Source organism: Larus michahellis, chromosome 4 (genome assembly GCF_964199755.1).
Source record: "Larus michahellis chromosome 4, bLarMic1.1, whole genome shotgun sequence".
Taxonomy (NCBI): domain Eukaryota; kingdom Metazoa; phylum Chordata; class Aves; order Charadriiformes; family Laridae; genus Larus; species Larus michahellis.
The window spans coordinates 6,077,938-6,150,026 of NC_133899.1; the positions used below are offsets into that span (position 1 = coordinate 6,077,938).

Genomic DNA, 72,089 nt, shown 5'->3' on the forward strand with positions numbered 1-72,089 from the left:
GTTTAAACCCCTGGCTGAGCCAAACCCTTTTTTTGTCTTCTCTGGTTCTGGGCAGAGATAGGTCTCCCTCTGTATCTGTGCCTGCTTCCAAACCCAGCTCTAGCCTGGCTCTGACCTGCAGGGCCTGACCGCCCAGATCCTGTCTGCCAGTCTTCGATGTTTGCTAAGGTCGGTGGTTTTACGTGTGGGGACATAAAAAAAGGATGTCTCCCTCTGAAGATCATTTCGAGTTTGTTGTGAGAGTTGGGCATATAACATGGTCCATCTGCACAGATGTGGTTATGTCTATGCTGTTGGCTTAAACAGTCCCCGTAGATAAAACATGGCTTACGCGTTCCTAACACTGCCAATACCGCTGCAGTCACTGGTTACAAATGCACGTATCTCTTGTTAATAGGGGTCAGGTGTAGCTTAAAGTCAGCCAAGTAGCACTTTAGGGAAAATATTTCTGTGTATCTTTTAAATTGAGAAACAATTTTTCATATTGCTTTGTATTCTAAGACTTAATATAATATCCTGTATCAACATGATATCCTATAGCTCCTCCACTGTTGCTCGATATGCCCGCATTTTTGGGCAATATACCATGGGCAAGAAAAGCACCTGAGAAAGCAGGGAATCAGTTGGTCCTAAACAGCATCACGCTCGCATCCTGTAGTGAGCTTCTGAGCGGAGGATTTATCACCCAGCAGAGACATGGGTCGCTATTGTCACTATTTCCAGTGAGACGCAAGCGGTGTGTGGGAGTTGTGCTGGTGTTGCCCACAGATGGCCGTTTGTATCCATCTCCCCGAGCACGACTGGAAGTGGAGAGAAGCTGGCTCTTGGGAAGGCCCTTCCAATGTGGTGGCATTGCAGGTTGTCCTCGGCTGCCACCGGATGACAAAGACCTCTCAGGAGGGTCCTCTGGCCTCCACATACACTCAGGACAGGGTGGGCTTTCTTAAAGTGAAGCCTGCTTTGCTGCATCCCTTGTGCTGGCAAACTCTCCCGTTGTTTCTGATGCTCTGAGGAGCTTGGTTTCTTACAGATCTTAAGATGATGTCTATGGAAATGGGTAGTTTTGGCGTTGGAGGCCTCAATCTTGATCCTTACGGGTCTCTTCCCACTTGAGACGTTTTATGATTCTGACCAAGATGGCAACTGTAGACGGGGACTGCAGACAGGGCTGTGTTCAATGCCTTGTGAAGCCAGGGAGCAGCAAGCAGAAGTAGTGACCTGCCACGTGTAACGCCACATACATGAAAATAACGAATGACTGTGTCTGAAATGAATCATCCATAAACTGAAGGTTTGATGTGCCCGACTCTAAAGGTATAAGCTAGAGAAAAAACACATTCCCTATAGACACGAGTTAAGCTATTTTACTCTGGCTCTGTGTCATTGTTGTTGTTTTTGTTTTTCACTTGAGCAGGAGACTGTTCTGACTCAGACTTTAATTTGCGAATGTGTTTCCAATATTCCCCTGGTGAACATAGCATAGCGCGTATAAATAGATTCTTACTATGAAGCAGAGTGCCAACGTGTAACCCAAATCCTTGCGTTTAGGCTTTACATCTCATTTTTAGATGTTCATTTTCCCAAGATGGATTTTTTGTTAATGGAGTAACTTCATAGTCCAGACCAATAATTCTGGCATTAAATATATCTGAAGAACTTCACACGTATGCTGAGTGCAGTGGTCTGGGGAATGGCATTTGGATTGGGTTGAAGTTTAGTAATATGAAACAATAACTTCGAGCTAAAAAGTTCCTGTAAGTAAAGAACAATGTAGTACTTTGAAATTTAATTATATTGCGTAAAAATAAAATGTCAGTGCTAAGTTACATTCATGAATTACATTTACTGGGTTTATCAGTATGAACGCGAACTGCATAGCTGACTTCAGAGGTGGATAGAGATGCAGTTTACAGCTCTGGTGGATTAACCACAGTGGTTTAAAGAACTGTCGCTCCAGTTGCCCGCCCACCCACCCCTCTTCAGGTATCCCTGTATCATCAGCGGTGGGTTAAAGGAACACACTGGGCAATAAACTGCAGCATCTCAAGCATAACTACATCCCATTTGGCTGACATTAACCTCTGGCAGAAAATGAGGTAGAGACTTAGAAACACTAATGTTTTAAACTGCCACTCCTAAATCCACTAGAGCTTGACTCGCAAAGCTCTTTCATCTTCTGACCTTAGGAATGCATCTGGGCTCACGTAGGATGAGGACTCGAGCAGGTGGATGCTTAGGCCTTTGCACATCAGACTCAGAATGGGTAGGTAACGATAGGTATGTCAAGAGACAAGAATTTTGCAGATGAAGCGTGCAGTAGACTTCAGAATCCAGTGATATTGAGGGACTGTTATCAACTGACTGCAGCGGTTTTTAAATCTAATATTGTGAATATGTATTTTTATTAACTATTAAATGCTCCAGAAAGAGAGAGTTTTGTGCAAAGCCAGCTGTATATACTTGACAGTGGGGCCATAATTACCCATACTTATTCCTACCATAAAAGGTAGTTAATGCTTTATCAAGGCAAATATTTGAGCTTATCAGTCTATGAAAATATTTCTTTTATCAGCATAAACTGGCTGGAAAAATATCTTACTAAGAAAAAAGACAAATTCTTTCCAGGGGTTGGTGATAGTGTGAATTGTCATGCTCAGGGTAGCATTTCTGTGAACTAACAGATAAGCAAACTTGGAAAACTCCAAGTTAAGAATAAATAAAAAAAAATCAATGGTTTAATGTGAAAACCATTTTTGCATGTTGTTAAAATTAGGCTAGATTCTTCTATCTTTGGCTTTACAGTACTACCAGCTTTCACACTTTTATCATGAATGATGAAATACTGATGTTTGTACAAGCTCATCCTTTAAATAAAAATTGTAGCATTGACTTCAGAAAACAGGTTTATGGCTGGATATAAAAAGCTTTAAATATGACCAGTGTTTATATAAAAATAATCTAGAACCACACAACAAAACTAGACCAGTCATATATCTTTTTGGTAATTCACTAATTCCTATCAGAATCTTATTGTTAGGTGAACAAAACCAGGATACGGTCACTCATTCCCGATGCTTATGTCCAGGTGCTGTGATCAAACCATCTTTACTAGGTGGAGAAGCTGAGCGTGGTAGCGAGTTGGGAATCTAAATGTCGGCTGTGATTTGTAGTCAAGGTGAAGGAGAGGAAAGTGGAGATGGTAATGTACACTGCAACCAGCCCAGGTGAGCAAAGTCCACCTGATGATGAGGAAATGGAGATACCTGTGAAATACCCAACCGATGGGACTGGCAGGTGCAGAATGAGGGGCAAGGCTGAAGAGAGATGCCCCTGAAATTTCTAAATTCGCCTCATGATTTTGAGGGGCTTGGTTTGTGATTCTTATAGTACTTGGCGATGCTGTACTCGCGTGCTGGGTTACGTTGTCCTCCCAAGTAAATATATGTGTACGTTTTCTTAGGGGATGACATTGAGCATTGCACAATAGATTATTTCTACAATAGCTCCCTGTACAGAAACTATTCTCTTAGAATAGCGTCCCTTTTTTGTATTTGCCTTAGACTGCTTTTGAAGCAGCCAGTTGTTTCTTGTGCCTAAACATTTTTGTCACTGCTTGTTTTCTGTGTGGTATAACATGTCTGGAAGATTGATGTTTATCTTCTGATTGTCCATTATCAATTTCAAATCTGAATGGCACGTGCACAGCAATTTGTCCCTGCTTATGGCAGCAGATTGCGAAGAAGGATCATAAAGTATTGCACTGCCTTCCATGGTAAAAGCTATTCTACTATTTAGGTGAAATTATTTGATTAGCTCAGGAAACTAATAGTTCATAAATTATTGAAGTCTAAACTCAACCCTTCAATTGGAGAAGGTTCAACATCATGAGAGATTGTATACGCTTCAGTTTTGTTGCTGAGGGCTTGAAAATATACTGTGTAGATATCAAAGAGCTGTCAAGCAAGATTTCTAACAGGCTGAGTGCATTGAGAAAAGAGTTAGTTAAAGTCTAAGCATGAGTGATAGTGTTTGCATAGTAAAGCAGTGATTATAGCGCTGCTGGACTCTAAGGATATGACTAATGTTATACTGAGCTAGTAATGCTTATGAAGCTTGAAAAAATGCACGACACAAATTATTTTTCTCTCCTGAAAATGACATTTGAAATCTACCCAGAAAAACTGAATTGGTTCCCACATGAAGCCCTGCAGGGAAAAAATACATGCCAAAGGCAGACTGCAGGAAAGTAGAGTTGTTCGCAAACGTGTTACTACTACTCAGCTTGGCTTTCAGCATGCTGAAGTCGTGTGGACAGGCAGCTGCCAAAGGTCCCACTTCTTGGGTCTTTAAGACATCCATTTGGCGTTTCTCATCTGAGCTGCACGGAGGGGTTTCTTGTCACAGGTGTGCTTTGAACGTGGTGGCTGTTGGCTGCACGGTCAATGTGCCTTGTTTGAAAAATTCTGGATAATTTAAGACAGTAACTCCTAATGAAGATGAGACAAACTGAGGGTCCTTGTTCTCTCGGGAAGGTGGGAAGAATCTTGCTCATGGGCTCTGTGCGTTATTGTGCTACCTGCACGCTGAGGCAGGGGCTGGGCAGCGGGCACTGAACTCCTGACTTTCTGAATGGTCTTGGCACAGATACCTGGGCAGGGAATGGGAATTTTTGTTTTTAAAATATGAGTAGTTTTTAATCTAGATAGAGATTAGGTAGTAATATTCATGTGAAAATGATGAGTTGAAGGTGCCTTCACAGTGAGCCTTCTATTGAGGAAAGGATTTTTTCCTGAGTCGGTGCTATTTATGGGTTGTGATTGCTACCATTATGGAAAAGTAAATTTCTTTTGAAGAGCTGTAAGTCTAAAAATGATAATGATGCTTCAAAAGCATTATGTTAGCATTACTTTCTTGATAAACAAATTTCAGAACACCAGGTGAAAGGTAACTAAAAATACAAACAAAGGGTCATCTATTGTCAGTCAACATTTTGGCATCCTTTCATTTGCTATCTAGTTTTACAGAAAAGTAGTTTGTTGGTTTACATTTATTTCTTCACTTATCCTGATTTTCGAGTGCTGTTTAGGTAATTGGGGCGGTTAGTGAGCACCTGCAATATAACCACTTCTGTTGTGGGGTCGGTATGGAGGAAGATGAGTCCTTTATGAAGCTGATATGCTGGGAAGGAGAAAGTAGGGAATTGCAAAGCTGCACTGGCAGAGTGGAACAAGACTGCTCAAGTGTAGTTAATTTAATCTTGTTCCCCTAAAGGTAACGAGAGGAACTTGTTGGGAGGCTGGCGAGGTCAAAACTCCTACTCCTGTGAGGAGTGGTGGTGAGACCGCAGTGGTGATGAGGTGGAGAGGGGCCTCGCTGCTCCGAGCGAGCAGGCAGGTCACCGAAGAAGCGGTGGGAAGCAGAGGTTTGCCCAGTTTGCCTGTGTTGCTCTGGTAGCTGGCCCCTGATCTCCTGCCGCACGTGGTGAGTGAGGGGGCCACAGCTGCTTCTCGTTTGAGACACCTGCAGCCTGTAAACCAATCTACCTGTGCACAGAGCAGGCTCTGCAGATTGGAAGGGTCAGACTGGGAACCTTCTCAAGAATTCTAAAGTTTACTTAGACTGGAGATTTGGAGCGTCTTGGTAATTAAAATGAAGAGATTTCCCTTGGAAGCAGAGTTTGTTTTGCTATCTGGTTGAGTTCTTCTGTGGGTTCTCTTCCTCTCTTTGGGAAGGTAGGTCTAGGTATGCTGTCTGAAGACTCCGAGACTGTGGGGGGTAGATACAATGTAATCTTACTGATTTCAGATATATTTTTTTTAATAAATGTTTGAATTATAGCAGTACCCTGGGATCTAATCAAGCAGAAGCTCCTGGTGTGCTTTTCCTGAATGGCATGCAAAACTATGAAGTGGGAGGTAAACGTTGTCCCAGAGATGCTTATAATCCAGGCATCATTAGGAAGACGAGAGAAAATGCTCTGCGCAATGTGCTTTTGGAACTGAATTGCCAACTATATGTGGGTTTCTATAAAGAAGCCACCCAGGTGGTGTCATTAGAAGAAAGTTTTGAAATGCCCGGTGTATTGAGGCTTTTCTGGTTTCCTCAGAGGTGCTGGTTTCTCAACTTCAGATGGGTAGTGCATAAGCCATGACTTCCAACCTTATAATCAGGAAAGAGGGGAGAGATAGCTTTTGCCTCCTGAGTTTTGGTTTTGAACTAAAAGTGTATTTTAAGTCAAGAATACCTCTTCGGGACATCACAATCTCTGAGAGTCGTAATATCACAGACAACTTCAAATGGGTACAGATGTTCTTGGCATATTGCTCATCTCAGAGCCTTCATTTTATCATGGAGCCGGAGAGTCAGTGCAGAAACTCCCCAACCATCTGTATCGGAAAATTTATTTCAGATAGAGTTGTAAGTACTCAGTAGGGGTCCAGTTTTAGACAGCCTTAAAACCTGACCTTTAAAAGGTGCTGTTTCAAACACCTTCAGTAATTGTGCCTCTAGAAATCTTCATTCCTCCTATAGAGTCCTGCAGTCTGTGATGATCTGATTTATTTTGGTAGGATTTGAAGTTTATTGCCATTTGTTTGTGTGGGTTTTTGCTTGTCCGGTTTTCTGTGTTTTCTTGGTAAATGCCTGCAATAGTAAACTGTTCTTCCTTACCTCAGAGTGTTTTGCCATATTCTCACAGCCTGGTTACCTGCCTTTGAGTAATAATTGCTCCTTAACCATTCTGAAAACAAAGATGCTATCAAGACAGAATTATTACTGAGGATTCACACACATGTATTATTTTCCCTCTGCACTTGATTTATCTTTGTATCGTTCTGGTATAGTTTGAAAAATCTCTTTGAAGGTATATTTTGTGATTGAGTATATTTTTTTTTTTCTTTCAATTTCTTCAAGTCTTAATTAAAAATGCTACATGGTGATAGTAAATAAAAAGGAGAATCGGTATCAAGATGAACTATTTTAAGCTCATTAGTACATGTTCAATTAGGTATTTTCAATTATGGCTAAAGAATGAAAATATTTATTCAAAGCAAAGGTACATCAATTAAAAGAAGCATTAATTTTTATTTTTTAAAATCACAAAAGAAATATGCACCATTTTCACTTTTATTTCCTTCCATGCCGACCATACGTAATGCAATCTCCTCTGGAGTTAGAGCAATTCATTCTTACTGCGCTTTACTCGTTCCCAGATAAAGCAGCATACAATAGAGTCTTTCCACCACAGTACACTTAGTGTGCCAACAATAACGTCTACTTGCAGACACAAGTGTCTTTAGAAGGATTATTTCTGAAGAAAAAAATGAAATACTGGTGCCTATTAAAACACATTAACGGGGATGCAACTGATGCAGTAAGACTTAATTTTGTTTTAACGGTTTGGCCTGGAGCCTCACTTCTATCTATTCCGCTCCCAGATCGTACGCGTAGGAACAGAGGACTGCAGCAAGGATTTACCCCCGCCCCGAGTTTCCTTCGAGTCAGGAGTGAAGGTAAGACCATCATCATGATGCCAGAGCCTTTGTGTGGCATGGGAAGGCCAGAGTAGGAGGTAGAGGGTGTCTGAATATCCCGTAACTGGTGCCTGCAGCATCGAGTGGGATTTGGGACGTGGCTTTAAGGCTGTAATAGAGGGAGGGGAGCAGCTGCGGGGACAAAGCTGGTGCCTGCAGCATGGCTGAGGCCTCCCCTGGGAGAAACTGTCTCCCTCTTACCTCCAGCCTTCCCTTGGTGAGAACTCTTCCTCCGCCTCCTCTGGGAAAGGGAGAGACACCTACGGAGGACTCAAAGGGAATGGTGAAAAACAGAATGGCAAAAATAAGACCTTTTTCTTCCCTGTATGTTGTCCTTGAAACCTTGTCTAACAAACAAGCCCTACCCTGACTGTACCCTGAAAAATGCAAGTTAGGTAATACTTTGGAAGGCCTGTAAGGAACTTTGTTTTGGAGCTCTCTGTGGGTATCACAGTGGGATCAGATGCTGCGTCTCCATGTGATAACATACTGCCAGTGTCCAGAGAGGTATTTTTGCCCAGAACCAAGCTGCCAAGAAGTCTGAAGGAGAATACCCTTCCAAATGGTGCAGCGTTTCGTCATTAATTCATACAAATCTGCACAGAAAATAAGCACTGTCCTTGTTCTGAGGGCCTTGCATCCAGAGGGTGTTTTCACGATAATCAACTACCTGATGCACAAACAAAAAATACACAAATGCTCATTTGCAAAAGGTGTCGAACAAACATAGTTTAAAATAAACAATTAGGTTTTCAGGAAGAGATAGCAGCAATAGGAAAAGTTGTTGCCCCTCCCCCCCCCCCCCAAAGTGCAGTATTCTACACACTGTGAGTAAACGGGAGGCTCCAGTCTACTCAACAAATAGAGAATGAATAGCTTGATATCTAGAGGAATGGACAGGTATCTCAGAAGGTGGCTTCTAATCATCTGTACATGCTTTATAATCTGTGTAACGCAAGGACTATCAGTATGGCCCTGAATAGCCGCACTTGAAAGTGTGCACACTTGCTGCCGTTGCCCAACGCCAAAACCCCTCGGTGTGTTACTCACTGATAGTAACGATGAATGTCAGTTAGTTCCCCTCTGCACAATCTGATCTGAGCAGGAGGACTTCAGCCGGCAGCTGCCTGCAAAGAATGGTCTGCTCGTACTGGGCCAGCCTGCGGGACTGGAGCCTTTTGTACCATGCAAATAATCACTATAAATTAATATAAGTATTACCATATAAGAAATCACTTTGAACCCAAGCTATGGCATTTTATAAAGGCCAAATTTGAATAGCATGCGTAATCAGTTTGTCCTATTAATTAGTTAATACAGATATAAAGGAAGAATGTGATCGACCTGTTTTCCGTTGATACCAAGACCCTTTTATATCAGTTGTTTGGCAGGGAGTTATTGTTCAAAGTTGTTAAAAAACACTCCAAATGTGTCTCTGTGTTTTCATACTGCTACTCTTCATCGGCAAGTTAAGCAAATGTTGTAAAAATATCTGTGAATACTGATTCAGGTTTGAAAATTAATTTTATGAGCCGTGTTTATACCTCTTGTATTCCCTTGCCGTGACTACAATTGAAATGGACCATCAGGATGCCCGTGGAAAGAGCTTGCACACTCAGGTGCTTGTGGGGATGGAGTTGTAAATGTGCGTGCTCAAATACTGATGGGGAAGGAGTCCTACTTGTGTGCTTAAAGCTGGGCGCAGGTTTCTGTCTCCTTGCAAATTTGGCTGGGTGAATTTTAAGGGTATGCTTTCAAAAACCACATGGAAATTTTTTCTTTAAATCTGCTTTCTGCGAATGTAGTATTTGCGTTTGGAAACTTGACTCTAAAGCTGAGCTAAATATGTTACAGAGCTTTCCCGAGCTGCATGGTATAATGACATATTAGTCAATTGCAGTGTTCATAGTTAATGAGGGATTTTTTTAAAAAAAAGTTTAAGGAATTATTAAATAATGCTTAGACTTGTCAGTCTTTGGTTATTTCCAATTGTGAAAATAAATGAATTGCATAGAGTGAGATAAATGCTGATTTATTTTTGGAATTATAATGTGTTACAATTCAAGATCAGATTAGGGTCAATTTACACTAAGTCTGCTTTGAAACTATTGCATAAGGGAGCCCGAGTAGGTCACTGTGTCCTGCTCCGCACGCACAAACCGCCCGGACTCAGTGCCTATAAATAAAGACCAAGCTAAACCAGACAAACAGCTTGAGTCTAATATTGGGGAAGATCATTTCGTGCTACCTTCTGCAAATAATTACACTGGAGTCCAAGCGAGAAAGGAGCGCGCTATCATCTGGTGTACGCCACGCATACAGAGTGAAAAAGATTATCTTTTTGCATTAATGTCAGCATTAATAAATAACCATTCATAGCTCTTAGTAAGCTCCAGGACTCAAATACGAGCTGGAGGAGTGGGTGATGTTCGGTTTTTATTTACCCATCCCCTTACCTATCATACTCTGTGTTGCAGTGTAAGAAGACAAAATCGCATGGCAGGGTTTATTTGTGAGATGCTGTTGCCCTAGTTACCAGCCTCATATCAGGGTTAAGGTTGACAGTGTGGGCTCATTCCTTAATCTCAGCTCAGGTTGCTCACAAGGGAAAAGGCTTTAATGTTAACTGAGCCTGTCTTTGGCTTGGGGAGGTAGGCCTTTAACAATGCACCGGGGAATATTCCTTCTTTGCGGCTGTCATAGCTTGTCTGGGGAATGGGAAAGGGAATCGCCTGGTGGGGGAGGGTGAAGCTCGCTACGGTGGAGCTTATTAAATTATGGAGGAGGGGATTATTGGTGGGAGCAGGGCTGTGGGCTCAGGCAGCCGTCGGAGGAACCTTTTGTGTTGCAGCCTGGCAGAGGACAGGTTTTTGTTACAGTCCGCTTCTACGTAGCTCGGATAGGATTGCTCTGTGGCGTGCGCCGTATGGCCCAGGAGGGTTTCACTGCGGTGGGAGTAACAGAAGAAGGTGCAGAGTTTGGCTGTGGGATGGCAAGTGTATGCAAATACACCCTCCTTTAAAACGCTGAAGAAAAGGATGAATTAATGGAGCTGGTCCCATTGTTAGCTCCGACAGTCAGGAATGGCTCAGGCCAAAATTGTCATCCTGGGTAGCAGCACCATCCAGCACCTGCTCAGCTGGAATGAACTCTGTAACTCTGGAATTAGTTCTCTTACCTCTCGAATTAACTCCTTTTTCTGTGTAAAGTTCCGTACAAGACACACAAATGCTTCTTGCATGCCACCCAAAATCTTTGATAATCCAAGACATCACAATGCGTTGATAAGACCAAGCATCTGGTCTTGATCTGCAATGAGGTGCCTCTCCGTCCACATCACCTAGAGGTCTGACCTCCGTGACTTTCTCTGGGGACGTTTATCGCCCTGATTGGATCAGTTTCATCCCAAAACACTCTGGTAAATGTTGCTTTCTTTAAAGCTTGGTGAGGGGGAACAGGCATTGCAGGGATAGCCCCTTTTCTTACAGGAGCCCGGTGACTGAGCCATAGTTGGGCTGTCGGCCCTTGTATTTGGGTACCTCCTTTGCCTGTGGAAGTTTGGAATTGCATCTCACTTTACCTTAGTATAGTTATTAAAATAGACCGTGTTGGAGGGGACAGTGTTGGAATTTAACTGAGAAAGGAAATGCTAGGCTAAATTTTAGGGGCCAATAGCCTTATGAAGGAAAGGCATCGGAAGGGTTAGAGATTATTATTGCCCCGCTGGGCTGTGCTGGCCTTTCCCCTGGCATGAGGGAGCCTTTGTATTCTCGTAGGCGAGGGCATTAGCGCCCGTGGGGCAATAACCTCAATCTGTAGCTAAAGATGTGGGAGATACAGGCCTTTAGCTGGGGTGTGTGTAACTGAGAGGATCCTTGGTCGTTTCCTCAGCTCATGAAAGTGCCTTTTTAATTTCTTCTTGAGACATTAATTTTCCTTACCCACTGCTACTTGCCTGCAGTCATCCATTATAAAGAGGGGACAGTCTGGGACGTTTGCGTGCTATCATGACAGATATTTCATACTTTTTACTGTTCTGTAAAGATAGTGCCATGAACAAATCACCTGAAGATAAGACCCTCCGTGCTTGATAACAGTTAGCCAGAGACCTATAAATCATCGATACAGTTGCTTTTTATAGTATCTTTTCCATATGCTAGTTTTAACCGTGGAGTTAAAGCTGTCTGCGGGGAACAGGTTGCAGACTGTGGGCTGCTTGTGGAAGAAGGCAAACCCACTGGCTGCAGTCTTTGCGCTCCATGTTTACTTTCCTTCAGCTCTCTTCCTTATCATATTCTTTGAGTTTACACATCAAGATAAGGTTTCCTCTAACTGCCAGTCAGGCAAACTTAACCTGGAATCTGATAATTAACTTGTGTTCCGCTTCATACATCAGCGGCCACCACAATCAATAGTGGGGTGAGGACTGGAGTTGTTGCCGGCTGCTTTTGCGAGCGATGCTTGAGGCGAGAGCGGAGCAGAGTGGCTGTTACACAGCTGCATTCGCTCCAGCCGCCAGGGCCTCCCTCTGACAGCCTGCTTTTGTAGATTAAGGACCTGATTTGTAGGGGGTATAAATCATCATAGCTTTATTGACTTCAGTAGAGGATCTTTCTCTTTCTTCCCCATGTGTTTGTAGGAGAGTTTGCACGCTTTTCCGTCTGTTACTGTATTTTCTCTGCAAGAGACCAAAGGAGTGAGGTGCCTTCTGTGCTGGGGCTGTGAGCTGGAGCGAGGTCAGCATGCGGAAACCTTGGATTATGCCATTTGTACATACAAACTGCGGTAGCTAGAGATGAGATCTGTTATGCAGTTAATTAGCTGTGTGCATTCACAGAGACTGGGCAGATAAAAGCACACACATTTCTTAAGAGGTATCCAAAACCCAATACTTATCACCTCTCCGGCAAGGAGAGAGAAGCAGCAGGGCCCGGGTTGGCAGGGCCGAAGGGGCTGAGCAGCCGTGGTGGATGTGGAGATGAGAGTTGGTGCTTAGGAGCAGACGGGATGCGTTTGGCCCAGTCTGATTTACTTTGCATGCTCCTAAATGCACTTCCCAGGCTTTTCCTATCAGGATGATTTGTAATTGTTGCAGATGGCGCCTAGGCTAATCCCCGATGAGAACTCTCTTAAGCTCCTGACAAATTTGAATCTGCAGACACGTATCACATCAGGAGAGTTGTGTGGAGGCATCCTTCTAACACGCTACAGAAATACAAATGTTAGTGACTGTGGATGGCCACAACTGAATCAATGTAGACTTCTAATATTTTAATAGTATCAAAGAATGAAATGTTTCCTATTTTAATTATTAAAAGGAAACATAGTTATTGACTGGTATTATCTTTCCACTAAACCCAGTTTCCTTACCTAAGTGGTGTTAGTAGACCATCAGGTAATGAGGCAGACAACAGAAAGGGATGCTACAGAGCCAGGAGTTGTCAAAATGTAATACGTTAAAGGAGGCGGCTGGTAACAGAAGCAGCACCTCTCTAAGACCACAGCAAAACTTGGCCACTGAATAATTCTAATAATGGAGAATATCTCTCTGTTTTGACTGAGTACAAATTCTTAGCAGGATAACATACTGCTTACTGCCGAGAAAATCTGCGGTTTTCCTCCAGAAGTAGGTGGTCACAACCCACCAATTGTAAATATTCTCCCTGGACGCTCTTAAACAGCAAGAATCAAACAGATGAAATTCTGCCCACTTCAAGCTTTAATGAATGTCTGAGCAATATTAAGCCACTAATTGACTTGTACTGTAGGTCAATGAAGAAGTGAAATCTGCAGCTAATGTCTGCTTAACTGGATCTTGCTGAAAGCCTGCACCAGGGCAGGATGCTCAGCGAAGGCTGTGGTATTGCTGAGCAGCCGGCAAAAATCACAGTTTCATACATTTTAATATGACTACATTGCTGTGGACACACAAACAACATCTGGCAAATGGTGCACAAGCAGTTACATGGATGACAGCCCATTTAGTATTCTCTACCTAATAAACCATTGAGAAAATATCTGTACAGATCAATATTTTTCCTGGTGGGACTCATTCTAAGTTTAATCTAAGGTCTGATGAATATATGTAAAATGGTGGTTTGGATCTTCTGTTACAAATGGTGTAAATTCCTGACAATGGACAGGGGACGTTTCTTTCAACCATAACACTAGAAAGAATTGTGGCTTACTTGAAGAGGCTTACTGCTGTGTTTAGTAAAATGCATCAGCTGCAGTGGTTATCTGGGTGATCTGTTGATCCCCCCCAAAATCACTGCTCTATGTATTCTACAATGGTCTATATTCAGAGTGCGTCAAGAGAATTTGGCCTCCTTTTTTGCCTGGGGAATCTATTTCTTCCACTGCTGCCTTTCCACTATCCTTTTGCTTTTTAGGCTCCTGTTACCACCTTCCCCTCCATCTTCTTTCTGTACAGGAGAAATAGAGGACATTATCAAATTGCTTGTATCTGATGCTTCAGTCCCGCCCTTACCTATGGCTTCTGAGACCTCGGCTTCAGGGATTTCGAGTCACGAGACCCTATCTTCCTGATGCTGCGCTGAGAACAGGCTTCAGACTGAACGAGAGCAGGCAAATACATGTGACACATTGATCATAAATTTAATTGTAGTAATTCGGAGAAATTTGTCTAAGGAATTTTAGTTTCTTAAACATCATCAAGAAGCAGAAGTTCTCACTCAGAAACATCCTCATCTCCCTTGTGCTGTAGTAAATCCAGAGTAATTCCAGTGGTTTCAGTGGTGGAAGATGGGTTTATAACGGAGCATCTGTTACCGGATTCTGGCTCATCAAATACTTAAAACTTCTGCAATATTTGGACGTTGTCTGCATAAACAGAGAGTCTTTGAAAGATCCACATGTGGAACGCACCTGCTTTTGCCAAGTTGGCTAAATCCCTTTCCGAGGGATTTCATACTGGCATTTCAGCTGACGGTTTGTCTCTATTTCGGTCACTTAGTTTTCTGCCTCGTGCATGAGAAGATGGGATTCAGTCATTTCACTTCACCTCCTTTTCTCAGCTCTGAAAATTAGCCCCCAAACCAATTGTCCCTGCAGGCAGAGGATCGCGATGCTGTTTCCATATTGTCCCTGCCATCTGTCTCTGCTGTGTGACACTTCTCCGGGCAAGAAGACCTGTGTTTGTTTTGCGTTTCTGCGGAGCAGAAGGGTCTTGACTCAAGGAGGAGACACTTGGCTTGTGCCTGATGGACACACTTACTGGTCAGTGCTGAAGGTTCGTGGCACTAACTCTTACTGATTCGGGTCTATGTTTATGTGGGAATGCCAGCGTGACTTTGTAAGCATGGTAATTGCGTATACAAGCAAATGACTAGATGTACGTTTTTAACCAGTTCTCAAGCTGCGGATGCCCGGCGTATAAATTTTAAATATTTGCAACTAGCAGCTCCCAAATAACTACACATCAAGAGCTATCTGTAGGAGGTATTTGGCAAATAATTTTAAATAACGAATACAGCTAAGATGATCATGATCTACTTGCAGACAACACTTGCAGATGAGTGTAACTGTTATGAATTATTCAGCCAATTCTATTCAGAATTATATTTTTTCTTTTTTAGAACTATAATTAATGATCCATAAGAGTAAGTGTGAGGCACGCTAACAAAGGTCTATTCTGTGTTACTTTTTCTGAAAGATTAAAATGAAATGCAGACAGTTTGGAAACCACAGACCTTGTTTTAGAATTGTCGTCTGCTCTGTTTACTGACAGTGACTTTTGCTGCTTGTTTACTGCAATTTACTTAGTTACAGCATAAGTTACGCATGATTATCTTCTCAATACGATGCTAAGCTGACATCTGTCAAGTTTAAAAGTCATAATAGGTGCTATTAGTCATTGAGATGATCCAAAGGCATGATTGGTATGACAAAACTGCATAGGTTTGGTTTTTTTCTTTTTAAAGGGATAATAATTTCTAAAGAGAATTTTGGGTGGGCTCTACCTGCTCCGAAGTGAGAGGATTTTAGTGCCTTAAAGGCTAGCAGAAGCCAGGGAGAAGTGTACAGCTGGTGGTCATGGAAACAGTTATCAGAATAATAGCAATTAACCCAGCAGAATACATCTTTGTGTCCTCCTTGTTTGTTTGCCTCAACAGAGCGGTAAGTTTGAACTATCCACTGTTTCTCGTGGGTTTATAAAGCAGCCGTTTCAAGCCATAGCAAGCTGAAATTGCCTTGCAAGTCCTCAGCTGTAATGCTAATTAATATTCCTGGGAGTTCCTTTTCATTTTTTAAAAGTAGTTCAAAATAAAAATCCTTGAATGTTCAAGATACTTTTTAAGTTTTAATTTAAGGAAAAAGCAGGCAGTTAAAAGCCTGTTTTTTCAAGCCACTAAGGCTTGAGGCAGCTCCTAATGAAGTCAGAGACCAAATTTTCTTTGAGTTTAATGAGAAGATGGTCAGCAAGCCAGCGGCTTGCCTTTGGTGGCTTGGACAACTGTGGGGAAGGAGGAAGCACAGCAGTTACATTTGAAACATGGTGCTTTTCCGTAGACTTTGAAAGTCTGGTCAGGCACCCTCATCGCGCCTGGCTTTGCGTAACGCGCGTCCTGTGTACGAGCTCTGTAATCACAGGGGTGACTGCACTTCAGGGGGACCGTCGCTTCGCTGTGGATCGGCAGATCCAGAAGGCTGCCCAGTGTTTAGGAAAATAACCTCTTATTTATTGTCGGTGGTTGAAGAGTAAAATATTGGTCTGTTGGAAGGAAGCGGGAGAGAACCAGCCACCCAGCTCAGAGGTATTTAACCACACTTTCTCCATGACAATCAATAGCATGGCAGAGAGGATGCTGCCCTCCTGGCTGTGGGGGCACAGCCTTTGGTACCGGCGCTCTGGTTCTGGTCTGCCTTTACAGAGCCGGGTGGGTTGAGCTGACGTTACAGAGGCAGCAAGGAAGACAGGCAAGCGAGCGCTGGGAGAAGTCCTGCACTAACGCCTGCGTGTCGGCAGGGCTGGGAATGTCCTGCGCTCTCCCGTCTCCATGGAGCAGAAGGTGGTGTTTGCGTGTAGACTCCCTGGGTCACAGGCAGGGGCTTTTCCTGCTGGAGTGAGCCATGCACAGAAGTTACATACTTAGTGGATAATAATGGTTTTATTTTTCAGGTCTTTGTCAAAGGAATTTGTTGGAAAGGGTTTAGTCGATGTAGCGATGATTACCTCTTCTATTTTTACTGTGTCTTCCCACGTGGAGATTTTTTTCTTCATTTTTCCTTTTCTCACATTACGCCGTGTGGCCAAACCTGTAAATAGCCAAAGCCAAATGCTCTAAAAAAAGCCAGAAAGGAAAATCTGAACTGAATGCACCAAAATAATCTATCAAGAAAACATGAATGTATTAATGAGAAGAACCAGGCAAGTTATAAAGGTAGAAATGAAGTGGACGATCCCAGCAATATCTGAGAAAAGCATGATGGTAGGAGAGGAAATGCAACAACCAGTATAGACAGTGTAGAAAGAGAAATCGTGAACATTTACCATAGAACAGTGATAACTCATTTAATAATTCAGATACATGGATGGAAACATGCCCTGCAATTGCAGGGTGCACAGGGACTCCCCCACTCCATCATCAAAACATTGTTAAATCAGTCGTGTGTAGTCTAGAAATAAGAATAATGGTTTTAAAAAGATTTTAATTGAATTTATCCATCATGTGGTCTTTGCGCATTTGTTCGTTGTATGTGTAAAACATCCGCCAAAAATAATTTATAGCAACTGTTTCCAGTGACAGGGCAATGTAAATTCTCCCAGGCAGAGGATGACTATGTGAAAATAATTATACATGAATATCCAGCTGAGATCTTTAGAGCCACAGAAAAGGGTGGTATGTAAGCAGTTTTGTAACAGGAGTGATAACGCATGCACGTGCATACTAATGCTGGAGAAAAGTTTCAAGGCATCCAACTGGGCTAAATTGCAGATGCAGAATTAAATCAGGAATACTTTTGCCTATAAAATTGCAAGTTCAAAATTTGGTCAGGCTTTCAAAATCTCAGAGAAAAATACCAAAACTGATTCAAACACCTGGGCTTTGAAGTCATGCAGGCACTTTTGAAAACTGTAGCTCTGGATGAAATTATGAATGTCTTCAGGATAGTACAGCATTGAACTAGCGTTAGCATGTACAATTCGGCAACGTATGCAATGTGCATTTCAACTTAGTTAAAATTCCTAGTGCTACTAAATAAAGATGTATCAAAAGCTGATCTGTGCCTGCAGACCAAGGAAGCATGGGATGAACTAAGGGTCTCATAAGGTAGTGGTGTCATGGTGCAAGAGTTAGGTCTGGAAATCTGGGATACGGAAGACCCAAGGAGACAAAAGACACAAGTGAAGCGTGATGGCTATAAATGATCGCATCTACAATATGTATTGCTCGTGTTTAGTCATTCTGCACCCAACAATAACCCGCGTTCTTGCGCTTTTCTGTGGTGACTTAAAGGGTAGCTAGCTAGGTTGGGATGGGCTTTTGAACTCATGGTTTATACTATGAGTAAACTGGTTTTATACTGTAGTCATGGGAACTCTTGGTCTTCAAGCACTACATGTAATGAATAATATATTACGAGACTATTTACTAATCTTTCTTGAGTGCTATAATATTAACAATTTTCCACATGTGGGTTTCATATTTATCCCCCTGTATCTTGAAGGATAGCATAAGTAGGTGATATCTATTGTGCAGGAACCACACTTACTCTTATGTAGTATTTGTTAAAATTATTTCCAGAGCATGTGGAATACAGGCCATAAAATACCTCCTAATCTCCTAACATTGTTAATGAAATAAAATAAAATAGTGTTATTCATTTCCCACAAGGAGAATTTAAAAATAAGCTCCACGTTGAAATGACAGATTCCATAATGGCAGCACATGAAAGTCCGTATGCAGAGGCTGACGGCGGAGTGTGCGAAGGCTGGCCATGGTCTACATCGTGCTCTGCCTGGAGAATATGGGGCACGAAGCTTTGAACCGTAGACAGATCCTGAAATACCATGTAGCACATTACTAGGCACTAGCAGCGGTGGCCTGCATTTCTGGGGCAGATTTTCAAATTCCAGCCTGCCAAAGTATTAGTTTCTGATCAAGATGATGTAGCACGCAGCTCTTGAGTTTAATATGCAGAAATAATTGTTTCTACGGCAGATGACTGACTCCCCAGCTCATTGATGAAGTGGGTGTGCAAGTGGGCAAGGCTGATTGGACGCATGGGTCCGTGTTGAGTGAGGGACGAGGTTTTGGCTGGTTAACTTAAAATCCAGACCCTCGTCGTGTTGACTCAGGGGCCGTGTCTCTTCTCTGAATACTCAGCTGTGCTCAAGGACGCAGCTGGCGTGGGAACCGAGCAGGGCACAGGGGTGGGTGACCCTCGCAAATCAATTGCTGATCAATTGGTGCAGTGGGTGGAGGAAGGCGAAATGAGTTTTCCCAGCTCGTAGTGGGGCAGTATGGTGTCTACCCACCTCTCACTTCTTAACACGCTCAGCCCCTTTTCAATTTATCGCCGCCTACTGGGGCCTTAGGGGGGAAGGCTTGTGCTTGCAGAGTCTGACCTGGGCACGGTGAGCCAACATAGGTGTCTATAGTCCAACACCTTTTCGAATAATCAAATTATAAGAAGTTAGAGTCCAGAAGGATAACTGGAGAAAGAGTTTTTTGCAAAGTATTATGTTGGGCTTCTCCTCTTACAATTTTAGAGTCAGGTTTTATGCCTTTTATGTTGCTTGAAGCATGCCCCTCTATGCTTCAGGTAACAGCACATGAGAATTTATTTCTTTTGATGAATTCAGGATGATTGCAAACTGTCCCAGACTTTTTAAGAAAATCTTTTGGAAGTTTACTGTTGGATGGGATACAGCTTGTGAATGACTAACAGATTATGTTGATGTCTTTTGACATAATTTTTGTGGTTCTGTAAATCACTATGACTTTTATAATGCCTCCTATCTCTGTTGTAAATTTACTCCTTTAGATACTTTACCCTGACCGTACTCGCTAAAGCTGGCGTGGCTTTCAGTGCTGACGTATAGGACTGTACGAGATGCAGGGTGTGCGGGTGCATGTGTGTTTGCATTATCCCCGCTCTGAACGTATCCCACAGATAAAGACTCCCATTAACTTACGCTTGGCTGTGCTTCATACCGACATTAGTCAAACACGTCATGAAGTTGGCCGGCTGAAAAAGCACGCACAAACCTCATGCCTCTTTGTCCTCCAGCAGCTTCCACATGTGCAGGACTTCCATGTAGGAACTCTCAGTGAAAGGCTGTGCAGGAATGCAATGTGCAAGAATGGTTTTGTCTTTTTTTTTGCTTTGATTGGATGCCATTTATCTGGGACGGGGGCCATAGGTAATCCAGATGTATACGCAACGCTATTTCCACAGCTTATATTGGTGAAGGTCTCTTGTGCTGTTGATGCGTATGTTCACAGGTCTGTCACCAGTGAGCGAGTCACACTGCCGGTCGCACCTCAGTCAAATTACGATAGATGGAAATTTCCTATTGTTGATGTGATGGAGGGGAGCATTTTTCCATTAATCTTTTGGCATTCTTTGAAGATTAACAATGCAATTACCCCAAGAAATGGATTTTCGCAGGGGTATATCTGAAGAACAGAAATGAATTGCTTTTCTAAGACGTGTTTCTATGCTTATATTTGGTTTTGTGCATTGCAGATGTGCTCCCGATGTCAGCAGGTGTGTGTAGATGTTATCACCGAGTTGTGAAAAACAAAGTCTGTTTGGCACAGGTAGATGAATACCCTTGCAAGTACTGCAGTGCTCATTCAAAAAGGAGGCTATGAGTGTGCGGTTATACTCCCTTGCTTAAACAGCTCGTCAGTCGGAGAGCAGCGTCAGGCATTTTCTCATACTGTTGAGAAATCCTGCCATGGGGAAATCAGTCGCAGTTCAGATGAGATCAGTTCCTTCATTGCAGAGATTAATCAGGAGTGCAGAAATGGCAGGGAATGGAGGTTAGGATGATGCTTTTTCCGCTTAAAGTTGACTGTCAGGGAAAGAGGAAGGAATGTTACATGTTTTTATTACAGGGTTTGGGTTGCTGCAAGGTGTGGTTTGGGAGTGAAAAGAAGGAAAGGGACTTTGAAGGCCTTTGGGATGCTGTGTACTTTATTGTTAATGGATGTGAAGCGAGCTAATTTAGAGTGCGGCAGCATTTTCCTGCTTATTTCATAAACTCAAGAACACAATGCACAGCGATGGTCGTTCAGTTGTCTGCCATCTAATGGCCAGAGAAGAAAGCAAACTAACCTGGTTTTGGCCTGTGGGCTACAAACCGCTGGGGGTTCTTGAGCTAAATATACATCAAAATAAAACGAAATGCAAGCTTTTGCTCACAGGTTTAAGTGTGTTACACAGGGGCTTATGTTACCATTAAAAAATGGTGTGATGCCTCCATAGAAAACTGCTAAAAACTAGAAAAGAATTCCCATCTTCGCCTGCAATGTTTTTAAACGTTGCATATCTGAAAGCAAATATCAGTCTGTATATGAATGAAAATGAATAATTTGAGACATTTTGAATTTTTCTGTATTTACTTACTGTGAGACTGAATAATTCTCTTCTTCCTTCTTTTTCTCCAGTTCTCCCCTCCGCTGACACGCACCCTCCCTGTTATTTTATTGTAATGTGCAACGTATAAGATCTCTCGGCGCCGGGGCGTGTTAACACACACCTGTGCCTCTTCCTCTCGGGCAGACCACGGTGGCATCTGCAATAACTGACACCAGTTCCATGGCACGGAGAAAGTGCTCGAGGTAAATCTCTGCTAGAATAACAAAGAAGAGATGGGGAGATGTTCCGCTTTAATATCCGCTCCATCTTTCTTATCTATATTAGAAACGTCTGTCACTAAGGGTGTCTGAGTAGAGCTGAAATTATGAAGCACCTTCTAGATTCCTTTATCTCCTGGAGCAACATTAATACTTGTAAGTAGTAAAGGAAGGACCATCGCTTGCCTATGCTGGTGCATTTGTTTAGGAAAGATGCCTTTTAATTTCATAATGTTATTTGAAATGCCTTCCTCTGCTCTAAGAAAATATCCACTTTCATTATTCTTTGTGAAACAGGAGCTGAAGATAGCAGGCTTGCTCACAAAAGCCCTGATTTGAATATGCTAATGTTAATTTAAGCATTCAGTTGCCAAATTTTCATGTAAGTTTTTTTTTTTCTTGTAGTGTGCACATTTAATATTTGTATATCCATTATTCCCCATGCTTATCTGATCCACAGGCACTGAGTAAATATTGTCTTTGAGTATGAGCTACAGCAGAAGTCAAAAAAGACACTGTAAAATGGAACTCCTCTTTCTAAATATGCATCTCCTTTCTCCTCTGCTTTTCCGTGGAGCTTGTAAATTTTTTGGGGGGGTTGATACTTTTTATCTAAATACTACAAATTAGAGTAATTTCTAATATGGTATCTGTCTGAAGTAATAGGGTGTGTGGATACATTCCTCCCTCCTTGCAGCTCTGCTTGTTTTGAATGGAAATGGTGCAAGTAGATATTACCTCCTTCAACAGGAAATGGTGATCAATGGAACACTTAAAAATAAGTTTCTGAGTAATAAAACTGTGACAATAGGAAAAATTTCATACCTTATCTTATAGAACATCAGCAGGGGAGGGAAAATGGGTGAAAAACTTACCTATATGAGTTGCTGAAAACAAGATCTGACGTCTATAAAATGTGTTTGCTGATGTTCTAACCCAAAGCAGAAGGTTAAATGTGTTACTTTAAGTCAGATACTGTGAAATACATGAAAATCCAGTAAAATATCCCCATTTTGCGAAGAGAGACCTATGTTAGCTACCTACCATAGTGCTGACTTCACTGAGGTTGCAACGTATGAAATTTTGCAAATAATTGGTCTATTGATAATGCCTAGTCTTTTCTGTAGCCTGGCAGCTTCATAGCTGCTCTTTCTAAAAACCACAACCTATTTCATATCCGATCTTCACAACGTACCTACAGCTAAGCAGTAGTGCGTTGTACCAGTGCATTACCACGGGCACCTCTGCCACAAATTAGGGAAACTAATACTGCTGGTAGCCAAGGGAGAGTTACAGTGGCCTTATTAAAGGATTGCAGTAGGGTAAATAAGTAGAAATTGTCTGTGGTTCCTCTGTTTCCCGAAAGGAAAGGATTGCAGTAGGGTAAATAAGTAGAAATTGTCTGTGGTTCCTCTGTTTCCCGAAAGGAAAGGAAAGGAATAAAATTGGTTGAAAAAATAATGCAGTGATACTGTGCGGGTACTCAATTTTCTTGACTGTAACTTCTCCTGTTTTGCGGTTTGCTGAACCATGAGTCTGTCTTTTATTTCCGAAATTCTTCCGAAGTGGAGTACACAAGGGGAAAGTAAGCTTATATGAATGCAGAATAATTTCATTTAAGTCAGTGAAGTTATTCTGCTGAAAGACTGGTAGAAAGGAGAAAACTGGTCCTGCGGACTGTTTGCCCTTTAGGCCAAGGATGGCTTTGTCATGTGAGATAGACCGTGGTGAGTATATGGTGAGTGCTCCTCGAACAATACGCAGGGAAAGCCCTCTTAGAATATTCTACAATTAACAATAACCTGGAATCATACAGATTGTGGGTTAGTCAGCCTCTTTTTCTTCTTTTCTGGATTATGGTTTAGCTATAATATATAACCCTTTCATAAAACGTTACAGCAAATAAAATCTTTGCTTAACCATGAACACTCCTCGCTTTTCCATCCAGCTCCACTCTTTCCCTTGCTTGGGGATAAGAGCATTTCTGGTTTCTCCTCTGCAATCCTGAGACACGTGCTGGCAGTCACACAGTTGGCCAATATTGAGTTCTAGACTTGCAGACGTGATTTTTTTTTTTGCAGACAAAAGGGTAATTCTAGCGATGGGCGCTCTCCCTTATAAATCACTAATTAGTAAATTAGAAGGAAACGGGCAGCTTTTCACAACTGGCAGTAAGAATTCCTTACAGAAATGCTACAGCTTCATTACTAATTTAAGTGTCTTGTCATTATTTATTATCTCTATTTGACGGTACTTTCTGGGTTTTAGCCTGAACCAGCCATAGTGGGATACTGCGAGCCACTCATGGCTCAGAAATCCAGCTGATTTTAGCAGAAGAATATGCTGAAGTACTTAGTTCAGCAGCAACAGCTGTACAGTAGGCACTGGGGTTTGGTGTGTAAGAAGCAGTTGCTGTTCCTGAGGCCAGATTCCGAGGTGGCCTTCATCCGACAAATGCGCGCTCCCCTTCGGACAAGGGGCAAGAGGGGGAAGGAATAACTTACCGGATCCTAGCGTTCTCCTTCCATGTTTGAAAAGTCACTTTAAATTGTTTGAATAGTGCTAATGAATGCATCCCTTGTTGTCACACTTGCAACTATTTTCATTGGTTTAATTGTGGAGTTTGTATACATAAATACCAAACAAAACCAAATCTTTGCGTCTCCTTCAGTCTTCTGTGCCACCTGAAGTGCTGCCGTACAACGTTCTTCTCTGCGTTCCTGTAGGGCTTTGAAAATGCAAAGTGCTGTTGAGTGCTAATTTTTTTTCGTGATGAGCCATATTATAGCAAACTTTCTTAGCCTGAACCTCTATTTAGCTGTTTTGCTCCTTGCAGTCATGGTCTTTGAACAATACTTTGTAAACCTATTGCCAGCTGGAAACTAATACTGACTTCTGTCCATCATCACCAAAAAATGGCCTAGGGCAGTTGGCTTCTTGCTCAGTATCTTTAAAAACAAAGCAGTGAAAGCACGTGGAGATTTCTTTCTGGCCCAGTTGGCATAGACTCAAGGTGATGGTGTCTTTTGAGTATTATTTTAACTATTCTATTAACTATTATTTTAGATAGAAGCAATTTCACGGAAATCAATGGTGCAGAGCCAGGGCAACTAAAAGGGTGCTCAGGTCAAAGGCAGACTTAGGTAGTTTTGGAAGAGAGGAAGAATATTCCGTACTGCAGCACCCCCCAAAACAATCTGCAGAGCTGAGAGCCCCGATAGTGTTGCTTTTAAAAACAGTGCACCCTGTTCGATGTAACTATTGAAGATTCTTCAGAAAAAAATTCGGAGTGCTTTCATTATTATTTAAGGACAATTTGCAGAGATGGCTGAAAGGTGCGTATATTTGGACTAGCTGATTTTCTGCTTGGTTGCATCCTGAAGGAGAATTAACCTTTTCTCTCTCAAAGTGTCTGCAAAGCGCAAGGAATCGGTTCAGATCTCCCTGTGGCCCTCCTGCTAATCGCTGCATTCTTACAGGGGTCTGTTTCTGGTCTCACTGTGTCCCCAAATGTGAATATCCTGAAATTCAGAGAGATTCAAATCAGTGCCACAACCTGAACAGATAGATGACGTACCTCTGCTGGTATGCTTAATTAACTTAGGACATTCTAGGCTTTCTCTCCAAGCATCAGTCTTCCTTTCTCCCATGGATACCGTGAAGTCCCGCGGTGAACCTTGTGGTTATGACCTAATTTTTCTACAAACTGAGAGGTTTAATTTGTTCAGGTGCCAGGCTAAGGGAACACAAACTTGGAATTCTCCTGGCTACTCTAATTTAGCTGCCTGAGATTTGAAAAATCAATAGGGGAATTATCTTGCTGGCTCTAGATTTTAGCTTAATAATGAAAACATAATTAAACGGAAGACATCAGTTTATTTAGGAAAACTGTGGCTTTTTCTGCGGGTCCACCCCAGAACTTGTGTCCTGCTGTGTTGAGACAGTGGAGCTGGGATTGATTCCCCTGCTAGGGAAACCCGCTCTTATTGAAAGTCCTGCTGTCACTGTTTAGTTCCAAAACTAACTGAATAACTCTTGAAAAGAATATTAATTCCTAACTGCATTTTCAGATGATTGTGATATCTTACTAATCTGCCCTTTTCAGGTTCGCTATTATTAACACTTACAATCAGGTAGTTTCTTCAGGGAATCCAGTGTGGTCCAACAAACACCTCTCAGGAAGTTAACAGTAATTACATTTACATGCGTTATATACACATAGATATATCCATCATGTATATAATACTGCTGTATACAAAGCCTTGTGCCATCAGTAAATCTGAGGAACTTCTCACTGAAACTATCTTGGCAATTACAATTAATACATGACAAAGTACCCAGTCTGATCATTCATTCATTAGCAGTAGGAGAATTTCACATTTAACATCTTAGTGCTTCCTAGATGAACTGTGGACATCCTTAATGAATATTCTCCACTTCAGACCATTCTGACTTAATATTTAATCCCGTTCCTCACTGTTACGCTCCCTTCTAAGAATCCTGTCACAAGAAAGCCCTTACCAGATCCGACAAAATACGAATACATAAATTCCGGCAAGTCTGCGCAAGTGACAATTAGTTAGCAGTTCTTTATCTTACAAACGCTTTATCACTTGCGCAGTTTGTGAATCACTCATTGTATCCCGTAGTTAGACTCAATCAACGTACAAACATAAGACCACAGATTGAGATACATCTTGAGTTAAGCTGAAAGTATAACTGAAAAATAAACCATTTGATACTTCTATGTGCATTATGCAACGTGGAATAAATGATAATTATATGTCTAAAAAACCAGGTAACTTCACAGAAAGCCAGACTACCAAATGCACTGAATGTGCATTAAATGAAATATTTAAAAGTATTTAATTGGTAGATAAGCAAAATGAGCAACTGCCTTGATTGAATCTGCTGGCAAAAGCTGTTGTCCCATGGGGAACCGCGCATTTTGAAAATTTACGTGTTAAGGAAAATCCAAGGTACTTTATCTTGAAAGTGGGAGACTCTCCAGGAACTTTCTATTTTAGTTTATTTTGAGAACCCCAAATGCTTGATGCTGATATAATTTATTCCTTGGCTGATTGCCTAACTAGCATGTTACAATTCGACCCAAGCCCTGCCTTTGAATGAACAACAGCCATTCGTGACATTCTCAACATTCCCTTGACAAAACGATCATCTATGAAATTAATCTCTTTCATGCTCCTTTTTCCTCAGTCTCCCCCAGTTAATTGTTAACTAGTAAAAGCTCTGGTGGTTCACATAAATAACAGCTTAAGTGACTTGGTGTAACGCTTTTGTGGTGCTCAAATAACTTAAACGTTTATTTCCCTGTATTTTGTCTGGACGATTCCATTCCTTTTCCATGGCCCACCTTTGTTCAGATCAATGTGCTGACGAGGCTTTTCCACTCGGACTGTTGGAGACTTGACTATTGTCACTTCTGTTTCCTACTGAAGGACCCAAATGAAAAGTTTACACGCGTTCAGCTCGCTTTTGCTAACGGAAAATAGAAACAAATTACCAGGGAGTGAAATGGAGTATTTCAGTTTACGCTCCCCAGTGAAGATGTTGCCAAAATTGTGTAATAGCCCAAGGAAGCCCGATGAGAGGCTGCCCCAGGAGCAGCTGGCAGAAGCCCAGCCCAGCCCGTGTGTTTGCACAGCCTTTGCTACCACGCGCATCGTTATAAATGGACCAAACTTTGCCCTCTTATCTGCATCTACGCCTCTCACAGGAACAGGGGAAGAAACCAATTTGCGAGCAGTATTTGACCCTTGGAGAACTATGCGCATCTGCTTAAAGCCATTTTTCCACATAAAAACACTTTTCAGCAAAATGATTTAGCATGTGTTTAATTTTAATGATTTGGCTTAAGTGTCTTTGAGTGCTTTATCAAGCTACAGCAATCATCAGCTGCTTAATAAATATTGGATTAAAGTCTGTAAAGGGAACTAACGCATGTATCAGAAAGACAAAATGAAAGAACGTTGCCAGACGCTAAGCTTTTCTCTTCTCAGTGTGCTACTGTCTTTGGGCTGAAGGACATTCTTCAATGATGCTGGAAGTTGCAACACCAATATTATTTTTGACAATAGAAAAGTGTATCAGGGACTGTAATTCTGGCAGTTTTCTGGACTTATACAGTGAAACCTCCACAGAATTTAATGCTGTTAGAGAAAACTACGGAAACAAAACTATTAGCACCAAATACACATTAATAGTAGTTGGAATTCAGCAATAGTTTTGGGTATGTGCTGTAATTAAAAATATGGGCTTTGAATTGGTAGGCGTTTGACATGCCAGGGTGTTGGTAGAATAATGTTCACTATTGCATAGCAATAAATAGGTTGGATTTTTAAAATTATCACAACAGAAGCAGGGAAGATAACAAATAAAAACTTAGTTTTTGTAAAGCATTGCCACATGTCAATTGTTGTTCATTACAAACAACTTAAAATGGTTGTTTTCCAGTGCACAATTCAAAAACCCTCCAGCGGTAAGGAAATTCTTCTGGCACGGCACTGCCTACAGTAAGTGCCACCAATAGTGTCCCGTTGATTTACGTATCCTTAAAATTTTGAGTAGCCCTGCCCAGCTGGATTGCTGTGTTTAATTTCCATCACGCTGGGGGTCTCTGCGCCTTTGGGTTCGCTTCCTCTCAACAGGCAGTGGCGCTGAAACTCCCGTGGTCCCCACGGCTCGGGTGCGGAATCTCTCTGCTGGCCTTTGAGATCTCAACGCGCAGATACCTTCTGCTCGCAGGAGCAGCACCAGCCCTCCCAGATTTTTCAGTGAAATACAGTCTATTATTCAGCAAAGTCAGAGCAAACACTCAGATTTGAAAAAAAATACCACTAGGCTTTGTGTAAGTTTCGAATGATACAGAACACAGCCCTAATAGCAAATTGCTGACTCCATATCCACCGAGACATTCAGTGATTTATCAGTTTCATAACCTCGACCACAATTCGTGTGATGTACTACAAAAATCCCTAAGCAGTATTCAACAGATTCATTTTTCCTTTCATGCTCATAGCCACCCCACATATTTGTTGCTCTTCCTTCCTGTTTCTAGAAAAAAACCTTCTTGTGATCAACTGAAGACTATCTGAAGTTTTAAAGTTTAAATAATTAATTGATAAAATTTATATATAAACTACGTAACCTGAGATGATCTGTGGTACAAGTATGACTGGGTATTTTTTCAAGCACAGGGTCAGCTCAAACTCCGCTCACACACTGTCTCGGCATATACACAAGTGCAGAGCTCAGCACGACTTTGGGATCACGAGGGAGGAAAGGTTGTAGCTGTGCTTATCCACACCCAAGGCATGCCGTGTGGGCAGAACCGGGGGGCTGCACCCAGTTCTGTCCTGCCCTCCCCCAGCCGGACGGTCACATCAGCCACCAGACTCATCCCAAGGCACTGACATGTCTTCCGAAGCGAATGGATCTGTACATAGCGTAACCTGACAGTGGTCTTTTATCAGGGCAGCTGATGGAGCACCTCTCCTGTGAGGCCAGGCTGAGAGTTGGGGTTGTTCAGCCTGGAGAAGAGAAGGCTCCAGGGAGACCTTAGAGCCCCTTCCGGCACCTAAAGGGGCTACAGGAAAGCTGGGGAGGGACTCTTGATCAGGGAGTGGAGCAGTAGAATGAGGGGTAATGGTTTTAAACTGAAAGAGGGTGGATTTAGATTAGATATTAGGAAGAGATTCTTTACTGTGAGGGTGGTGAGACACTGGCCCAGGCTGCCCAGAGAAGCTGTGGATGCCCCATCCCTGGAGGTGTTCAAGGCCAGGCTGGACGGGGCTTGGAGCAACCTGGTCTGGTGGGAGGTGTCCCTGCCCAGGGCCAGGGGGGTTGGAACTGGATGATCTTTAAGGTCCCTTCCAACCCAAACCATTCTGTGATTGTATGATTTATAGATGTGTGTGTACACATGATCTACAACTTCCCACAAGGTTTGATTTCTCCTCCAACATAATGTTAGAAGTGTAAAGAGAATGATTTAATTGCAAGAATAGCTTGAACAGCCATTAAAGAGAGTTTTAAGCATTTTGTTTTATTATTGCTCTTCTGAGTATCAAAATAAACGTACAGTATTTTGATACATGCATTATGAGTTGCTGAAACACAAATTGATACAGCTAAAACTGAGAACTTCAAATTGGCAACAGTTTAGTCGTGACAGTTACACTTTATGCAAAATTACTTAGTGCTATGTTTGCTATTAAATATCAACAAATAATATATAGGTTAACAAGTAGAACTACATCACTGTCTCTGAAAGTATTGCCATAGTAGGACTATTCACATGGGTTCTGAATAACGATCAGGAGATACTCCTTATCTGCAAAAAGATATAAAAATGTTTAGTTAAAATATTTTATCTTATTTCCTGATAAATACTCTTTATTCATCTAGTCCTCTCCAGCTTTTTGTTTATAATACATAAGTAAAAGCAATGGCATTTATAAAAAAACATTTAGAAAAAGGCAAGCACTTTGTTCAAAAATCTGAGATTACAGATAAAAAAGAATCTGTGTCATAAAGCTTAACTATACCATATTAAAACCATTTAATAAGCAGTAGATTTGCCTTCAAGAAGCTGTAAAGATATTTAAACAATATGAAAAAAGTCACAAGATAAGCACCTGGAAGCTAGCACTTGTTATAATAAAAAACTTTTGACATCTGCAGCCTCTTCTGCAGGTGCAGAGAACTTCTTTCAGTTCACTAACTAGTTTATTCAAGATTGAGAACCCCATTTAGACAGAAAAAGCAGAAAAGATTTGAATAGACTTCTACTATGAATAAATTCTAAGCATGCCAGACTTCGCCTACTAATTCTAAAAGCCCGGGGAAGTTTTGGAAACAATTCAGTTGGATAGCTATTTAACATTACCTATTTTAAATGAAACATTTTTGAAAGTGTCCAGTGAATTTAGTAGGGTCATATCTGCTTTGGAGAGTTAAGAAGCTGCACTCCTGCATTGTCACTTTCATCCAAAAAGCAACTGAATATAAATCACAGGTGGTTCATTTGCCACCTTCTATTATAGTAAAATACAATGAAGCCTTTGAACTACTAATCTCCCTGTTAGCAAAAAAGCTTCACATTTTATACCGCTTATTTTCAGGTCAACATGCTTTAATGGTTACTAGTCAAAAAGTCACCTCTAAAAAAATAAGTGAAGGGCAAATGCAAAATAAGAATCAAGTGCATCAGTTTAAATCAATGAGCAAACCCCATGATTTAAAAAGTGCATTAGGTTTATACTCCAAAATAGAAACTAAACTAAAATTTTAATCTTAGTATCAGCTGATGACTAATGTTAACACTTAATGACAGTGCCAGATTTCTTTCACACGTACTGGTTTCATAGCAGCATTATAAATAATGCCAGCGAGGCGAGGTAACGCATACCTGGTGCAGTACCTTTGCTCTGCATTTGCTATGAAATCGACACCAGAGGACTACCCCAGTGAAGGCTGTCCATCGCTACGGGCTCAGAGCCCGCATCCTCCCCATGGCTATGCTGAGGAGATCCCAGAAGCTTCCCTTCTGTTCTGCATGCCTTCACTGGAGATTTCTGTCAAATCCTGGACACCATTAGTCTCCTAATTAGCTGGTGCACACATTAGGATCTCAGCCCTAACCAATCGCATCCACTTTGCCTGATTCACCTTGTACTGGTAATTGACCACAGCTCGTCTGGCCTTGTTATCTGTTTTAGAGACACGCCTAACAAATTAACATATATTTGTATTTAATGTGAGAAACAGGTTGCTCTATCCCCCTGGTTATTTTAAGGAAAATAATTATATCACAGTTACTATGTTGGTGGTGCTGTCCGTGACACAAATCCCACCTATGGTTAGGAAGTCATGATAACATACCAAGTAAAAAATAATTTTTAGAAAAAAAAGATTGTTTGCATCTTTTTACAGCTAAAATGTATTTGCTGCCTTTAATTCTATACATACACACACGCGCGCGTGCGCTACTTGATATATACATTTGTCCAGTTTTCCTTTGTGAAAACCCACAGAAACCAGGGCATTAATCAGATCTAGGCTTGCTTGGTTGTCTGCAAGTTTGTAAGTGCCATAAACTCCGTACATTAAAATCTGAACACATCTGGTTACGTGGTGAATATATGGTTATATTTTCATATACTTACTTTTAAAATGCATTTTCTACAGTAGCCTTATTTGTGAAGAATTAAATGAAACTTAAAAGGACATACAATTCTGTTGTTATTTTAATAGAAAGATTACCTGGAGCTATCATAATTTCATGTTTCTTTGATCTGATCCTAAGAAAGGTTAGATCATTCTGAGGATCAATATCTCTCACTGTGCTCCTAGCTTTCACGGTGAGCTGATGAAGAAGACCTGCATACTGCACTGTTGTAGAGTTATCAAGAGTTGTTCTTATTGGAATTCCTGAAAAGAAATAATTTTCTAATAATCATTCAGTTAAATTGCATATTCTTCATATACAGCAGATCATAAGAGAAAAAACAAGGATTTAATAGTTTTTTCTGTTTTGTAGCAGAAAGGAGTCCTGTTGATTTCAGGTATCTATACACTTTTTAAAGTATAATTTATATTAATCAGTGTCAATTAAACATTGAGTTGCCTTATGAAACTTTTGAAAGAGCCTAATTGCCTTTTAAGGCTCTTAAATACCATTCTGTAGTACTTAACTAGTTTTGGTGCTTCATCAGTTTAAACAGCATCATTGAGTTTGCATCTTGCCTGCAAGAATCTAGACCACACTTGAACTGCAGCATTTGGCATGTGCAGTGGGAGAAATTACTCATTCCCAGTGAAATACCAAGAGCAATCAAAGGGCAGAAGCGGCATGGCTGCATTTGGCAAGCAAAACCACCCTTGGAACAATCCCTTCCAATTAGCAGCAAAATATTGATGATTGGTAGTACACAGTGTATCGATCCTGACTATTAAAAATATGACTACATAAGTCAAGATTAATTTTTGATGATTTAACGAATCATTGTTTATCAATGATTCGTCAAATCATGCTTTTTATATTAATAGGCTACCAGGTGAAACTAAAACCAGGGTTCACCGTAATCATGCAAGTATAAAACTGTTAGGCTTTAATAAGCTTGTTTCACTAATAAAAAATTTATTTGACCTACTAACAAAGACAATAGATTACAAGCTGGCAAGGCAGTTTTCTCTTTGGATACATTTGTATTGCATCTTCCAGACGGACAGGACAGGAATACAAAACCAGAGTAATATGCCTTAAGTTAAGAGTTTGATTATGAAGGAATTAACATGCAAAAATAGTGAATGTCAGGTAAATAATTAGAGGCAAAGGAGTAAAAGAAATAATAGAACCACCTCAGATATTAGCTATTCCATAATTTTCCTAGGAAAGCGTTATGTGAATCACTTGAAGTCTGTGTCGTCACTTAAGAAATAGTTCTGCATTGCCGGGATGTGTAGCGTAGGGAAGCGTACAGCATGACCCAGTACATCCTTCGTGTCGAATGTTTATTACACAGAGATTGAAACTGATGTTTTAATGGAAACAAACAGGTGTTCCCAAGCACTGCATTAGCATGATAATATCTATATAATCACGGCATTAAATAGTAAGTCACTTAAAAGCAGCAATGAATTAGTGTCAAGTTTATATGACCTTGCATTTAAATGATTCCTTCAACAAATACAGTACTTGTAATGAAAATGGTAAATGTTAAATGATCCTCCAAGGTCTAATAATAACATGAAAATGAGTTGACACTAGTGGCATCCTTAGATTAAAGCTGAGCTATGCTTACTTTAGGACAAATTCTCTTTGCCTCTGCCACCCAAATTAGAGAAAGGCAAATAAATCCTTCATTAGAAATGCTGCAGTGTTATCCTTCTCAACTGTGAAGGCTAGCAACAGTTTATGAGATTTTCCAGATAAACAATGTACGCTTAGCATAGTGCTTCAATGAACAAATCAACTCTCAGCATTAAAATAAATGACAGGCAATGTTTGTATCGGGAATCTTTAATTGGTTATTTCACCTACATACTATTACACCTAAGCATAACTACACTATTACAAAAATCTTAGTAAAAGACAATGGTTTATGTTACTGAAAACAGAGGGTTTAATCTTTTTAGGGAACCTGAAAAGCCTAAGGAACCTCACTACTGCACCACTGGTTCAAATATTTTTGCTGTGATTAATTTAAGTTGTGCACTTGTTTTAAATGTTTCAGGATAGAGGGAAATTAAATTTAATTTTCTGCTGAAAGACTTGAAGTAATTAGATTGTCCAGTGCCAATTATGGATGTTTGGATATGTTACAAAATCTCACAACTGCACACCTACTTTGAGGTTCAGTTTGTGGTATCTAACTTCTTGGTACCTTGAACACATCTTCACAGAGCAAGACTCTCTTGCATTCACATCTGGCGTCAAAACATTTCTAATTGATAAACTATCAAAATTCCCGCACTAGTCTTGTCCATCAGCTTCAGAATGGCCACGTGTTCTACAGGTTTGTGAGGATGAGAAAGTTTGAAGAGGACACAGGGGGACTTTATACCTTGCTGTGAATAGGCTAATGTGCAAAAAAGAAGTGGAATGTTCTACCTCCTTTGCAAATCAAAATTGATAGCGAAGGAATCCACACATCCACACACGTGTGCATCACCACCCAGGGTGCCCGGCATCAGCCAGAATTTTGATTTTGGAATCCAAGCCAGCCTTTTAAAAAGCATGCTCTTGCCCTAACTGCACATCTATAGCTGAGCTGCCCCTCAATACCGTAGAACAACCACAGGTAGAGGTGGACACCTGAGTGGGAAATCATACCTGACCAACATCGTGCCAAGAAGTCAACTGTTCCAAGTAACAGAACATATATTTCTATTAGATTACATTGGTGTTTTTGCCTTGAGAAACATAACAGTCTGTAAGCTCAAAAAGGATCATTTGTGTTATCCGTTTGATTTTTTTCACTTCTCATCTGCAGCTTAGTCTAAGTGCTTATTGGATCAAGTCACATTTTATTTACTGGAACAGAATATAGAATGCCTGAAACAGTACTTGTTCTGAAACCAGGCTGCATTTCAGCTTAGTGACCTGCCATATCTAGACATGAGCGCGTGCAGGTGCAAAGCAGTTTTTCAGTTTCTATTTGCCAGGCTGTGCACTTCTCTTGACCTGTATCACCTATTCTGTGAACAAATGCACACTTTACTTAACATGTCCAGGCACACAAATTAAATTGTCCATATTTTCTAAAGGCTGAATAACATTTAGGCTTCCTTTGTAGTGTTCTTTTCTCCTTTTGCTAAACTGCTGCTAGTGCAATAGATTTTTTGGGGGATTGTGAAAGCAAAGGAAGTCAGCTAAATTATGGGCAAGGTAAATTGAGTGAGTTGTCTTTTTTGTAAAGGAAGGATTAAAACAGATTAACCTGAGAAGCCTAACTTCTGTAAAGTGATTTCTATGACCAGTTTAACTTTGGGCTTGCAATCTTCAAGATCACAGCCAAAGCTGGCCTGACATGAAACTTGCTCTTCCTCCCATGACAACACACCATATAACACAATTTAAAGAACTTGTGAATATTTAGCAGGTCTAAGGAATGGCTCCCACAATAGAAGACCAACTTTGTTTAGTAGATGCTTCTCTCATGAAGTTTTTGTTCTATTGTAACTATTCAAAGGAAGGGGGAAGAGTGAAATGCTAGTGAATTTCCTTGCGTATATGAAGAATTTTGGACTAGACTAAAAAATGCCTGCAAAAGCAACAGCTTAGTGCCATGCATTCTCCCTTTCTGTAACGTACCAAGAGACACTCAAGATTTGATTCTGAAAAATATAGGTTAGTTAAACAAGGGGGATAGGTAACAACATGGGACTCCTTAAGTTAAATTAGGTTATTTGTTCAGAGAAGACTTATGTCAAGGCTCCACTTTCTATTTTTCTTCTTTCCATTAACTTGAATGAAAAACTACATCATATGGACAGGTTCAAGAAATGGCCACAAACCAAATGCTTATGCCTTCAGATGAAACACTTGTTATTGAAAGTCAGGACACCTTGGTAAGATATCACAAGCAGACTGCATTAACACCTCATGATTTGCAATTTTGTGCTTAAGAGTTACTACGCTCATTGCGGCTACCATTGTTTCTTGGAGAAAGCAAAGGGCGTTTTACCTTCGGCGTTTATAACCATAGTTGCAATAACCCCTTTGTGCGCTTGGATCCTCTTGAGGGTTTCCTCCACTTCGGCCTGTGAGGAGAGAGGACACCACATCACCCCCGCACCCACCACACCTCGGCCCGACGGCGAGCGCCGGCCCCTCTGAGGAGCCCGCGGGGCCGCCGTGCCCCAAAGCGGCCCCAGAGCTCTGCCCCCGTCCCCTCGCGGCCCCCCGCCACCCATGGTGGCTCCCCGGCCGCCGCGTTCCGCTCCCGTCGCCGGGCGGGAGCAGCGCCATTACCATGGCCTGGCTGCCGCCGTTGCTATGGAGCGGCGGAAGTGACGCCGGGGGCGGCAGCGCGGGCCGAGCGCGGCCCCTGAGGAGAAGGTACCGGTGCCGCCTCGCTGAGCCCCACGGGCCGGGCCCACCTCTGTCCTGCGACACACAGCCTACACCTGAGGGGGGGGTCAGGACAGCCGCCGTGAGAGGGCTAAGGACAAGGGTACCTGTCTTAGGGGCAGCAAGGGCCCAAACCCGGGCTTAAATGGAGCCCAGAGGACGTGAGGGGAGGCCCCAGGAGGTGAGGGCAAGCCCCAGGTGGGGCTAGTCAGGGCAGTGAGGGCTTATTAGAGCTTTCAGAGCACCTACGGCCATTAGTATTGCTTCTCCTTTGGATAGGCGTGTGGCTGAGCTCTGTTGGTGCACTCTGGCTGGTAGGTGAGGTGAAATGAACTCAAGTTGCTTTAGTTATTGTAACGTAGGGTGTTTTGTGGTAGTTTATTTTAAAGCTGAGGCTGAAACTGACCAAATCCCAAAGATATCAGTTAAGTTGCTGTTCTTATAAATATGTATTTTTCTTCTCCCTGTGTGTAAGTGTTGCCTTGTCTGCTCTCTTTTCCCACAAATACGACACCTTGCGTGGGTGTGCAGAGCGTAGCTTTCACCAGAAGCTTTCCAGTCTAGCTGTGCTATGATTGCTGTGTGTAGATAAATAAATCACCTTCACAACAAATATTGTGTGCTGCTGCAATTTACTACACCTTTCAAAGTGGTGTAGGCCACTTTTACAATGCTGTAGTGCAAAAGTTATCTATGTTTCTATTCTTTAATAAAATAGTAGGGGAGCAAACTTCATGTACAAGACCTTTGAAGAGCCATCTTTCTCCATGCATGCAGTAAATAGTGTTGGAATGTTCAAAAGGCTCTCGCATCTCTTTTTAAGGGTGGTCTCACTGAGTCTTCTGTCTTGTTTACGAAGCTTTGTGGGCTCTTGTCATTAGAGTGACTTCTAGCTGCCCTGCTCTAAAGAGTTAGCAAGTTTACAAAGTCTGGTGTTTTGGGAAGCGTGCAGCCTCTTTTTTTAAACGGGTCTTAAGAACAAATTAACAGGCTAGTTATTAATCTTCAGCTCTTTAAGGACCCAATTGTATTTGAAACCTGCAACAGTATATCAGCACATAATTTAACGCAGTTTATGGCCCTGTGTTGGAGAGAAAATAAATTCAGTGTGTGGGATTGCCTTATCTATTGCAACAATATTATTCTAGGCATTTATTAAGTTTCAGACTGGCAGGGACCAGCATAAATCAGAAGTGTTGAAGTTACTGTATGTTCAGATAAGTGTACAGATGAATCAAAAATCTGGCTTATGAGGGAAGGGAGAAATCATCAGAAACACCAGTGTATTTATTTCAAAAGCTAACGTTTTAGGAGTTAACCCAACATCCTATGATGTGGTATGGAAGGCAATCAAGAAAGCTGTGCCTGTAGCTGATACTGGTTGGTATGAGTGATTGCGTCAGCTGTGTGAATTGCTTCACCTGTGAACAGTTTAGCCAGCAGTGAAATTTGCATTGATGCACCTGTGTGGTTTTGTTACAATAAAAAGAATGGTGTTCTGAATTTCTGGAAATGAGGTATCCTTACAGATATTTTTTCATTTTTTTGAACAATTGGAAGCACTGGTGCATGATTATTGAATCTGACTGGAACATCTGCTGGGCAATTTTGTTTTAATGCAGCCAGTAGATGCTTTTAAATGAAAACTTACAGATTATACAATATAACCTGGTCCTACCGTTGGTCTTGGTCACAGGAGTGATCCTTGCTATTACCGTCCAATTAAAGTCGGCACACTGTAGGATAACATGTTGTAAGGGACAGTGATGATCCTACCCCTAGTAACTGGACTGGCAATTCCAGGAATTTAGAAAAATGAGAAGGAAGAGTTTTTCTACTTTGCTGCTCTGTTGCTATCTTTTAATATTTGAGGCTTCTTTCAAGACCAGTGTTTTCCTTCATGGATGCAAGATGCCTACGTGTCTTTTTAAAACCAATAAAAATATCAGCTCAGCTTTGCAAAAAAAATACTGAACTGGAGCCAAAATGACAGCCAGCATGATGCAGGATTATTCTTGGAAGCATTATTTATGCCCAGCATGAGAGACTTTTACATGCAGACTTTTACAGACACTCAGATAGGCTTTGTCTCAGACTTAGACACATAACAACAAATGAAAATATTTTCTTGGTTACTTGAAATTTAACTGAGAATTCAGATTCCAAGCAAAATAATTATTCTTTTGATGTACAGCAGTGGATGCAGTATTAGGAACAGACTGATACTGCTTGAGAAACTCCTAATAATCTAGGAATGGAATCTTGCAAGTGCTTAACTGTGTAAATAAGTTTAAATGTTTGCTGGTAAAAGTAGCAAGTGGGAAGCTTAAACTTTAGGAAGCTTGCACCTCTAGTCTGGTGTTTGAACTAATTTTTGCATTTATAGTTAAGATTGAAGGGGAAAAAACAGTCAACTGAAAGATGGAAAAAACTTAAAACTATTCTCTTTTTTTGTCTAAGCTATGACAGAAGATGTAATTCTCCACTTGGAAAGAAGGAAGAGGATTTTGCTGGTAAGTACAAAAGAATTTCATTCCTTCCTTGCTGCTTGAACCTGGAGACCCAGGAAGAGGTAGGGAGGGAGTGAAATGCCATGTTGTTTAGAGGGACAGTGAGGGACTTGAGCTATACTGAAGTGCTGTAAACAATCTTGATTTGCCGCCAGCCATTATGAAATAGCATAAATCAATTAAATTCAGGAATAACTTCACTTTTTATAACCAATAATGTTGATTACAAGTAACTGTAAAGGTCTGCCAGCTATTATGATAGTTCTCTTGCCCATGCTGTAGGATATCTCCAGAAGTTTTGTTGGCTTATGAAGTGGAATGAATTCATGCATGACCAGCTGTTGACCAATAGCAGTGCTGTTGATGACCATACAGTTAGTTCTTTCCATTTTTTCCTCTGCTTTTATTGCTAGCCAAATAGTCTCCAAGCAAATTTGGTAGAAGCAGATAATGTGGCATAGTAGGTGAAAGCTTAGAGTTCATTCTTAACAAACAGCCCTGACAGATATCTAAAATAAATGGCTGGTTGTTTGGTGTTTCATGATTATTTTGACACAATACTGAGAGAAAGAGAAATACAAATTGCCCTCAGGTGTGCAAAAGTTTGCATTTTTAATGCAGATATGGTACTATAAATCCTGCTGCTGGGCAGTCACACATCAGCCAATGAATGGAAGCTACGGTTTGGATTTATTGCCCACAAACTCTATGGAGCAATCACATTGTGAATATTCTCAATTAATTTTTGGTCTTTCAATCTCTGAGGAGCTGGCTCTAAGTTTTGTAGAGTAACAAAAGGATAGAACTTTGCTATCCCAAGAAGGCTTCAAGAGCGAAAATGTTCCTTTGGTGGCAGCAGAGTTAAGTTATGGGGGAGAGGGTGCCAAGCTGCAAATAGTCAAAGAGAGGTTTGGGGTGTCTGTGGATGGAAAAAATAGACAGGTACCACCCTGGAGCCCTACTGATTATCTCCTCCTCTTCTAAGAGTTTTGCAAGGAACAATCAGTTGTTGTCAGCACCTCCTTCTATGTGTAAAATATAATAAAATACATAATCTCTATTATTCAATTAAAAACCTCTTCCCTTTCCTTGACTGAAATTTGGCTTTGGTTTTATTAAGAGACCTCCTTTGAAAAGGTGAAAATTAAGGAAAACAGAGTAAAATTAGTCATCCTCGCAAGGTTATGAACAAAACTGTAGGGAAGGTCCTGCCTTTCTCCACCTGAAAAAGGTCTTGTAGCAAGCGTGTGACCTAGAGTGGATGAGATCAAGATCTTTCCCAGTCTGACTGTTGATAAAGTTTGATTTGTTCTAATCTTCTGTTACCTCCATGAATCCAAATATAAGCCAAGACAGTATTTTAAGAAAAAACGTATGTTATTTAGGAATGTGTGTAACAATTTTAAAGTTACTCTGTAGATAAATGTTAGTGTGAAAACTTGCTCAAAATATTTTTTGTGTGCATATTTTTCCCACAGGTTTTGAGAGCAGTTTCCCAGGTTTTTTTGTCTGTTGTGTGAGGAATTTCTAGCTCAAATCCTCTAGATGGTGCTACAGCTACAGCACACGGAAGTGAACTCACCGTTAGGTTTTGTGTCTTGTTAAAATGCTGCTTCACTTAAGATACGTATCGTATGAAAGGATTAATAACTTGAGCTACGATACTCTTTACAGGTTTATGCAAGGAAAAATCAGCATAGATGGATTACCCGTTCTCAGCACACAAGAGTAGAGTGTTGTTGGTTTTTTTTATAGATACAGAAGTTTTGCAGGAACTGTTGTGTGGTCAAATTATCCCCTCATCTCTTGAAGCCATACCTTGAGTGCTGATGAAGGTGGAGGTGGCCCACTGTAGCCGGCGTTGCTGATTAAGTGACAGCAATAAGCCTTTTGAAACTCCCAGCAGATGTTGGTGCTTTTGTATGATAATGGGAACTTCATGAACCATTTTCTCTTCCTTCTGAGAGCAGAAATAAGTACATGAAAATCACTTTCTTATATTAAGAGGAAATTGATAATAACCTTGGTTCAGTTGTAAGGCAGAAGCTGTAGAGGCACTTTATTTGGTAATTGCAGAAATCTTACGTAGAACATCATCAAAATTAATTTTTTATATTGTGCTAACTTTTCTTGTACTGAAGTAGTTAAGCAAAATCTGAATTGTGAGCACATGGCTACTTGGGCTTTTAAACCATCCACTCAGAGGCTTTCAGGCTGGTGTGTGGATTTGCTCTAGTAAATTTGCCTTATCACCTCTGTTCTTAAGGTAGCCACTCCTCTGCTACCCTGGTTGTTTTAGTGCGTAAAGCTTAGTCAGAACAGGTACATCAACTTATCAGCAGTATTTGTGAACTTTTACTGACCTAATATGATGCTTTGTGTGACCTGCTGTGAATATACAGTAAAAAGAGTTGTGCATCACAGAAGAGGGTGCTGTGCTGTATATGCTAATGTTCCACAGTTCTGTCTTGATAGGAAATACCCGCTGATGCAGTAAGAGTTTAGAGAACGACTACTGATGGCTGAATTATATTGAGGTTAGTACTGTTGCTGACAGTGAGGGTTGAGTTTGTGATTAACTTGTATGGAAACACTGGGCTACAGAAGTGTGAAAACAGAGGGGCATAACCCAAGAAGGTGACCAACTGTCCAGTTTCTGTTATAGCTGAGCCTTATGTTCTGGTCAAGGGTATAGGCTGTGTCTTTTGCATGAATAAGAAAGAAATTGACCATCTTTGCAAGACATCTGTCTGTAAAAGGTGTTTTCTGACAATAACAAAGGAGTAGCCCAAGCCATGGAACAGTGTTTTAAAACTTCATTTCACTCGGATAATTGCATCCTTTCTGGTGTAAGTTGACACCTTGCATTTTAAATTCTTTGCGAGGCTGGACAACATTTGGCCAGCATTTTCCAAATAAATAATTTAAGGTGCTTTTTTGTACTTCTGTTTTATGACATGAAATAGTGGTGTCCTCTGCACTTAAAACACTATTAAAACATCTATAATAGTCTTCATAGAGTAGCGAGTTTCCTTACTGGCCAGATTTCATTTTGGGTAGCAGGAGTCTCTCTAAAGTTCGGCTATGCTATAGTTTCTATTAAATGTTGCAATACTGATTCTGAGGTGAATAGTGACAGCAGCTAAAGGTCAGTATTTTTACTTCCTGAGATGTCTATTTAGTGTTATTTGCCCTCTTTAAAGTGCAGCTGTCCTTTGCTCCAGAAGATAAGTGAATGGTTGTAGCATCTGTAGAGTCTGTGTGTGTATTTCTCATACTGATGAGATGTTTTGGTTTGCAAGAGCTGCAACCTTCTGTGACCTGTTTTGGGTACTAAGTGTGCATATGCACTTTCAAAAGTTCAACAAAGATAACCAGAACTAGATGGTTCCCTGCCAACCACCAGTTAAGGTGCCTATTTTAATACCTTGCATGTCTGCAGTGTAGTGGCTAACCTTGGGACACAGCAGGCTGTAGGTGCCAGTAAAAGGTGGGCTTGGGGCTCTTAAACAACAACAGCCTTTTTCCCACTCTGTGGTGTTCAAATGTGAGATATGGTATTATACTGTCCTGGCTAGCTGCAGTTGCCATCCTGGGCGAAAGAATGGATACAACTGGGCTCCTGGTAATTTGTGTCTTTATATATAATCATCAAAAGCCTGGACTATAACTGCCAAAGGATGGGAAACTAGTAGAGAAGTAGGGTGACATTTATTATTGACTTTTTTTGGGCAAGAAAAGAGCTATGTTTCCCATTACTTGAGTGTTCTGGGTGATCTTTGATGAAAGTCCCAATTAAACTACTGTCCAAAAATGCAACCTGTAGTTTGATGATGCAATATTCTCATTTATTATTTCTTCATCTCAGTTTGGTGCAGAAGTAAGAGTTCCAAAATATTATAAAGAGTCAAGTTTGTAAACCAAAGAAATCTGAAAATGCCACAGCAACCATGCATGCATAATTAGATATCATGAGACTTCTCCATCACTAATGATACCAGCTCACTTACTAGGGTAAGACTGCTTGGAGCAATTTTGCTATTAGGAGTTTCTCCTAAAGGCTTTTATAAATATAAGGAAAGTTTGCAAAGTTAATTATCAGAGTTACTGGGACCATTGCTCATATAAAATGATGAGGAAAGCAGTTATAACAGAAGTGAGTATGAGGCAGATTAAATTTTAATTTGCATTTGTAGTTATTGTGGAAAGATTACAATTCCTGGTTTTAAAGAAAAGCGCATGGAATTGTAGAATTTATTTTACATCACTGATCTATTTGAAAAACATCTATGTTTATAGATGACACTGTCTCTTTCCCTGAATGCTGCCCCTCGTGCATGGCAGGAGAATGCTGTTACCAAAACCTCCTAGACTGGATTACCTGAAAGCCAAGAGAAGGGGAGCTCTTGGTAGATACACTTGTTTTGAGATTCACATCCATTACTTGTCTGACAGAACACAAGTTGCTGTAAACTTCCTGTCCAGTGTGAAAACGGGTTTCTGTAGTTATAATAATCAGAATTAATGCAACTAGAAACTTGTTCTTTAGGTATTGATGTTAATCTTGTATTGTTTTTAGCCCTTCTTTGTAGGCATCTCAAGACCGCATATCTGGGTCCATAACCAGAAATAAATTCAGTAGGAAACCAGAAAGCTTTTAGAGGTGGTATGTGGCCATTCTAAAGCTTTTTGGAAGGAGTAAGAATTTGTTCTAGATGGAGTTGTTTTATAACCCGGCATTGCACCCTCACCAGTTGCGTTCTTCTTGTGTGTGTCACTGTAACTTAGTGAACCTTTAAATCCTTTAGTCACCTTCTTTAGCTCCACGTCAGCTAACCAGCAAAATGCATTATTCAGTTCAGTGTTTCTACAGCTAGAAAGCTTAGAAAAAAGTCAACAGAACGATAGTTTTAAAGGTACACTGGAGTGGCGTCAAAGCAGCATCCTGTGACAAATTTTTGTAGTGCTCCTGGAACTGGCAGGCTCTCAAGTAAATGCAAATATATGACTTTGACATCATTAGAGTGGAACCAGAAGCCACAGTGAAATACTGTACGCTATCTTTAATGTGGTGGAAATGTTTCTGTTAGGTTGTACACGTAAATTAAAAAATAGCTATTGGCACATGGTTTCCAAGTAACCAACATATAAACATGGGTACATGCTCTCTAAACACAACTTACATTACACCATCAATCATGATTCGTGGGATTCTGTGTTCTCTTTCAAGTGGACACTTCAGTGCATCATTAATAGCAGGGATCCGTGATGTGAGGGCAGGACCTGCTGCCAAGTGCCAAATGTTGAAGGCACTCTTCAGTCTAATCCAGCTCCTTTCCCCCTCCTTTGTATGTCTTATTAATGTTTTCTCAAAATAGTGCCCCATTTCTTGAATGTAAGTGTTCACAACAGCTTACTGAGTATGGGGGGGGTTATTTTGTTTATTTTAGGAAGATCTCATCTCCATTGGAAATTGGGCTTTTGGAAGGTGCCAATTATTGGAGTGCCTGAATAGATCACAGGCAGGGATAGTATATCCCAATATCCCCTTGAGCTCAGGGGGGAAAAAGTGAAACGGGAAACTGCAGCTCCAGAATGTGACGTCCTTCCTTTTCTCCTAACATCCTAGTATCTTCCCTGGATTTTATGCAATATCCAGGTTCAACTCCTCTATATTTGAGGCAGGTTTCCTGTATTCCAAGCAGTTGTTTTAAACTTGTATTGCACCCTATGTTTTGTGTGGCTTTTTCCCAGTCTCTGCTTTTGCTGCTGTTTTACTTTGACCCATTAAATATTTAAGTATTTTTTTAGAAAAGTTTTCTCATCTCACCCACTGAAATTGCACATGAATGAAAACTCAGAACTTGCCAGGTTCCTTATGTACAGCAGTTATTATAAGAAAATAAGTTCAGTAGCAATTCAGTGTTAAACTGTTACTGCAATTTGTAAGTGACAGTGCAGAGTGCTGGTATTTACAGGTTTTCAGGCTGCAATTCTCTTGATCAAAGAAACAATCTCTGCTGTGGTATGAGTCTGTTGTTTGACAGCGATTGTCATAGCGTCTTCTTCCTCGTCTCTGACAAGTGAATGTAAGCCTTTTCAGCTTGTGCAGCCCAAGGGTTTATACTGAATAAACTCTGCTTGGAGATTCTCATGTCAATATAATAAACAGCCTGGGTTCTAGACTTAACATCCCTTTAAAAAATGCCAGTGATAGTTGCCAAATAAATGTTAAAAGTATACCTGAGAGGTCTTTCTTTCATATCCAAATTCCAATAAAATTTTTTTTCTGATACCAGACTAAGCTTGCTGGACATAAGTGAAATTTTGGTTTCAGCATGCTCACTGTGCAGGTGGCGTGCAGTTCAGGCAAGTAGGATGTAGCTGTTAGTCACCACTAGCATAGTTTTTAAAAAATAGAAATTTACAAAAAAAAAATCAAATATAGTTTTGTTTTTAAGTTGTATTGGATGGATTTAATTTACTTTAGAAAGTCAGCTTTTAACTCTTTGAGCTGACAAGCTGCTATTCTAATGCTTATTCTGATCTGCTCCTATGTCTTAATCCAGAGAACTGTTATTTTCTTTTCAATTGCTGGTCTTACGATGTTTCAACTGTGCTGACCTCACTAACTTTGAGTGGGTGGGGGATGGGAATTGGCTTCAAGGGCTGCCAGGAGAATGCTGGAATACCATCTCAGGTACTGATCCTGGCATGTGCTTGTTTGGCTGCCCAGTGGCAGCTGAAATCTGTGTAACTCAGGTTGTTTAAAAAGTTTGATGCTGTACGTTGACTGTGAGTCTTCTTGTGAGGCTTTTCCTTTCTCTGCTTATGGTGATGCAGCAATCATTGTCCATGGCAGCGTATTACAAAGAAGGGTGACAACGGCATGTCCCCTTAACTGCTGAGTGGTGGCATTGATGCATTTGTGATGATATTTAAATAGCACTTATTGGTCAAGGAAGACTGACATAACGTGGAGCCATGAGAAGCTGAGCCTAAATTCCATACCTAAAGAAGGTAAGCAAGCAGGTGAGGTTGTAGTTTGGCCCCCAGGTGCTGGGTGTGTGCCAGTAGTCAGTTCCTTGTTATGATCCCTTTGTGTGCACGTACACGCACTCTGCCCTCTTCATCAAATTTTTTTTCCTCCTGCGTAATTTCTAAAGTCAGTTTCTGTACCTTACCCCTCTCATCTGGGTAACACTTAGTCCTGGTAGATTTTCTGTGACACAACTACCACCACACCTCTCATGCCTTCAGTGCACTTGACTCCTTGACTGATAACATGATGAAGGTAGAACAGATACATAGTTCTGAGAAAAATCATTACTCTTAAGAACGTCCTGAACATTTCTTACTGGAAATTTTACAGTTTCTGGGAAAGAACTAAGTCAGGCAGTGGTTCTTGCAGTTGGGTATTAGAAAGGGAACCTTCTAGGATGCTTGCTACTTCGTGAATGACACACTTGATTAATGTTCATCTTTGGTCAAAAGTACCTTTTAGGTTGGATTTAATCGTGCCACAATGATGTAGCTCTATTTCTGGCCTAGTTCTGTGCTAGAACAAACACTGCATTAAGGCATAAATATCTTAACAACTTTAACCACATGCTAGGTTTTCTGCAAAGCATACTTAAGAACTAGAATTGTAAACTATTCATAAATGTTACTTAGTTGACCACTCTTTGGTAAAGGTAAGAGCTTTGAAGCCAATCTGGGCTTTCCTGTGAAGCTTTTTAAATCTCAGCTGGGACTGAATGATCTTTAACAAAAAGACAACCAAGGCTACAGATTGGAGCCAATCTGGCGCAGATCCTCCACTGCTACATTGTTTGGAACCTCAAAATCTCTTAGGGAAAGCTGTAATAATTAACTTGGCAGATTATTAAGTACAACTGCTGCCACTTGCAGGTTTTTTTCCTGCTCAAATTTTAGAGAACAGCATTTCTTTGGAGCTCCTCAGCCTGCTTCTACTTTAAAACAAATTTTGTGCTTTCTTTGGGTTTTGATGCCATACTGAGCAAAGGAGGATAGCCATTGGAGGCGGTCAAGCCATATAGTATCAGGGGGGCTGAAATCCTAGCTTCCTTTCTTTCCAGTGTCTCGGTTCTCTTTCCACTGAAATCAATGGCAGTGCTATAATTTTAATGGGGACGCATCTGTAGCAAAATATGTATATGTAAATATTTGCGCATATGTAGCAAAAAGGGAGACTTTGCTACATAAATGTTAAAAAGACAGTATCATTTTTTCTGTGCTAAGAGTTCACCTCATGTTGGAGATCTTTAGTTCCTTAACCTCATAGAGAACCAGAAGGTCTTGGCCTGTTAACGATGTGTTGTGTGATCTTGAGCAAACTACTTCCTTGTGCCTCTGCTTCCCCTCTTGCTCTCTTCTGTCAGTTTTCCAGAGCACAGGCTCTGCTGCGTGCTTGCTCAGTGTCTAGTACAATGGGGCCCTGATCTCTGTTGGGGCCTCTAAATACTACCACTGTATAAAAGTAAAAAATAATCCTTCTCACAAATAGGGATGCGAGCTGGGAATTTCAAAAGGGCAGAAGAACGAGTCAGTTTTCATGGACTCCTTTAAAAGTCAAAGTTTTATGCTCAGAGGCTTAAGGCAATTTACTGAGCCCAGTCCTGTTGCTGTTGGCTTCAGTGATGTAGGACAGCAGAACAGACTCCAGAAATCTTCCATTATATCTGTCTACCCTTTTAGATGTCACAAGGGAGATTTTTAGTGCAACAGATTGAACCTCAGATAAGATTACGTGTTGTAATTACCAGTGGGATTTATTTGTCCAATTCTTTAAGCACTGAGTGGAAAAAATGCACGTACATCCCTTAAGTAAAGGAAAGGGAAGTGTGTGCATTTTTCCACTCTGAGCTAAGTAAAGAATAAGAAGACATGTAAGCATAGATGGGCAAAAAGATAAATAAAGTTACTTATCAAAAGAAATATTCAGACTTTCCCTGTACCTAATATGAATATTTGGAATAGAGTTGTAGAATGGCTGTAAAGTTTGGATTTCTAAATGTTTTTTTATCTGTACATGTAAACTAAATTAAACTGATAGTTTTAATTAAATTTGAATTGGCTGTGGTATTACACCACTTTAAAAGCCACTGCAGACACTCAAGTTGCATTTAAAATCTAGTATTGTAATTAGTGATATCTACTTTTATTATTGTGGTAACTGCACTTTAATGAATGTATTCAGTACTAAACAAAGCTACAAAATCTAAACAGCTCTAAGAGCATGTTGATTTCAGCTATGCTTTATTCCCTTGGTCATCCTCGTAGGTGAACCTGGACACTAAAACTAAGTGTTAGAGAGCTAATCAGGAGAAAGCGTAAAAGTAAAGGGACAACAATTAAATACTTTCTCTTGAAGTTAAATAACTGTTGCGGATGGAGCCTTCTGATCTTGTCTGCCACCCCTGTGTCTAAGGTGCTGCTATACTTTCCGTGCTAACCAGTATATCTTGCAGGCTTGAATGTATTTTTCCACATGGTGTCCCAGGAAGAGAGGAAAGCAGAGTTACAGCTAAAATCAGGAGTTCTTACATACAGAACCATCTTTCCATCTGTTAGGCTAATTGTCTACTTCTTTCAGCCCTGTGGAAACTGAATATGGGGGGTGGTGGTGGGTGTATACTGTCATGTAAACTGAAATAATAACAGTGAAAAGTACTGTAAAATTTACAACTAATGTTGTTCTCACCACCCCAGACACCTTTGAGACTTTTGTTCCTACAGGGAATTTTGTTAGGATCTCCCTGTATTAATGAGGCTCCATCAATGGTGGCTGCACCCCCCGTGGTAACTTTCATTGCATGGCCGTCATGTGGGGTTTTCAGGACATGTTTATTCATCTGGGAAAGAGTTGGCTTTGTCCTGCTTTCCATATTATTGACTTCTCCGTATTTAGCATCCTATTAAGTGAAGAAGGTGTAGGCATAAGGGAGTGGCAAAAAGTATTTTACTGAAGAGTAAAAAATCTCCCCTAGTTGAGATGGAATTCCCATATTAAGTCTATGGGCTACTTGACTGTTGCAGAGAAAGGACACCATCTCAAATGCTGAATTGAAAAGCATCTAAGCTTTCCTCGTGCTAAGCTACTGGAGAGGTTCTTGGCATAATTTGGTTCCTAGCTAAGCTGCATCAACATCCTTGGGTTGTTCTAAGAACTGCCTCACTCCTCAGTTTTATGCTGTCCTCTTCTTCCAGGTGCAAAACAAGCTCTGGTGGGGTCTCAGAAGTGCTTTCCCTGAAGATTTTCCCTGCAGCTGTAATCACCACTTCAGGATTCTCTTATGCTGCTTTGACCGTACTATGCACTGCGAAGGGGCTGAGACTGGGGGAGAGGATCTAACTGAAGGTTTTAGAGTAATTTCTGCAGAACCATATTGATTTCATCTCTATTAAATTCATTGAGTTTTCCCATAAGGGCTTTTTAATTTAACTGTTGCTAAAAAATGCTGCGCAAATTACCTGGCAAGAATGCTGTGGAGTTATAAGCCCTTTAGGCAGTCCCTTAAAGGCAAAGCAGTAAAGTTGGGTGAACTATTCACAGCCAGGAGTTTTTTATTCAATGAATTTACCACTTTGTCTGTTCACAGATTACTGACAAACAGCCACTGACTCTTTATGAATTTGTTCATTATTCCAAATTATTCAATGCCTGGTTTATGCAATGCAGTTTTAGCTTCAGGGCTGCTGGCATACTGATCCACAAGTATTGTTTGAATACTGCTGTTTGTAATTCTTACAGAAAAGCCCTATAAAACTCAATAGAGGCCTGGTGTTTTATTTCTGGGCACGTCTATAAAACATAGCAGAAAATTATATCCTTACCATAAAATTCTACAGCTTGGTTTAAAGTAGTTATAATTTTCTACTGATTTCTGTATGTTTTTAGTAGCATTTACGTAAAAAAAAGTTTTTCATCACTGTTACTCAGGTTTTTGTAGTTTCTGAGAGCAGAGAGAGTTGATAACATGGATCTAAATCTTGGGAACTGACCTCTTTTCTTCTTGAGTTTGTTTGGTTACACTGCAATTACGCTGATGCCCATTATAAGACCATTTTTCGCTATTGGAGTGTAAATGAGTATCAGACCCTACTTGGTTCTGTCTACCATTAATCCTAAAATGAAAACTGAGGCATATAAAAAGGGACTGCCTAATACATAAGTACATTAGATCTCTTGGTCCTTTTGAGTGGAATTAAATGCCCATGTCTGTGATAGCTCCTCGAGGAATGAGGTTTCGTTAGTGAGAATGAGGTTCCACACAAATTCCAAGATATCTTCAGACTTCAGAAGTGTTTTCTTGGGTCCAGACATGTACCTTTGAAGTGGTATTACTCTGTTAGAGACTCTAACACCAGTGTTGTTCCATTGAGATCAATAGCTTTGGCTATTTGCTGAAATGAATTTAAGATATAAAATTCTCTTCTAATAGGTTGTGTTGGGTTTGATTTGTTATATCTTATGTTGTTCTTAAACATGTTCCCCACTGGTTTATTCTGGTGTAACAAGAAAAGGTACAGGTCCATGGAGAAGGAGTTAATCCTCCAATATGTTTGGTAGACAAGACCGTTACTATGTCTTTGAGCATAAGGAATCAGTAATTTACCTGATGGATTGTGCACTCTCTCCTTTTCATGTTACCGAACATCTCATTAACTCTTGGTGCTGTGTTACCAACATGGTTTAAGGAAACCTCCCTACGAGCACTGTCCCTGTAACAAGCTGGGTGTCACGCATGGTTTGCAGCCCCATCACTGTTGAGGTACCATGTGAGAAGGGTGGATGGTAGGTTTTGCTACTCTTGATTCAGGAACTTGCCAGTGTTTCTTTTATCCTACCTGAAAGAACTAACTTCCAGGGACCTGTTGAATGGAAGTAGGATGTTAGTTTACCTGCTAACTCTGTTGCTCTGGAACAGAGAAGTCTTTAGCTAGTCAGATATAAAAAGAATTAAAACATCACTAGATGACACTTCTATAATGCGTTGGTGTTTCTGTAAGACATAATAAAATATTCAGCGCTTGAACAGATGGATATAGCCACAATCCTTCTGAAGATGTTATTTTAAGGATGTGGATTATACTGGATTAATGGGCCAGTAACTCGGCAGAACTCAATTTTTTGGTGTTTCAACTTGTAGAGCTAGTTATAATTTCCAATTATTTAGCTGTAAGTTACAAAAGATGAAAATTAGCTTCTAAAATATGGATTATTTTTTCTTTTAACGAAAAATCTATTTCTAGATAATTCCAAGAACTTTATTTCTTTTAACTGCCAAACTGTTTCCTCTGGGCTAAACTTTGACAGATACTTAAGATTATCAGGTTAACATGTAATGGATAAAAGATGGTGAGAGGCTATGGAAGAGAAAACTGTTGTTAATGAACATCAGTTTTCAGTAGTGGTTTTTTATCTTTCAGAAGATTTTTAAAATCTTGGCACCTGTCAAGAAAGTATTACTGGTCATGATAAATTGCATGGTCTTTAAATGAAATATTTAGCAACACTGGAATTCTGTTGAAGTTAATGGTTTCTTCTTGTTCAGTAAGAAGGAATAGAGGTGATACTGTGACCTCCAGAAACCCATACTACAATAGATCTTAATAATGGTGTGTATGTCTTGATTTAGATTTGGGAGCTGGCACATGTTGCCGTGAGTTCTTCAAAATAAACTCGACTTTAGCCTTAGAAAATTCATTAAAAGGACCCAGGGTGGTTACAGGAATCCTTCCATTTGAAAGAAAAAGGCATATAAAGGAAAACTAGCATCTTTTGTTAGACTGTCTCATAAAAATGGAAGAAATAGTGACTCTGAGCACCAATGCAAGTCTCTTATAGTAAAATTCTTCAGTGAAACCTTTTGAGAATTTTTTGCTTATTGGGATACTCTGTTGTGTACAACTGTTTCACTACTGTCCTACCCTGGCATGAGAAGTGAGAGCCAGCTTGAAGGAGAAATGGTAGCTTTCATGGAGTTCCTTTTAACTTGCAGGAAAACAAGTTTAAATGGATCAATTTCTTATTACCCACTGCAGTTAAAAAGAATGTTAGAGAGATTTCATCAGCATTAGTTTACTACATTATTAATAAAGTTATCATTAAAATCTCAATTGGTACTATGCAATGCTATTTGAGCTATCACAGTTATCTTTCATAATTAGCATGGGAATACCTGCAGCATCTCAAACCACAGTGTGTCACGATGCCCACATTCTTGAAAGCTGGTATAAATCTGAATCTGTAGTGTCTGAGTGTTTAACAGCTATAGGGAGCAGATGTGTTGTTTTTAGTAATCTGGTAAATCGGTGTAATAGAAAGATGGTATGTTTCCCTGTCTCATGGTTATGAGAACTTTTCTTAACTCAAATTTAACATTAAAATGTTTACAGAGATACCAGTTCTGGAAGAAGTAGACATGGTTCATTTACATAGTTGTACGTAAAATAAAGTTGTTCTGTGTAGTTTAATGTATACTACCTTGGGAAGACTCTTTAGGCACTTGGAGAAAACCCATAAAAAGACTTAATCTCAAATATTGATCTCTTGAGATCAGAAGATGATACTGCATAGCCAAAAATCCAGAATGATAAAATGTTGAGGTCATTCATGGAGAAACCACATTTTATCCTGTGAGTTTGCAAGGGATTTCCTGAATTTAACTTTTGTCTTTAGGTCTGAGTAAATAAACATATCTATCTTTTGCTTTTTCTTGCTTGAAATGTTTAACAGGGTAAGGTGTTTTATAGTTTGCAATTGTGCCTTTGCTCTATTAAGGTAAGCATAGACCTGCCCTTGGCCTTCAGCCAGGCTTTGGTGAAATATCTGGAAATAAACTTGTTAGAGAAACTTACGTATTGCTCTCAGGGAGATGTTTTATCACTTGTTTTCCACAGTGTATTTTGAACTGCATCTCTACTACATAGCATTTCAGGTATCCTAACCTAAAATGCTATGGCTTGTTGAAATTTTTAAAAAAAAAAAAAAAGAGAGAGTCTGTGACCTGTCATTGAAACAATCTGACATTATTCAGTATACGTGTCCTTCACTGCTTAAGTGTTACTGAAAGTGTCTGTGATAATGCACTAATCAAAGGATGTTTCATATGTTCTCAGCAAAGAATTCAAACAGCAGTCTACGGGTCTGCTCCAGAACACCAGTTAGTGTTCTTATTGTGCTTTAAATGTGTGAGATGATGAGTGTTCAGTGTTGTGGTTTTTAAGGGATTACTTTAAGTGAAGAACATAGTGGAAAAAGCGGAAGTGCTTTGTGCTATTTTTTTTTTTCCAAGTCCTCGGGAAAGATTATTTGCAATGTCCTTACATGCTCTATGATCTTTTGATCACTTTTGTCAAATTGATATGCCTTTTATTGTCATATGTGTCTTTCAGCGCATAGAGTGTGTAAATTTTATGATAATGAGAAGCTCTTAGTGAGAGTAGCACACAGTCTGGAAGCATAATAAAATGCATTAAAATGGCTGAAGACACGTACCCCCTCTTTGTCCCCCCTCAGTATGAGGTGATAAAAATTTAGCACTTGCAAAGCATTGTGTCAGGCCTTGTAAAAGTATTCTTGTGAGTTGCGCCTGGTGTTACATAGCAGGAATGCCAACAGGGACCGCCAGCCTGTCAGCTCTGTCTGTAATGAGGAATTTTCACAGGAGTATGGCATTAGCACAGACAAAATCCATCACATTCTTAGCAACACATCTGCAAGATGACAACAAAAAATTGCCATTATTGTCCTGTCCTTTTACCTGTGCTTTCCACATGCAATTCAGCAAGCCTTCTTGGTTTACCATATATTAGCTGGAATAGCTTTCGCTTGAGAACTCAGCTTACAGAGTCTTGCATGAAAACACTATTGCTTCTACCACTAGGCTCAGACCCAGAAAAAAGCAGACTCTAATGCCGGATCTGGTAGGACACTTCTGAGGACCTCACAGGACCTCATCCGTTGCTGGGACATCTAATCTGGTTGCCTTTGTTTTTGTTCTTTTAATTCATGCCCCCACTGAAAAAAACCCCCACCACCAAAACCAACCAACCCAAACTTCATAGGTCTAATTCTCCTCTCTGAACTTCTCTGCTCCTTGCTGAATTGATTTCACGGCATTCCCTCCTGCTGTGTGTGGTGGTATGAACAGGAAGATCAGATCTTGTGTGTGTTCATTTGTTTCTTGGTCTGATTTATGCTGCTTACATCTATTGCTGACTTTGGCCTCTTGTTCTGTGCCAACACAGTTTATGAAATGTAACTGAATTGTGTATGTTATTGCTCTCCTTGGCTTCAGCTAATGGTCTCTTGTTTTCGAAATCACAACTGAGAAACAGTTTGCCTGTGTCTGTCCAACGCTTGCCTTTCCAGTCTCTATTGGCAGTTGAATTCCCCTTCTCCCTTCACTCATCCTTTCTCAAGCAATGGGGGCCAATCCCAGCAAATCTTCACTCGCCATCACATCTTTCCTAAAAACCTGAATTGTTTTTGGTGCCCTCTGATGTACCCTTCTGGTTTTACAAATGTTTTCTCTGAACTAAATGGGAATGAAGTGATGCACAGTATTGTGGAGTTAGACTCTTCCTCGCAAAATTCCTAAATAACTTTTAACCGATTTACCCTGCACCCTTATTTATACCTTTCAGTGTCTCTCATCTTTGCCTTTTTGTTCTTTACCCAGAGGGGTTTTCTCTGGAAATCTCTCTGCTAAGGAAATCCCTAGTGAGGAATACTGAGCTGATTATACCATCAATTCTCCCAACTCTGTACCAATGTAATTTCAGTAGTTTAAGCTGAATTATTTCTCTTTGCATTTGATTCTAGGATCACATTTGAATCCATTCCATCCTTTCCTATTTATGTACTTAATTTGGGTAAAACACTGGGTTCAGAAACAAAGCTTGACCTTGGCTGTCTGTGTAGAAGGTGGCCTGGTAAATGGGACTCTGCTGCCACAAACTGAGGTGCTGGGCCAAGGCTGGCACCTTCTGCTGAACTACTCTGTTAAAACAAACGAACAAAAACCCCTCGCATTAGAGCTACTCTTTGTGCCCCGTGTGTGGGTATATTAGGAGGACAACTACATTCAGGAATCCGAGACAGTTGTATGCTATAGCATTTCTGACTTAAAATTTGCTAGGTGGTGAAAGTATTATGACTTCTTGAGCCTAGCGTCATAGTTATTTGCTATCTTTTGTTTTGCTTTTGGAATGTATTTTACATTCCTGATATGTTAAGATTGAGTGGTACCTCTGAGGGCTTGCTAAAGTAAGAAGCATAAAGAGCCCTAACCCTGGGGCTGATTTCTAAAGGACCCTGCATTCATCATTATGGAAATAATTTGTCAAAAGAGCTTTGTTCCTATTTTGATACCAGAAGGATTAGTTAGCCAGACTTTTCTCAAGTGTTCAACAGGTAGCTGAGAATTCGGCTCTTTTATAACCAGCATTTCTGTATCTGTCATGTGAAAAATCATGCTCCTGTTTCTAATGGATTAGAAGATGTGAATGGGGAAGTATCTGTCAACTAGTAAATGAGTCATCTTATAGAAATAACGTCTATCTCTCTAAGTTGGCACCACCTCACTCAGAATATACTTCTGGTGACGCTTCCTGAAGATATATGTGCTAAGCTTCTGGAAATGCCTGTTCATAGTGTGTCTTTTTGAGCTATTTAGGGATATCTTTAAAATTAAATTATGTTCTCATGAATTTCATCCTTTGGCGGTTGCCCTTCCTTCAGAAATCTTAATCATGGAAATGTTTTGGAAATTTGTGTGTCAGCAAAGTCCATGCAAATTCATTTAATCAATGAAGGGAACATTGATAGAAGATTTTCAGTAGTTATTTGAGTGAGGAAATACCTGTTGTTTGTTTGTATTCCAGTTCTGCTTACGGTCAACATGTCAGACACTGAAGATACATAACCAAGGAAAGGCAAAGAGCTTAAAATATAAGTTATCTTTATGGATGGCTTGCTTTCTTTGATCTTTCTCTGGTCTTTGCTAATGAGGTCTTCTAAGGATCAGTAACATCCTTAGGGGTGTGAATTAGGATTAGAAAACTTTCTTTAGAGACCAAAATATATTGTTTATACTTATATTTTTTCTGTTTAAAATCTTCCACTTTTTCAGAAATAGAAACTTACCCACTTTGATAAAATAGTCCTGAGCTATGAGAAACCTCATCCTCTTAAATAATCTCTTTGACATGGTTTCTGCTTACTCTTTTTCTAAATATATTTTTGGAGAGTTGACATGATTGAAGACTGGCTGTTTATTATCTGACTGCATTTTTCTGTATGTTTTGTACAAAAGGACAAATCTCAGTTCTTTCTTCAGTGGGGCTGAAGAAACGGAGGTCACTCATCGAGGAAATTCAAGATCCTCTCACTAGATATGTGAGCTCATGCCAGGTAGGAAAACTACTGCTTAGTGTCAGTCAGTGTGAAAGATCTCAGCCTCTCAGGAAACCTCATGACCTTCTCAGGCTGGAAAAAAAAAATGTTCCTTGCAGTACTGGAGAGCCCTGAGACATGTTTGAAATGAAGCCCCACTGGAGCAGAATCCACCTAACATGGAGGCATTGTTGAAGTTTGTGTGCCTGTAAGGAAGATACTTTCTCATGCGTGGCTTTTCAGGAGAGGAAAACTGCAGTTGCTGATTTTTCTGTGGAATTTCCTGTTCTCTTCCTATTTTTTGACATTGACTGTACTCTATATTTGGAGGAAAAGGTATAGTCCAAACCAGATCAAACTGAGCCCAAATCCTCTGCTTTAGAGTGTGATTAAAGGTTCTCATTTCCCCAAACAGCCATGTCACAAGATGCCAAGTGCAGGCGGCGTTAATCATCTGTACCTTATCTCTGTGAGAACTCGTCTTCAAAGCAGAAAGGAGGAGAGCTCTACCCTCTAGAGATAAATGGCATATCGTAAATAGTGCAAGGCACTCAGATACTGTGATTATGAGCTCTATAGAAATGCCTATAAATAATACTAGGAGATGCCCAGATACTACAGCTTACTTATGAAAATAAATAAACCACATAAAAATCTGACAAGATGCAAGCTTCTCTCCCATATGAGGACACTTCATGTTCCTTTTCCACTTTCTATTCTGAGAGCGGGTCCTGTCGTGCAAGGGCTAGGTCCTCATCCTGAACTTAGTCCCTTGAGAAACAGAAGTAAATCGCCTTGTAAGGTAGCATCATCCATCAAGGATGGAAAACTTACAGGCATACTTAGCCGTGTATTCTTTCCAAATTTTGAATCTAAAAGGCAAAAAATTTAGCTGAGCAGAAACTTCTAGAATCTGAAATTTGAGAGTATTTGAATATAAAAGTGCAGATTCTGGTACGGCAGAAGCAAGAGGCAGACTGTCTACTGACTTCAGTGGGAGCATTAGATAAAGGTTTCACAAAAGTGCTCACAGCAATAATGCATTAACTTCTGGTGACCACCCCACTTATCTGCTGGAGAGCTGTACCGTTTATTCAGCAAGATCAATATCTAAAGAAAAAAAAAATGCATTGACTGTAATTGCTCCTTGTTGTATGTAACTTTATTTTTTTTTCCCTAGGCAATTTTGAGCTGTTCTAACTCTGATTAGTTTTACTTTCTCATCAAATATTTTGCTGTTAATACTGCTTTTCTCTGATAGGCTGCAGGTAGTTTTTGGTATCATTTGCATGATGAGCAGGTTCAGAAACTCTGGTAAGATCACTGAATTATCCTGCTGTTATCAGCAACGTTAGTGAGCCCCACCAGTGGTGTGAAATTTGGTTGCAATGTGGATATTTGCGAGCACACAAAAAAAAAGTACTGCAGGGAACTGAAGAGAATAATTTTAAAATTTGAAATATTATTTGAACAGAGATGACCTATCTCTGAGCTATTTGCCTAGCTCAGTGTAGCATGTTTCTAGGGAAGCACATACAAATCACTGTCTTTTTGTGAGTTCTGTTCTTTTTCTTGCAAATCTGAGTTCTGTCTTTTTCTTGCAAAGACAAATGCTTTATGGTAAATTACCATGGATTTTTTTTTTATGTTTTAGCAAGTGCTTTTATTTCTCTCTTCCTGATAATCCACTGTTTCATTAAAGAAAATATTAATATTTAATCAGCATTTAGAATAGGGGAGGAGAACTCGCTTTCTTTTATATTGTCAATTTTATTTTACATCGTTGCTCATAAATAAAGAACTAAGGAAATGGCCAATGCACAAATCCAGTTTTATTAGTGTTCTTGATTCTGTACAATGCTCTGGAGCATCTTGGGGGTAGGATTTCCCTTAGATAATGCTTTGGAACGTGCTGAGAACATATGCATTCTGTATAGATATAGCAGTTTTAATTTTAAAACTGCTGAGTTTTGTTTTCACTCTTCCAGCTTCAAAGGCGATGAGTGCCTTAGTCAAGTTTTGAGGAGGAAGGCAAACATTGCTGAGAAAACTACTATTTTTTTTTTTCTTTCTGTTGGAAACAAACTGGGCACAACCTTAAGGTATATATGGGATTTTGTTGAGTCCCTGGCACACTCACTGCAGGTTTGCTCTTCAGGGTGTAGCGCTTAGCCCATAGTCATGTTCTGCATGCAGCAAAATTGGAAGGAGTTGCATACGCTAGGCAGCATAAAGAATGGGGTGCTGATACTGTTTGGTTTACCAGTGTACTCTTGACATCTCTTTCACTTGGGTGAAAATTGAAGAGAGATGGGAAAAATTGAGCTTGCCAAGTAGTTAGAACAGGTTTATTTGTGCCATGACATTTTTTCTGGGATGATAAATTGTAAGATTTTGAAAAGGCGTGTTTGATTAGATGCTCTTGAGATTTGTTTAAGCTGTAAGCTTGAGAAGTGAAGACATGGGCAAAATACCCATGCTTATTTTGCCAACTTTTTTAAAAAAAAAGAAAATCTCAAACTTGTTTTGGTTTAAGCATCTGGGTGTTAGTGGGGTGCAAAGGTCGCTGAATTCCTGATGAAGATGATGTGAGTTGATGAGCTTTAAAACTTCCATCCAAAAGCTGTAGATCAAAACTGTAAGATTTGAACCACAACTATCTTCAACAGTTTGGAATTCTATTTTAGTCCCATCATACTGATGATATAAAACTGATTTAATTCTGGGAAAGCTAAGGTTCATAGCTTTTGCAAGAAGGTATTTCTTCTAGAAATGATTATTAAAAAAAAAATAATCATACGCAGATTCACTTCTGTAATTTTACAACTGTAAGGAAAAAAGTACAGCTCCTGTACCTTCAAAGCATCTTTTTACTATTAGTAGTACTAACAGGAATTGACAATTCTAGTGTGAGCAACACGCTAGAAACTTCCCTGTGCGTGGCACTGGGAATGCTAGGAACAGTGTGAGTTTACCCAATAAACAGCAAACATCACAGAAAGAAGAAAATGAGCTCTACAAAGGTATTTAGGCTTGGGGTGCTTGTAAGCTTTTTGGTTGTGCTGCTGCAAACATGAAATGGTTCGTAACATTTAAGTCAGGCCAGATTCTCTGCTGTCTAGTAGTGGTCTCACACAGCAGCTTACTGTGGCAAGAGGGTGAAATTTTGGGTCTTGTCAACATCTGAGTAACCCAGCATGCAGTGATCTGTGGGTGAAGTACGCAAAAACCCTCCTCTGTCTTGATCTTTATGACCAGGATGCTAGGTGGTAATTCACAAAGTAGAACAGAGTAAGCTTCCAGTTCTACAGATCTGTTCCATCTTTCCAGAGCTGTTTGAGTCGCTGTGTTGGTGACTGGCACTTCGTGTGGCATGTGCTGTTGAACAGAACTCGCTGACTCAAAATGCAACTCCTTCATCCTGTATCTTGCTCCTTTTTCTATAGAAAATGAATGATGTTTATGGTAGTGCTCACACAAAACCCGGATCTTTTATCACCTGATAATTTAATGAATATCTTTCTCTTTCCCTCTTTCAGCTCTCGAGCTCCACTGTGTGCACGGAAATTTACTTAGTTAGTTCTTTTCAGAAATAGTAAGGAATTACAGGAATTTGGGCCAAGTACTTGAGTTTGAGAATATTTTGCTATGCAGTTATTTTGGTAAAGGACATTCAAAGGTCATTCACCATTTCAAGTGTCCAAAATGTGTTTTTTGAGAAACAGAAATAAAAAGTGAGGAAACACTGTCTCATTGAAGTATTAAATATTCTATTCCTACAAACTATGTAATAAATCAAGGAGACTTTCAAAACTATAGTTTGGTTGTATATGGATGGATTGATTGATTATACTTGTTTTAATTACACGTATAAATGTTAAGCAATTTCATTAGGTAGTAGTCTAGTGGGCATTTATTATGACTGAATACCTACTTGGAATAGCTTAGAGTTTCAGAGCAATCATTGTGTGTCTAATGGGGACCGTCACAGTAAACTGCCACAAAGTCTTGCTCTCCATGTGGCGGAAGTGTCAGCTGAGCCTTGGCTCCTCTGTAACCTAACTGTGAATGCTGTTGGGGGAACAAGGGCTTCCCAGTGGTCAGCTCTTCAGAGCTGTGTATCTGCAGCTGTGTGCAAAACCTAGTAATTGTGGACACAGTGTGGTATCTTTGCTGTCGTTTGCAAGTACAGTTCCCGTACGTGGTATTTGCATGAGGTACTGATAGATGTATATGTGTACCAAACAGGATAGCTTTGTGCTTCAGGTTTGTGCAAATGCAGTCTCATCCTAGGAAGCTTGAAAATCAAGGCATTTGTGTGTTAGGATTTGCTGTTGTGTGGACTTACCTGCCTCTTGATTTGTGCTATTAAGAAATGAGCCAACAAGTTTGTGTGTTTCTTTAATGACAAAGAAAGAAAATTCCTAAGTAATATTCATTTTTTCTGAATTGTTTATTATTAAGAAATGTTGATATTTGGGCCCTGGTGTTTTTCTGCTCTAGTCCTCAATTAAGAACAATTCTTAAGTGAGTATACTGCTTCTATCTTTTTCTGAAGACCTGAAAACTTGCATTCTTAGGAATTGTTTTCATTGTTGGTATATAGGAGAAAGTAAAGTTGGAAGAAAAAGAAATGTGGAAGTTCTTAATCTTTGATTTAAGATATTTCACTAGCTGGGTCAGACTGTCAAATTGCTTGATGGATCCAAAACAAAGAGCAATGCTGTGAAAACATGTGAAAGACAAAAAAAGGTTAAAAGATTTTCTGGGGTCTCTGCACATTTGAATAGTCATCAATTCTGTTACCAGAATGGCTCCTGGAATACATCTGAAGATGCTAGTGAGAGCATGGTCTCCCCTCTAATTAAATTCTCATCTTTGCCCAAATGGTTGAAAGGGCAACTGTCTTAAACCTTTGAACTTTATTTGTAATACAAAGCTTCAATTAGATAAAAGACAATAATTAGCAAATCTTTTATCTTTGGGCATAATTAAATCTTTAAGGAAGGACATCTTAATCAATTACTTGTAATGACAAGTTCATAAATAAATTAATTCTTCCAATGAGTGTCTGGCAGAAATCAATGAGTGTTAAAAGAGATTCAGGATGAGGGGACACCACTATAGAAACACTGTAGCTCAATTACACTTGGTTTAAAGATTCTCATCTATAAAGTATTAGCTTGTTCAAAAGATGATGTATTATTTAAAGAAAGATCATTAAAATATTAACCTCTAATATTGTAGACCCTTTTCTTGGAACTTCCTTCTTTACATATATGTGTATTTTATCACAGTTTATGATCAGCTCTTTGTATAGTTTCTCCACCAAAATATATAGTCAGTTTGATGGTGCCTTTGTTGAGTCCTGGAGTCTTGTCTTATTCTGGAAGCTAAAACTGGCCTGAGCAGCCTCATCCACTTCACTGGCAGGGATTCCCATCCAGGTGATAACTTGTATAATTAGGCTCAACATGCTTAAATGTTCTTGCTCTAGAGACTTCTACTTTTTTGTTCATTTAATACTTCATACTATAGCAGAGTACCTAACCGTGTACTATTGGTGTAGGAATGGTAAAATGAAGCAATAAAACAAGGTTGTGATAGGATCTGGCTCTCTGTTTCTGAGAGTTCTTCTGACCAGGGTGTTATTGGGAGGTGTTGAACTCTGGCAGCTGCCTCTTGCTGGAGGGAATGCAGGGATAGCACACTTGTTACAGAGGAATTAGTGGAAATTAGACCTTTTTAATATTACATAGAACAGTGTTGTTCCCAAATGGCATTAGTAAATAGACTGTTTTGCCTCCTGTCTCCCACTTATTCTGATCTTCTGGTTTTGGCTGACTAAAAATGGTGACAGCTTTGCACTATTTTGCTTGTGTGATGCCCTTACTAAATCACACTTCTTTCTTCCGTGTTCAAATACCACATAGGTGTTTGTGGTTAATTTGGCGCAACATTGGGTACCTCCCTCCCTGCCTTCTCTATCCTAATACTTTAAAGTTGAGGTTGTCTTTTTTTTTTTAAAGTAGGAAGTATTAAAAGTTGAGCTCCCTTTTATGAAGTATTTCCTGGGTTTTGCAGCATTTAGAGTGTCTCTCAAAATTACTTTTTTCCATTCAAATTTTGAATGTGCATGTCTGAGGTGTGAGGATTTTTCTTGGTTTCCTTGTCTTTCCCCTCTTTCTTTTCTGCATTCTGTTTCCACAACAGGTAGCAAGATGTATGATACATATAGGTGGAGAGTAAGTGCTGTAGCTCTTGATAAAGCATTATCACTGTTGGACAAAGGGACTGCAAACTCCCAGAATAGTTGCTAAATCACTATTGTTGAATTTATCTTGGCTTCTTAAGATGACAAGAATTATGAATGAGTACTCTCCCTTATGTATTTTGTTCTCTGTATCAATTGGGTCCCCTGATTAACAAGTGGAAATGGTCTTAAGCATGCTGAGTTCTTCCAGCAAGCCTGGACTGTGGGGAGGTTGGGAGCTGGCAGACTGGCAGTAGCTGAAGGCCTGCTCTTGTGTTTGCTTTGCCTGGCAGCCAAGAGGCAGAGCTCTTTTGGCCGATCCGCACGTATAGGTCTGGTCTAGTCACAGCCAGCGTGGTTCCTCTCCATCTGGAAGATCCAGCAAAACTAGACTAAACATGTGGAGATATTGTGGTGGAGACAAGTTGGGAAAAGGAGTTTAGGGTGTTGCAGTGGAGAAAGATCCAGGACGTGCCAGAGCTTGAGGGTACACAGAATAGGGGAGGAAGGCAGTGTGAGTAGAAGCTGAGGAGGTTGCATTAAAACTCGAGGAGACAAAAGCACGGAAAACTGGGCTATGTTAGACTGCTGCTTTGACCTCTTTTCTAATTTATGGAGTGAAAAACTTGTTAGTTTTATCCTGCCCAACAGTATTAATTAAATAATTACAGTTTCTCCTAGTGTATTAATAAGCTATGCTACATATTTATTTTGGTTTTGAGTGGTGAAAACATGCAGCTTCTAGAATGATTGATTCTTTCTGTCGTTGTGTTGGGGCACTGAATATCAGATAAAGTTGAAATGTTAGCGATTTCCGATCTGAAACTTGTCAAACAGCACAACAGATGGAAAGTTCTGTTCAGGTTATGAGCCTCCAGATCTGTGACAGATTAAAAGAAGGGTAGCATATGCTGGTGGCTGGTCTTGATAGATATCTCTTTAGAATATAAGACAAGCTTCCCATCCTTGTGATCCAGTAGCCCTGCCGCTGACAGGCAGTATCTGCTGCCCCTCACACGTTGTAAGATCAGTTGCTATCCATGTGAAGCTACGTATAGCTCAGAGCATCTTTGGACAGATTTGTTCACAACCTGGATGTTTGCTGTTCTTCATAAGGGTGATACGAATCTAAACCGCTTGCCTCTTCGGATATATTCTCCCTTCAGAGCCATCATCCAGGTTGTCAAAACTTATCCTTAGCAAGTTTCAGGTTTAAAGGTTTTCTTATCAACACCACAACATTCCTGTCCATCCCATTACGCTTTGTCAATGAGAGCCTTTGCGTATTTCATTTGAAGCAGCCTTTTGCTAAATTCCTTTAAAGGAATTTAAATAGTCCTAATGACCATATTACCTTACAGGCTTTTAAATGTTTCACCAGCTGCTTGATTCAATGCAGTATAAATTGTAAGCCTTTCTGCAGTAATCTCAGCATTTGTTTGGGAGTTAAACATTAAAAGATTTTTTTTCTTTCTCTCAGACAGTAGGCTCTTGCACCTGCTTAATTCCCTGCAGGGTTTGTTAGAAGCAAACGTTGCTTTCCTTTCGAGTGCTCTGGGTTTTGTTCTCTGTATGTGCTTTACATGAGGTCAGTTTGAAGAAGACTTAGGCTGATGGACTTCTGTACGTCTTGCAAACACACATTCTGTCCCAGTAGAAGTCTTGGTTGGCAAAGGAGCTCCCAACTTTGTAGGTAACCTCTGGCTGAGCTGTGGATTTGATGTAAAGAGATTAATTCACTGTGATGCCCTTTACAAGGCTTCATTCTATGTTACTACTATCCTGTTTTTCAGCATGCTGGTACTTTAGGTGGCTCAAGAAGAGAGGAAAAAGTACAAATGAAAGAGACAAGTTAGTCACATACATGGACTAAATATTGGAAGCAATGTAAGTGGTTAAGCCAATACAACAGACATATCTTAGGTATTTGTCACCTAAAGACAAAGACGGACTGCCTCCCACGCATTTCAAAATGAATCTTAAATGCGTTTTTATGATTTACAATTATTTCCGTCAGAGATAATACAGAATAAAGAGAACTGATGCCTAGGGTACTTAAATATTCTGTGATGTGTATTGTAATAGCTATTTTAAGTGTAGGAAATACCCTAATAAGAAGCAGTTTGCTAGTGTGCTGAGCTAGTTGATTCTTATCGGAGCATTCTCTGTAAAATAATAATTGGAAGATATGACAATAGAGATGTCTGAACTGTTAAGCATCTGATAAAACTTGCACAGTTAAACAGATCGCTTCAAGAAGAGCCTTGTTAATACTCCCCCCCCCCGCCCCCCAATTCTAACACTTCTTTTTATGCTGCCTTTTATTTAAAGTATTTTGTCTTCTCTTTAGCTTCCCAATCCCAAAGCTCCCATGGTGGCAGTCCTTACCAGAATAGTCCCTAAAATTGTGATTTGACTAGCAGTGTGCTTTGGTTTTGCCCAACAGGGCAGTAGCTAACTGCATCACCCTGATGTAAAAATTCCAACCTTAGCATTTCCAAAACTCACTGCAACATACGAGCCAGGTATACAATATATAATACTTGGTGCAGAGATTTAAATTTCCTGTGTCAAAAGTAGTACTTCTGAACAATTTTTCATTGAGTCCCTTTAAGATTTTTCACGGATTGTCAGCTGCTGGTGTTATGCTCAAGTTTTGGTCTTGCTACTGGAAGGTTGGGTCGTGCTTAAAACTGCAGTTACAGTAAGCTTTGAAGGTGATAGAAACTGATCCAACCAAAAAAGCCTGTTTCTTCTTCAAAAAATATTATTCTGTAAATTCTGTTCACTTGGGTTTTCAAAAACTAGAAAATACCTCTTCAGAATTTATTTGGTCTAAAGTGACCATTGTAATAACAACTCTGGTAAACTGAGTGTCATCATCTGAACAAATTCTCTGAGAACGGACTTTCTTTTGGTCTTGAAATCTCTTTTTTCTGGCTTTAATTCTCAGTCTTTACCTCAGCCTTGTAGTCGGCTTTGGGGGTGTGTGTGTGTGTGTTAATTATTTTTTCATTCTCGAACCAAGGCCCTCCAACTCTGCAGTCAGGCCACGGGGATAGCTGAGCACTGAAAGCATTAGTGTAAATGATACAGTCACTGCACCGGCGGCATCAGCTCTGATGAATGTCAGGGAGTTCGTTTCCTGCCAAGTCTTAACTGAGGACTCAGTTTTCATTTGCGAGTGCAGGACTCTGGGGCTTCTCGGGGATGTTATGTGCTTTCATTTTCATTTGTCCAGGATGGGAAATCAGCACTCCTTGGAAAGGGTGGCATGTTTAAGATCCCACCCCCAATTACACTGGTGCCAATATATGGGAGTCAGCTTAAATATATCCTCCTACTAACTACTGATGGACTGGTGCTAAATGTTTATTTTGGCTTAAAGGGACACTGTTGAGATGTAATCACAGGATGATTTTGTTTCAAATTTTCCATTCAGTGCATAGGTTTCTGGCTGACTTACTTGGATTTGTGTTTCAACAGATATATACGTATACATGGTTATCCAGTGGTCTACATAAAAAAAAAAAAAATTAACAACATTGCCTTTACACATTATTAATATGCATTTACAAATGAATGTGTAACTTAAACAGTTCCTTGCAGATGTTACTAAAATACTCTGAGTCAGAAAAAAATGAAAAGATATGAAAAAAACGGAACCTATTTCTAGCTATTTATGGGTTTTGCTCGCTTTTTTTAGGCTACTTTCTGGCTTTAAGAGCACTCTCTGCTTTTGGCTCTTAGGCACTTGTGCAGAAGTGCTGTACACTCACATCCAAGAGGTATGAGTGCAGCAGAGCATTTTTAATGACTACAAGATCATAGTGTATTTTACTAGTAGGGAAGAACTAGTGTTTAGTTAGATGTTTAGCTTTTTGATGTTCTGTAATGGCCCTCTACATCACAACTCCACCTTCTGGCCTCGTAAAGTAATAAGTGGTTAGGGCTGGGTATATCACTCTTGCCTTTGGAAGAAGACATTTTTTTATAAACATTGACAGCAAGGGCAGAAGAGAAGTTAATTCTCTAATATGAGAAGGCATGTTTCTTGTTGTGGGTCTGTGTGTTCATCTTCAATCTGAGCCTGGCAATAACCTGGAATAGCCTGTCAATACAGTATATGCAATTTTGCATAATGATGTACGTATGAAGATTTGTAAATCACTTAAAAGGCTTTGACTTTAACTTTTCATTTGAGATATAACTTTCTTTGCACCCATCCTCTCTGATACTGAGAACTGTAAAAAAAACTAGCCTTGAGGCATCCACACCTCTATCTTCCTACAGAGCACAAATGAATTGATGCAGTCACATTTAAAGAAGTCAAAGTCTCAGGTGACTGGCATACAAAGGATAGTCACAAGGTATAGCCAAGTGTTGGTGTTATCCTTGATAATCTGTTAGTCTTTCTGCTTGGTTTTTGGTAGATAAAAAACCTGAGCTTGTGGGAGGAAAAGATGAATTCAGAAGCAGAAGATGACTGCCTTCACTTTTCTTCCACAAAGGACGGATCCATTCTCACTTTTAAGACAACCAGTAATAGAAAGACACTTTCCCAATTATACTCTTTGTGCAAGTGATGCTCTGGCTACCACATGGCTGTTCTATAATTGTGAGGTGATGATTGTGTGATGCCAGCCAGGCGGCAGAGATGAGGTTGGGCAATGCTGAATTGGAGGGGAGTGGTACACTGATGCAATCTGCTTATTACCTTACAGCTGGTGAAGCGAGGTACCTCCTTTCAGAGACCTGGCTTCATGGAAAAAATGCTGCTATTGACTTTCCAAGTAATAAAGATATCAAGAATTGGGTTTGGGGTGGGTTGCTGTTGGTTTGCTTTCTAGTAGAGCCCAGCTTCTTAGCTATAAGTAGCGATGCTTATCTGTAAGTAGCTGATGGAAGTGAAGGGAGCTCAAGTCACTGGCACTTGCCAAGAAGCCGAGGCTGGCACTGCAAGCACTTCCAGCTTCCCTCAGCACTTGGGAAAAGGAATAAAACCAGCTAGACTTCAGGACTAGGTATATTTTTAGATGTATTTCTTTGGAATCCTGTGTGTGGCCAAAAATATTATTATGATGTGTTTTGAGTAAAATTTGGTAGTTTGTTTTCCTGCAAAATATTACTTATTTCTGTATTGAGCACCATCTGAAAAAACTTCAGACACAGCTATAAGATTATTGGAAAGTATCTGCATGTCTAGCAAAGCTGGTAGGAAAGGAGGGGGTTTGCTGAATAGCTGTGGGATTTGGCTCCTAACTTTTTTTTTTTCCTTCAAAAATCCCCAGAGGGGAAAGAGATATGGACAGGAATAGGTGCACACTCCTTTACAAGACAGGGCAACAGAACTTTGAGGTGCTTATCCCTCAAGGAGGTGCTAGTTTAAAAACTTGTATTTGTTAATGGTCCAGTCATCTTGGTAACGCATCCTAAAAGAGCTCATGTATTAAATACTTTCTTGCTACTTTAAAAGATGTACAGGTCAGCTGAGCCATCCTGGGTTTGCAGTAGATTTTGCTGGTAAACTTAATGAAACTTGATGTCTCTAGACCAACATATTAGTCAAATTAGAATTTAGAAACAATTAAGAGTTGCTAGAATACACAGACTTTCAAGATCTATAAACCAGAGCATCTCTGACTTTGAGTCAAGCCAGGCACAGATGCAATTACTGAAGTGGGTCCAACAATTCATTACCCAAGTATGAAATATGGGCACAAAGTTTAGGTAGGGGATCATTGATTATAAACTTTACAGTTGACACCACTGTACATCCAAGTCTAAATTTTGGAATTTGGCTCAAATATACCCCAACTCTAGCAATAGTACATAAATACTTAAGGAAGTGAGCTGGTGATATAGCTGTAGTACTCTAAGCTAAAATCCTAAGAATGGGACTGCTGCCATTGACTTCAGTGGAGCCAGAAAGTATTTCCTCATCCTCTTACATGGTAATTAGGATTGGCCATGAAGTCTGTCCTCCATCTGTATTAAACCTTGGGCCCTACACTAAAGCCAACCACGTATATGTGGCTCTTATTACTCCAGAATAATTCTAAGATGTATCCCAGGTGCAAGTGAGGGCTCAGCTGCCCCAGGAATTGGTCAGCTGGCAACTATTCTTTCAACCCTTATATATATTTACAGGCGGAAGGAGAGGAGGAAGGAAGGGGTCGGAACCAAGTGCATTTAGAGATGGTTGAACTGCAAGTGGGCCACAGCAGAGACTGACCTATCTGGAAGTATTTCAGACCTTTCAGGGTCAGACTGGACTGCTAGAGCGTGCTGTGTTTTGGAGTTTGTAATTGGTCTCAGAAGAACGATGATGCCTTTGATGTTGGACCTTACTATCAGCAGTGGGGGCTGATGTGCCTGAATGACTTGCCTAAGTTCATGTAAGAAGCTGGTGCTGCTGCAAGAGCAGCTTTTAACTTAGATTTTTCTGGGATTTTAGGTTAGTATTATAAACCCTAGACTTCGCTTTCTCTCACTTTCTTTCAGGCCATGTCTTTATCAGTGACTCCTGCAGCTGGCTGAAAGCAGTATTTGCACAAAGTCGAACTACATTTTAATACTTGTTGTCACTTTTTGAAAACCTCAGAATTGTGACTTTTTCCAACGAAGTAACTAGAGACGTAAAAATCAACGAAGGAAACAGTTAATAGACTTCAGGGCAATCGGAGGGCTTTGGCTCCTACTGCAAAATATTAACGACTGTAATTTGACCTCTTAGCCAATTAATTTTGGCCAGTGTAAAATTCCATACACTAAATCTGTTTACGATACTTCACTATTCTAGGCATCTGATACTGTGCCAAGACCTTAATATGTCTCTGAACAGAGGTCAAGTCATGGCCTTAAAATGAAGACTTGAAATATAAGCTGTGTGTGGGTGGGTAGCCTTATGTCCCTAAGGGGCTTATGAGTTCCTTTTCTATTGCTGTATGATCTGAAACTCTGGTCACTGCTCTCTGCATTACCTTCTTGTATTTCTTAATCAAAATGAATCCATTTTGCAGTTCAGAAATGACCTCTTTTTTGCAGTTTGTCCAGACCTTTATGTTTTTCACACATGGCTTTAGTTAAGCATGCTCACAGTTATCTGTTGTCTGGGGTGTACATCTGTTCAAAAACTCATCTTTGTTAGATTTCCTCAACAAGTATAAGTTATATCCATCTTGTACTTTTGGGTGAAACTGTTGCATCCTGGTCATTCTGCCTGTGCTACCCAGTCATTTAACACTTCATTTTCCTGTCTTTGGCTTTTGGGCCTGAGTTGTCCTCTGTTAAAGTCTATGAACTCCAGTGAAATAGACTGATTTTGATTTAAAAAAATAAAAAGGTAATAATAAAAAGATCTGTTTGTTTTCCTTCCGGTTTGCAGACTGAATGGTATTGATTGCTGTATGGCAACATATTTAGAATACCAAGTTGTGTTAGGTTGAAATAAATGCTGGTTACTTCTGCATCTACATTGGCTGGATTAAAGCCAAATTCAGTTCCTTAGTTGATACCAAGCTGTACGTAACTGGCGTTTGGTTATGAATCGGATGGACCAGTATGCTTAAGTCCATGCTGTGTGAAGCACAGTGCAGCACCATGTTACCGGTGCTGTGTAACTGCGCATCTCACGGTATGAGGCTTAGGGCAGACAAAGTCTAAATTGCATCAAACTCTGTTCAAGTTGTCTGACTTGTAGGTAGAGGGCTGGACCACTGCTTTGTTCTTGAGAGCCAGTTGACATGTGTTTTATATCATAATGAAAGAGCAGTTTTCAGAGATACTCTATACTTCTTGTGTACTTGTTTTATTAAAATCTACTGTTGGTATGTTCTGAACAGTTTTGTTGTGCAGGATTGAAACGTTGAAAGGTGTGCCAAGTAATCTGAAAATAATGAAAGAATCAAGTCAGTATCTGCTGTTCCACAGCCTTGGATGTGTTAGCAATCATGTGCCTGAGACCTTGACAAGCTTCTGTAAAAGGAAAGAAAGCCTAACAAAATGATATGAATCAGTGTCCAAAATGTTTGATTCTTTAGATAATGAAATAAAAGTGTGTCTTCCTTCTTACTATTATTTGGATTGTTTTCTAAAGTATGTAGAAGCACTGAAAACAAATGGCAATCCAGTTGGAGTCACTCACTGCAGAATGCAGATTAAGATTAACTCAAGTGTAGGAATCGCAGATGACTGATAATTACCTGCCAAGGATTAACGTGCCCCAGTTAAATGGCATAGTACATCCATTGGGGACTGACCTATATCTGCCTGCACAGCACCTGATACAGCTATTGCTTTAGCAGCAACTGCTTCAATTATTTGTGTTACACTTCGCTTTTATCTGTTGGCCATTACAGAAGATATTACTGTTTAAAAGATGGACTTTGAAGGCTTATAATGAGGAATAGCAGTAATAAAGCATCCTAACCTAGTCCTCGGAAGCTAAAGAACTTTTGAGGCTAAATCCTTGATTTGCTTAAATCTGATTTTATATTGAATTCATTGGTTTGCCTAGAAGCCCAGTCCTTGACTGAAAGGATTTTTTTTGGGGGGGTAGAAGGTGGTGGTGAAGGGGGATGGGGGAGTGAAGGGACTAAAATTAAAAAAGCAGAAGAACAAATTGCTTTAGTCATTTCCATTTTGAATTTACTTAGCCATTAAAACAAATGAGATTGTCTTTGTCTGTGATATATAGTTCCCAGCTGATGTAAAGGGTATGAAAATAGTTAACAGCTTAAAGAAAAGAAACAATAGGGTTTTATATTATCTAAGGATATTGTCTTTGTAAAGCTGTTCCCTGGGTACTGACAGGTGGCGTTGGATTTTGCATACCTTGTGTACTTGAAAGAATAAGATTTTTAAAAGGAAATAAATTACAAAACCTCATGCAGCAAAGGTTGCTTCTTGAAGTGGAAAAAGTTAGTGAAATTTCCCAGCACTGGAATGAGGCGGCAAAACTTAAGTTGGACAAACTGGGTTGTATATCCTCTGGAAAATTACACTTGTGTTAAATCTGTTTGTTCAGGGGTTACTTTCTAGCCTGTCATGGTAGAGAGCACCAGTGAAGTTCAGACTGAATTTCAGTGCGCAGCCTGCAGTCTTGTATGTCTGGTAGGAGCATTCCAGCTCAGCCTTGGCTGTCAAAGACAAACCTCTGCCTTGCCCAAGCCTTGATTTGCCCATGATGTTCAGGGACAAGAGAGATTGTCACATCAGGCAAGTTTCTCCCATCTTTATAACTTGCTCCATTGAGGAGTGAGTGCAACATGCGCGTAAAAACTCGCATTGAATGAAATTGCAAGAGGTGTGTGGTATCTCAATATTTCAGGATAGGATTTAACTGAATCTTTTATATGATGGGGGTGAGGGAAGGAAGGGGGAAAAACAGCATAGAGGATGTATGTGCCTCTCATTCAAGTATTTGAGGTTTCTTCAGTCTTAGGAAAATAATCTGGATTTTCATAAATTGTTAGGCCAGAAAGAATACTATATTGGTTTTTCTTTTTTTAATGTAAAAGTTTTTTTTACACAGACCACCAGATGGTAGTGTTTCCTTTGTAATTAGAGCTGTAAATTCATGGAAGTGAGTACTCTTGTTTGGCATAGGTCACTCAAGGACTGCTCAATATATAGCAGAATTTGAGATTTTTAAGTAAGAAGCAATATTAGTTAAGTAAGCAAAAAAGAAGGGGGAAGCCCATCAGTAATTTTCAGCCATGTGAGACAATAAAGGACTCAGTGGAGCAGAGGCTCGTGTCCCATGTATTGCAGATAAGCTGCTTGCCTGGAATCGCAGAAATATCATAAAGCAATAGGCCATGAGACAACCTAAAAATGTTCCACCTTTTGCAATAGCAAAAGTTACTGTTCAACTGCAGTGCTTTTCAGAAATGTCACATGTGATTTTGTTGTTTAAATGGGATGCTCAGTATCTCTGA

The 72,089-nt window shown here is 40.2% G+C and overlaps 1 protein-coding gene and 2 long non-coding RNA genes across 4 annotated transcripts; 2 read left to right on the forward strand and 1 right to left on the reverse strand.

Annotated features, from left to right (window-relative positions):
- The first annotated feature begins 5,590 nt into the window (after positions 1-5,590).
- On the forward strand, positions 5,591-21,677 carry LOC141741801 (uncharacterized). 2 transcript variants are annotated; one of them, XR_012586481.1, is made up of 5 exons: positions 5,591-5,732; positions 7,437-7,511; positions 20,250-20,323; positions 21,176-21,349; positions 21,432-21,677. It is a non-coding gene; the product is annotated as an uncharacterized LOC141741801 (long non-coding RNA). The 2 variants fall into 2 exon arrangements; XR_012586480.1 differs by lacking the exon at positions 20,250-20,323.
- Positions 21,678-29,408: 7,731 nt separating this feature from the next.
- Positions 29,409-36,055, reverse strand: DYNLRB2 (dynein light chain roadblock-type 2). The gene is made up of 4 exons (XM_074582858.1): positions 35,862-36,055; positions 35,575-35,650; positions 31,649-31,816; positions 29,409-29,717 (listed from the first exon to the last, which is right to left on the reverse strand). Exons 1-4 carry the CDS (start codon positions 35,862-35,864, stop codon positions 29,674-29,676), a joined length of 291 nt encoding a protein of 96 aa, XP_074438959.1. The 5' UTR covers positions 35,865-36,055; the 3' UTR covers positions 29,409-29,673.
- Positions 36,056-36,229: 174 nt separating this feature from the next.
- Positions 36,230-49,947, forward strand: LOC141741802 (uncharacterized). Its single transcript, XR_012586482.1, has 3 exons — positions 36,230-36,274; positions 38,421-38,473; positions 48,701-49,947. It is a non-coding gene; the product is annotated as an uncharacterized LOC141741802 (long non-coding RNA).
- The last annotated feature ends 22,142 nt before the right edge of the window (positions 49,948-72,089 follow it).

Bases quoted from the DNA above. Each gene is read 5' to 3' on its own strand.
- DYNLRB2 (XM_074582858.1), bottom strand. The intron at 31,817-35,574 runs GTAAAACGCCCT...ATTTCTTTTCAG, and splicing joins TATGGTTATAAACGCCGAAG to GAATTCCAATAAGAACAACT. The intron at 29,718-31,648 runs GTAATCTTTCTA...ATCTTTTTGCAG, and splicing joins TGAAATTATGATAGCTCCAG to ATAAGGAGTATCTCCTGATC.